This window comes from Mus caroli, unplaced genomic scaffold, assembly GCF_978045245.1.
Source record: "Mus caroli unplaced genomic scaffold, Mus_caroli_1 scaffold_16, whole genome shotgun sequence".
Classification (NCBI taxonomy): domain Eukaryota; kingdom Metazoa; phylum Chordata; class Mammalia; order Rodentia; family Muridae; genus Mus; species Mus caroli.
In genome coordinates, this window is record NW_028227271.1 from 29,588,592 (window position 1) to 29,659,848 (window position 71,257).

The 71,257-nt window shown below is 50.6% G+C and overlaps 1 long non-coding RNA gene across 2 annotated transcripts; it reads left to right on the top strand.

The window, feature by feature from the left end:
- The first annotated feature begins 4,789 nt into the window (after positions 1-4,789).
- Positions 4,790-57,166, top strand: LOC115029417 (uncharacterized). 2 transcript variants are annotated; one of them, XR_015045543.1, is made up of 3 exons: positions 4,790-5,336; positions 55,538-55,665; positions 57,084-57,166. It is a non-coding gene; the product is annotated as an uncharacterized LOC115029417 (long non-coding RNA). The 2 variants fall into 2 exon arrangements; XR_003834976.2 differs by lacking the exon at positions 4,790-5,336 and adding an exon at positions 5,701-7,887.
- The last annotated feature ends 14,091 nt before the right edge of the window (positions 57,167-71,257 follow it).

Below are 71,257 nucleotides of genomic sequence, written 5' to 3' on the forward strand. Positions count from 1 at the left end.
TGCCTGCAGTGAGCCACTTCCTCTCCCAATATCTGGTCAGGGGTTGCTTTTATTCAAGTTGTGGTTTCTCTACCCAAAAATGGATGCCACTCACAAGACAGTGAGACCCGCAGAGGTACCCGCAGACAGATAGGGATCAGAGCCAGGGCCAGAGGATTTAGGGCTTGAGTTGTTCCAGTGCTTGCAGCCAAGCCATATGCCACGTGGTACTGTGGGGTCACTGGTGTGAGCCAGATGTTATAAAGAGAGGCATCTAGAAAAGAGAGGTGTCTGTGCAAAATCTGTTTGAATTCCAAAAGCCAGAGAGTGAAACTGAATTTGCATGTGAATTTGCATGTAGTTTTGGCCTCCCTTTTGCTAAGTGTGGACTCTGATACCTATAAGAAAGTTCTGCCTCTTTGTAATGGCCTCGCTGCACAGAGACCCTGGAAGTCTCTGTCCTCCTCCTCATCTATGGTAAGAATTTACTTTCCATGTGCCTAAGCTCATCCCATTGGTACACCACTATCCCTTGTTGCCTCTTCTGCTGAGTTCAGCATAAGTCTTACTACCTGGGACAGCTATCCCTAGCTCCTCTGCCCTTGTGGTTCTAACAGATACCATCGTATAATTGACTGGGATATTAGAAGTTAGATACGGTACCTGCAGCTCATGATGGATAGTCATGCCCAGGTTAGCCACAGTTAGAGGCAGCCAAGACCCAGGCTTTCTGAAACCCTCTGAGGCCATGGTTTGACTACAGTGAATTTAGAACCCCTCGGCTACTGTGTATCAAAAATGTCTCACCCAGCGCCTAGAAGGGAAGCTGTCCATACTCCATTGATGTATCTTATTTTGACCTGGAACTCAGGTGATAGGAGTCAACTCTGCCCTAAACTAGGGATCACCATGCAGTGCCCTGTGTACAGGCACTAAACTAAGCTGTGGGGAAACATGGGCTCCACAGAGTTCTTGGTCACACCAGCGGTGCCTTCTTGCCCTCCTGCCAAGGCTGTGGTAGAGCCATTCTGTCCATCAAGACAACCCAGACATCAGTGTCCCTCTGCAGCTAGACAAGCAAGGAGTGATGTAGTGTGCATGCTAGCTCCATCCATGCAGCACCCCTCCCCCCAGTTTCTATCCTGGGGGAGATCACTATCCTTGGGTCAAGGCCAGCTTCATGCCTGGGGGTTCAGTTAGCCTCTACTTGGGTTTGGGTCCTGGCTCCAACATTGCATAGCTTTATATGTTGGCACAATCTCTCCTGTGTTATCCTGTCTATCTGTAGAGTGGAGCAGTCGTGAGCAGCACAATGTAAGGAGATGAGTGAGTCCCTGGGTATAGTGTTCTAGGACTGGGCTGACAGCAGCAAGGGCCAAGGCTGGTGTGGAAGATCAATGCCTGGTCTCTGACAGGGTTGAACCTTAGAGCCCATGGAGTTAGAACCTGGTCCATGACCAGCTGAGCTAGGAATACTCGGCTCATGACAGTACTGAGCTGGGATCCCACTCCCAGATGTTGAGAAGGACCCAGAAGCTGACCAGCCAGCACCTGATTGTCCCATCAGCTGGTGTCCCCATGGGCTACCATGGGTAAATGGGAGCTGACCAGAGCCAAGACCCCACCCCGAGTTCCTCACTACCTTCCTGTCCATGGCTTGTTTCCAGAGAGCAGCCGCCCGCCCTGTACCATATTTAAGCCCAGTAATTGAATTGCAATTGATAGTACATGCCGGTTTAAGATCATGCTAATTGCTTCATTTCCCAGAACACTCCTAAAAAGAAAATGAATTTCCCTGTAATATTTGCGGTGGGGTGAAATGACCCTGGTGGAAATCAATCCTCGCTCCATGATGAGCTATGAGTACTAGGGCAGGGGCCACCTGCACTCCTCCGTGCCTGCCTCAGCAGATGTAAGGAGCGTCCCTTGCCAGGGCTTGTACCCAGCCGTTATCCGAATAAGGGAGCAGACATGACTCCCAGGAGACTGGCTTGTCCAGGGTCTCACAGTGTCAGGGTGGCACTAGGGCAAGGACAGCATCCGGGCAGTAGGCACAGGTATGAGGCCTACTCCTCCGGTCCCTGAAAGGCTGGAGAGGTCACGGAACCCCTTAAGGAGTAGGAGTGACAGTGTGTACCTGGCCACTAGCACAGCCCCTGGTGTAGTCCTCAGCAGTGTGGGCATGTCCTTCACGGATATCTTGGCTACTTAAGTGGACAAAGAGTTAAGATAAAGTTTAGCAGTGTGGAGGATGGGAGAGACCAGATGGCAAGCTGGCATGAGGAACCCAGAATCTTCCTGGCACAGCTTTCTGTTCCTTGCACGGTTCTCTAGCTTCATAGGACTACTTTGTGCCTGGATAGAAGTAGGGCTGCTACTCCCAACCCAACACCCACTACTTACTCTTCAGCCACTCACACCACCTCCCCCGACTCCCACAGGCTTACCTGCTCACACTTCCTACCTACCTGCGAGTCTCTATCTGCTCCCTGTTCATCACTCCACCCGTCATACACCTTCCTGTCCACCATCTCTTAGATTGGCTCAGCAGCACCAGAGTGACCATTATTTATACACAGAGAGAAGGCAGAGCCTTCTATCAGGGAGCCCTTAGCAACAGGGCCCATCACTAGAGGGATGACTCTATAGGAGACAGGGACATTCTGGGCCATCGATAGCTTTTAGGCTCCCTGAAGGTGGTGCTGAGAATCCTCTCTTTTGCTCTAACTACAACTGGGCTGGGTAGGTCCTAGGATCTCTGCATGCATAGAGGTTCCCAGTGAATACCTATGGACCGGGATCTGAGTGTGTAGGCACCAGCCCACCTACCCCTTCTGGGCCTCAAGCACCCCTAATAGGAAGAGGACCTTTTCCTGAGTTTTAGGTGCTAGATGGCTCCGGGCTTGCTCTATTTTATGGACCTAGGCTCCCATAGCACCCCCACTTCCATCAGGATTCCTTCCTGTTTTTACAGGGTGACATGCTGGATGTGTAGCAGATCATCGAGGACTTGGCCTTGGTGATGCTAGAAGATGCCATCGGTGGGTACTTGCTTTACCTGAGCTACCTGCCAGCCAGAGAGCTAGCTGTTTGCCAGCTTTTAACATCTCCCTTTCCTTACAGGAGTCGAGGAAGACTCCTAGCAAGACCTGTTTCCACTGTTGCCCACTGTGGGCTTCCAGTGGGATTCCAGTCATTGCTACTTTGAGTTCATCATAATGGCTGGGAGATGTACAATACAGGATAGCTTGTCTACCCCCAGATGCCTCCCAGTCCCGGTGGGCTGGTGGAAGGAAGGGAGAAATAGCTAAAGGCCAGGTAGGTGGAGAAAGAGCTGCTGGCCCAAAGCCCCAGCACGGTAGGCATCAGGCACCTGAGCAGCAGAGGACCCCACTCCGTTTCTGGTATCTTTTCAGAGTCCAGCAACAAGATCACATACCTACAGAGCTTCAGCTCAGAGCCAGCAGAGGCAGTCCCACTACCAGGCACTTACTCCTGTACCAAACTGTGCAAGCCCAACTTCAGTCCCCGCCCCACCAGGAGTTGGAGATACTGGTACACAGGGCATCACACTGGTGTTCCCTCATGCCTTGGGCTCACTCCTATCAGGGAATATATAGCTGAGTAGTGGTCCCTGATGCCCTGGGCTCCTCGTGTGAATAGCTGCCATATTACTGACAGCTTTCTGAATTTGTTGATTTACTGACAGAGAGTTGGAGGCAAGAAGAAGTAAATGGGTCCCAAGTCCCATGATAGGATGGGACATTACATTGGAGGCCCAGATACCCTGTGCCAACCATAAACCTTGAGATTAGAACCAGCCTGGGTATTGGGTAGTACCAGGCTTTAAGGGCTGAAGACTGAGGCTGTGAGCTGGCAGAGTGCCTAGGTCTCCTGGGATGCATGTTCCCCGAAGTGGCCACGTAGAGCACCTGCTATCTTCCTGTGTCTGGGGAGGGGAGGACCTGTGACCCAAATGATCAAGTATGTCTCTCAGAGCCATGATGCAACATCGGGGCAGAGGTGTCTGGGGCCCTTTGAAAGCAACCTGTGCCTGGGATGGGTAAAACCCTGACTGATGAACTGTGAGACTGTCACCCAGTCATGTCCCTGTACAGATCACTCCTCTTGCTCACCTGAGCATCGCCATGGGGCAGGGCAAAGCATGCCCACCAGTGTCCTCCAGGACTGCATGGGAAGCTGGTAGCTGTAGAGCTGGGTCTCTGGTAGCCCCAGAGACATACTGAGTTTGAATATGGAGTGTGCCACAGCCAACTAAATCTACCCATCTGCCTATGGCCTGTGGCCTATGTGCAGAGCCCTTGGAACACTGGCTTCTTTCTTTTCTCCTGGAAACAGGCAACAGAGTAGGGGCTCCCAGGCTCAGATCCCCTGGCACGGAGATGGTGCTGCGCTGGGAACAGTGCCCCACTCCTGGTTGCTTCCTGCTTCAGTCTCTGAAGCACAGGTCGTCTCAGAGGCATGCCTTGGTGTGCCAACAAGTGGGGGGGGGGTTGGGTGTGGGTGGGTGTCTACAGAGAGATGGGCAAACAAGATAGCAGATAGATCACTGGACAAGGTGGGTAGACAGCAGGCATCTGAGTGGACAGTGGGGGAATCTAAGATGCTGGAGGAGCTGTGGTCTGGTCCTGGCGCTAGAGCAAACATTTCACCCGTAGGATCTTAGTTTACTCATCCTTCTAACAGCTGCATTGCCAAGTTCTTTTCATAAGACTGCCACTGGGATTTCCCTAGTGGCGGCTCACATAGTCTGATGCTTCTGTCTCTTTCTGCCAACCTTCCAGCCATCCAGGAGGATGAGGCCCCTAAACAGCCTTCGGCTACCTGTACAGACTGTGGATGACAGCCCACCTGAACTCGAGCCCCTGGACTTCTGAGGAGTCTTCCATGCATCCGTGTCCCCATTCTCCCCACCTTCATCTCCAATCTCAGCATCCCCTGCGGTCACATGCATTGAGACCTTCAGGCTCCTCCCTGTTCTCTCTGCCCTTTGGAAGGACCCCAGAAACAGCAGCTGAGCCCTCCACCTTTAAGCAACAGCTGGTGGACTTTCACAGGCTGCAGGACACCCTCCTGGCCAGCTGGTCCCAGCAATGGAACACACTGATGGCCCAGCAAAAGCAGCTGCTGTAGCAGCTGACCAAGCAAAACCAGTGGCTGACTGATGGTGTCAAGCCCTCAACCAAACCCTTGAGCACTTGGTGGCAGAATGCTTTGCTTAGGAAGCTTCGTCCTCTGTCGCATACAACGTCCCAGCTGGTAGAACAGCACAGAGACCCACCCGATGTCCCTGGAGTACCCACCTGTGTCTGGAGGTCTTCTCACAGATCCTAAAGGTGAAAGAGGATATGTAGGTTGGAAGAGGGGCTTCAGTCCCTCCTCAGCACCTGGCTGGAAAAAGATGACATGACCAGACCTCTAGAGAGCCAGGACAACTGAGATCCTAGAGGCTGGAAGGTTGAGGGTTGACAGGAGACACTTCCCCATAGTGCCCTTCTCTCCTGACCTTCTGCTCCAGTCTCCACCCCTGCATTCTACTGGAAAGAGGTTTACACAAGCCTGTAGCACCAGGATATACTCAGGGATAATCTCATGGAGGAGGCAGAAAGATGGTGAACCTGACCCCCACCCCCCACCCCGCCCCATCCCCACTGTTCCAAACAGCCAGTGCCAGTGGCCTGAGCCACTGTAGGGTATTTCCCTGCAGACCTCAGTGGATGTGGAGTGGCCCTCCTTGAGGCCTTTACTCTAATATTCAGGTGAACCAGGAGGCCTGGGTTCTTGTACATCAGCCTTCCATTCTGTGTCATCTCTGTGCACTGCATTCAGCCTTGTGTGCTGTGTGCTACCGTTTTGTACCTGACTTTTCCTGTAAAATATATTCTCATAATAGCACAAAAGAACAGCAGAAGCCACACAGCAGTGCTCTCAGTAAATGAGACGTGGAGACTGGCCCTTGCCCGGTGGGTGGTGAATGTCTCTGCCTCTTGTCTTCTAGCACTGGCAGCTAGGTCTTCTGGTCTCAGACCTTCCTCTGTTTTCCCCAGGCTCCATGCTTCCGGTTCCAGTTGGTGGGGCACAGGCCATAGCATCATAAGTTCGGTAGCCTTTGGGAGCCAGGTCTGGCCACCAGACCATGGTTTGCCTGGATCCCCTATGGAGGAGGTCAGAAGCCATGCTGGCCTGGGTGGGATAGCATCGTGGTTGGTGTCTTGATGTGGATGGAAGCTTTCTGTTTATTTGCATGTCACATGGGTGAGCAGTGCCCATGATTTTTGTCAAGAAAAACCTAGTCTTTACGGCCATACATTCTGCTGGCCTTGACCCAGCGCCTGGCTTTCCTATCTCGCCACTGCCCTGGTACATGGTTGTTCCACCTGTAATAAGAGTCCCCTCTCAGGAAGGAGAGCCTGCTGTCCTGTCCTGTGAATCCCAGAGGTCTATCTCAGTGCCACCAACTCTGAGAAATTTCTAGGGGAGGGAGGTCCACATTTTAGGTTCTGGACCCTGAAAATGCCAGTGTACCTAACATTTGCCCCTCCTGGAAATATCAGTTTCCAGTGTTAGGGATTTTTTTGGGCCCTACTCTAGTTCCAGCAGAGCCCTAATCCTGTCAATACTGAGTTTGGATGCTGCTCCCACCATGATTATACACTAAGCTGTAGTTCCAGCTAGATAGTATGCCCCACACCTGCTCACATACTGATCAAACAGGCCCAGTTCCACTCATACACAACTCTGGTTTTGGTTACATACTGACCCTGCTCACACTGAACCCTAGTCCTGGTCATACAAAACCCTGTCCTTAAACACATGGAGCCTACCCTGAGCTGGATCTTTTTTGTCTTTGGGAGCATCCCCTGTTTTGTGTCGCGTGTATTAGGTGTTGAGGATGCAGGTGACCAGAACAGATCAGCACCCCTACACTACCTCCCCCACCCTGAGTTTACAGCATGCTGCAGAAAACACATTCTAAGCAAGCAAGTGCCTATGTGGTAAATACTGTTTAGCCAGTAAAACAGCCAACTGCTCTCGACAGAAAATTCAGTTTGTGTCAGGGGTGGCGTGATGACCTTCACGTGAAAGAAATGTGAAGGCCGAGAGTCACAGCTGACAGCGAGCCAGCAAGCCACCGAGGTTCAGGTGGCTTCCGCTATGCCATCCACCGTAGTTCTTATTGGTCCAAGATGTCTGTGGGACTGTCGCCACCACACTGGTGTTCTGAGTAGCCGGGAAGTGGGGATGGCATGAAGACGAGGCATGCCCACTCCAGAAGGATGTCTGTTTGCTTCTCAATCCAATTGGCTGCAAATTGGATGTCACACTTAGCTGCCGTGGAAGCTGGGAAATAGTTCATATTTTTAGCCCCCAGTAGGGATTTTGTTACTAAAGGGAAAGAGACATGCTGGGCTAGGTGCCCAGCAATCTGCCAAACTTGGGGAACTGACAGAGCTGGGCCCCGTGTGGTCTAGAGGGTTGGGTGTGCCTCCCTGAAGAAAAGATGGTTCAACAAGGCCAGAACAGGAATTTTGGAGAAAGTGAGTGACTTCCTCGGATGATGGGGAAGGAGGAGTCGGAATCAACTTGGAACAAGGGGAGATCTGGGGGAAATGGCTCTTCATGGGTGTTCTAGTGCTGGGGAACAGGCTCCTAGCAGAAACAGAATACCTGTCTGCCTGCCCTCTGAGCCAGGGCTCCTTTCAGTCGCTGCTGAGAGCCTGGTCAGCACCAGAGGAACCGTCTTTGACCTGACCTCTAGCACAGGTGCATTTGTGGTGATAAGACCAAGTGTGTACAGGGACACTATCTTCAGACTCAGACCTGGACCAGATATTGCTCCACCTGAGAGTGGGGAGGCCTGGCCCAGACCTTGCTGGGAAGGAAAAGGTAGGTGTGTCTGTGTGTGTGTGTCTCTCTCTCTCTCTCTGTGTGTGTGTGTCTGCCTAACCAGAGTAACCAAGTCTGAGTGTTTGAAGGCATCCTCAGAGAATATGGGATAGATTATTTTAGCTGCCTGATGGAGTTCTAGCTGAGGTATGCCAAAGATACCTTAGAGGGGCCAGGTAAGTATGTCATATAGGTTAAGAGGGTCTGCCTGGCTTGCTGCTTACTGTCAACTTCTTGGGAGTCAGTGCTGAGGAGGGAGAGAGTACAGGCAGAGTTCTAAATACCTTACAGATAACACAGAAGTGGTCATCAAAAGAAGGCAGGAGGACAGGAGAAGTAGCCTGAAGGAGTAGCTAGAGGCTAACTAGAGGGTTTCTAGAGAGTTCCTGGCAGCCTTGGCTACCTTAGGAAAGGAAGGCCCTAGTGGAACAAAGACAGAGAGGGCTCAGACTCTGGACAGCTTAGAGGGGGTCAGTGAGCTCGTCAGCTGATGGCAGTTCCTGACAGTCTGTGTAAGGCCTAACAAAGTCTGCAGTGTGTGCCAGAAGAGGCTGGCTGGAAGGGATTCCTTCAGAGCCAGGAGATCCCATCACCTCACCAAGCACCCCTCTTGACAGAGCAGAGGGGTGAGGTGGCATCTAAAATTGAGATAGTTTGATTTCTGGGTCCCAAGGCCAGGCTTGTCCCCATGCTGGCTGGCCAAGTATATGAGGTATTTTCTATACTCTCCATCGTTCTGACTCTGATGAGCAGACTCCCCTATCCCTTGTCCCAGGTCATCAAGAAGGGGGAACTTGGGTGGTCTGGCTTGCTGCATGACATCAGAGGGTCTGAAGGAACACTCAGCACACTGCTTAATACCGAGGAAGGAGCTTTCAAGCAATTGCAGCTTGACTGGTGAGGATGAGAGCCCAGACCCTACCTCCATCCTTTGCTCTTTCCCTGTCAGAAGTGCTGATGGGTAGCATATAAAAGTAGACACAGGTAAGTCTGCAGGGGACTCTATGAGCCCCAAGCGACCCCCATGATGGGCCAGGCCACCGGGTGGATGTAACAGAGGAAGATCTGACAGCAAAAACAAATAAATGACCATTCAACCCCAGAATTTAGCCCCTGTGGTTAATCAGACCGTAACAATTCTCTGAAATAGTTTCAAAAAAATAAATAAATAAAAATCACAACAGCCAAGCAGTAGCTGGTGATAGCTGTAGCTAGGTATGTCCAGAAAGCCAGTATGGCTTTGATCTGAATGGGTGGGATGTGAAGATGTGGGGCAGGTTGCTATTGATTTACCAGGATGCCTATTACAAAGATAACAGGGATTGTTCTGGCTTTGGTCAAATCCGGTTATCCTGTGTGGTTCTGGGTCTCTGTGAAGGTAGCATATCACAGCAGACTATGTGACAGCAACACCATTTGCTTCATCAGCCCGGAAGCCATGAGGAAGAAGAAGGATCACCCTCCTTTGGGAGCACATTTCCAGGTGTATAAGGATCTCCCATTTGTCCTTACGTCCTCAGCATTGCAATGAAGCACCGCCCTAGGGAACAAGTTTTGAACATGAATCTTTGAAGGATACTCTATACTCAAACCAGAACGAGTGAATTAAACTATATATGAATAAGCAAAAAGCCAGTGGACAGATGCCTAAAGAACTTACAGAATCTATATGCCTGGTGGTACAGGCCTGTAAGCTCAGCTACTCTGGGGGAGGTTGGAGGCTCACAAGTTCAAAGCCAGCCTGGGCTATGGAGTGAGACCATATCTCAAAAAGTAAATCAGGCTATGGATATGGCTCTATATTAGACCACTTGTCTAGCACACAATGGTGTTCTAGGTTATAATCTCAGAAAGGGATGGGGCATAGCAGGGACAAAAGCTGACAGAGATGGAGGGTGTGGGAGTGAGTTAGGAACCTGGTGTCTGCTTCATGGATGGAGGAGAAACAGTGAGTAGAGATGGGGTGTCGAATGTGATTCAGAACCGCAGACACCAAGCCCCTACATCAGAGAGCCCCAGTGATACCGAGCATCTAAAGGATGAAAAGGACAAGGAAGGGCGTGAGCCAGGAAGAAGCTGCCTTGCAGGAGAACTGGCAGGAGTCCTGACAACTTGAAAGCTGCACCCCCAAAGCTTGTCTCCAAGGGCAAAGACGAAACAGAAATTCAAAGAGAAAACCGAACACTTACCACCAAGAGGCATTTTGAAAGGACTTTCTCCAAAATACGGGCTTTGGCATGAACAGAGGTTCCCCAAAGGGAAGAGTTGGGGTGTGGGTCAGAGTACCCAGGGGGTCTGTGTGAGGCAGCTCATGTACCAAACGGGGAAAAGCTTGCGACAACAAGAGTGCCTATGTGTGGGGTTATAGTTTAAGAATAACCACAGAACCATGGTGGAATATTAATTGGGAAGAATTTTAAATACCCCAAGCTCTATAGATTTGAAGAGAAATTAAATATTGATTAATATTAGCCTTCATTAATAAACTTTCATGATTAAAAAAAAATCTCCAAGGTCCCTTCAGAATTCAGAACCACAAGAGCCAGTTAAAAGGATGAAAAGAGAGGCCATAGGTTTTGTTTGTTTTTTTTTTTTAATTTTATGTTTTATGTACAAATCACACATCTGGCAGAGAACTTGAACTCACATATGTAAAGAGTTCTCTAGATTCAATGGCAAGCTAAACAAACAAGTCAATAAAACCAGCAGATTATACACAAAGGCCTCAATCAAGTACTTCAACAAAGAGGACAGACAGAGCACACACAGAGCCGATCAACACTGCCAGCCAGCATGAGACACAAACAAAAGCTACAGTGACCCATACTGCTCTGGCGAAATCAATTGTGTATTGCAAGGGGCTGAGCAGAGGTTGGGGGAGGGGGTTCTGCTGGGGGACAAGATAGCAAAGCACTTTGCAAACAACAGTTGCACTTCAGGGCATCTGTCAGAGAGAAGTAAATTCTGGTGGTCACATAAAAGCTTGCACACAGCATCCTCATTTGTAATCGCCTCAAGTCAGAAACAAAGAGGATGTCCTTCAGTGGGTACATACACAGACCGTGTGCTTTCCATAGGATGGAATCACCCGGGATAAAGGAGAAGATGCAGGTCTCACTCAAAAGAGCAATTAAATTGTAGAGGTGGGGACTGGGCCAGCTGCTCGCCGCATTTGGGTGGTGGGGTGGGGTGGGGGGTTGTGAAGGGTCTGCTGAGGGTGCCTCTGGTGCTTATGGGCACATCTGTATCTTGATCATTATTACAGAAATCTATGTAGGGGACAAAATGTCATAGAAGCACACACAAGGAGTCTGGGAGAAGCAGGATGAAATAAAAGCTCCAAGGCAAAGCCAGATGCTGAAATAATGTCAGAACCCCGAACTCCCAAGACAGTAGAAATGGAATCAGTACGATGAAGGAAGCAAGAATCTTCACTGAGCTGAAAGAAGATAAAGAATGAAAAGAGAAATAGGATTTTCTCTTTAAAAGGAAGAACAAATAGAAAATAAGCCTTTGTAGTAGGTAAGCTGTCAGAGCTGTCCAGGCAACAAAATAAACGCCAGGTAGAGTTTTTCAAAATCCCAATCGACAGCCAAGAACTGTGAAACCTGAGAGGGAAGTACGACTTTGCTGTTTGTAATCGGTAGGTACGACACATCGAAAGAACGGGAAACGTTGCGGGTGAAAAAGTAGGAACAGATGTGCAGGCCCAGTGCCAGGCAAAAGAAAGTCTGGGTGCAGAATTGGCTCTGAGCAAGCAGACCCGAAGAGCCTTCAAAGTGAGCATCGTGCCAGCACTCCGAAGGTTACAGTATTTGGAGCGTTTTTTGGGGTTTGCAATTTTCAAATTAGGGAGGCTCAGCCTGTTCGCATAGCAAGATGCTCAGGGTATCACATAGGAAGTCTATAATCTTAAGACTTTTTTTTGTGTGTGCTACAAAAAAAAAAAAAAAAGCTGAGAACAGTTGTGCTAAGAGTAAGAAGACAGTTTTAAAAGTGAAAGGACAGAGAGCCTACAGAACCCAAAGGGACCAGGAGCTCCTAAACCTGGAGGGGCCGCCTCCAGTTTTCTCTTTATTCAAGTTGATGTAGGCTGTGTCCAGCAGAACTTTTTCTTTGCGAAGCCCAGTAGAGGCAGATGACTAGAAGGGTTGATCCAGGAGACTGGAGAGCATTCCTTCTGAGATAGTAAGAGAGTCCTAAGAATAACCATCCTGACAAATTGAGAGACTGAGGGGGAAATGGACGAGTTTCTTTACAAACGCAGCTTACCAGCAATGCCTCCAGGCTAAGCAGCCCCCACAGTTGTGAACCCACGAAGGAAGGTGAACCAGTAGAAATCACATGGCCTACCACGAATGCCTCCGATCTGGGGAATCTCAAAAGTTCGTGCCTGACTTTCAAGTGCAAGCTGCCAACTTTGAGAATTTTTTTTTTTTTTAGAAGTCAGGAAAAGAGGAACATTCTTTAATCGCTAGCAGGAAGTCAAAGTCAAGGACACTCACATGAGAAAGGAAACTTGTAAGCCAGTTTGTTGCATGAACCCAAGAGGGGCATCCTGGAACTGAAACACAGTGGTATCAAGTACCTAAGACCTTCCACCTGCCAGCAGGGTGAGAGCTGTTACTCAGAGCTTAATAAGCTTTGACCGGAGAGACAGCATAGATCTGAACATGATGCCTGGCCTCAGGAAGCTGAGACCCCTGCTGTGGTCCTTAGCAGGCCCATCAGGTAACTGGCCTTGTGTCCTGGAAGATGGGCTGAGTGATAAGGATTTCTGGGAGCCATCTGGCCCAGGTACAGGGTGAGTGACGGGATGACTACCAGGGATGGATGCCTTGTCTGTCTGATACCAGTTTTGAGGAGCTTTGTTCAGCAGGAGTGGTAGCAAGTAGGACCCTTCAAATCCGCCCTTCAAGGCCATGTGCTTCCAAGGGAAGGTCTGAAGAATGAGAGAATGCTAAGCTAGGTAGAGGAAGGCTGAATAATGAACTTGGGGCTTTGTGAGCGGGCTCTGCTGGTACGGGAGTTCTGGGTACCGAGCATGGACTGTTTAAGGAGACTGCTGGGTACTGAATGGGGTACTGCTTGAGGTGGCTCTGCTTGTACTGTTGGAGGAAGCTCTGCTGGCTAAGCCTGAATCATGACCCCCCCAGACCTTTGAACTGCCAGTAGGGTGAGAACTGTCACTGTCATCTTTGTGCAGCTGTGGAGAGCACTATGTGCTGCTCAGTGGCCTTGTAGATTTTAGCCAGTTCTGGCCCCACTTTCTGTCTACTCTGAGCACATCGTCGTTCTACGGCTGTTTCTTTGTCCATTTTCGTCTCAGAATCAGATAAAACAAGCCCAACGTGCCTCATACTTTTGTTGGGTGTCACTCAGTGTGGGGCCTCCCGAGTTCATGGCAGCAGAGGCCCAAGGAGGGAATTCTCCATTGACTCTGGGAACCAGGAAGGTTTCCTGGAGGAAGAAACAGCCCGATCTCTACTTAAGGGGCAGGGGCGTGGGAAGACGGAGCCTGTGTGCATGTGGAAACCAGGTGCGGTAAAGGTCCCATGGTGCCTGAGCTTTGGTAGTGAGGGTGCCTGGGCTGCGGGTTGGGAAAGCCGTTGGGGCTTGAAACCCCATGGATCAGGCCTCTTCCCAGGAACATTTTGGTCAGAGAGCGTGGGGTGAGACTTCCTTCTTCCTGACTACTTTCATGGCGCTCTTGGGCACTCCCTCTTGTAAGTGTGGGGTCCAGGAACGGCAGGTGGCACCCCAGGGAGATTGCAGGCAGGCAGCTCCTTGGAAGGGTTGGGAGCTGAGTGCTCCTATGTGCAGTGTGGTGGGAGTGTTAAGTGTTGGGGGCTTATGAGGCTCTCTTTTAATTTGGAGGCTGAGCAGGTTAAATAAACAGCAACTGGATTTTGCTGAGGCTGGGCGGTGTGTGGCGTCCCTGGGTATAGAAAGAACATTGGAGAATCTCATTTTGGTGATCAGATTATTATAGATTCTCTCCCAGACTGCTGAGAAATGTAAATGTGAATTGTGTCTCCAGGCACTGCGAAAGACAGCTTGTGCGGGGTGGGCATGGGGTTCAGGGAGGTGACCTGTCTGAATTCAGCCATCTTAGACTGGGGGGCACTTTTCTGTCTTGAAGAGGTCCCCAGAGAGGTTCACCTGATGTGCCTTCCCTGGGAGAATGCCGAGGAGGAAAATAACCCTAGGCAAACACTTGAGCTAATCATCCTATATTTAATAATATTAGAGTCCCAGTGCAGGGAACGAGAGTACTGCCCCATATCAGCGGGCTCTGCTTTCCTGGGCCCCTCCCTTCAGACTGTATGCGACAAGACTCATGTCTGTGCTATCTGAACACCCCGGAGTTCCTTTTCAGTATTGCCATGGCCGAATGATGAGCCCAGCCTGAGAGGGTCTGCACCACAGGCAAAGGGGGGCCTGGCAGAGTTGCTCCTGAAGCTGGGGTGTCAGCAGATTCAGTGCCTACCATGTTGAATCTTCTCCCATCGTCCAGGACAGCCAGTCCTTGCCTATGCTCGTTGCTTGGCTTGTGGGCTCCTGACTGGTCGGTGACTGAGGGAGTGGTACTGATGTGGAAGCCTTCTGCTCAGTCAGGTTGGCTGGGAAGCCTGCTTTGTTCCCACCTCCCGTGTTCTGTGCTACATGGACAGGATCAGATGTGCCCTTGATGCCTAATAGAAGTGGCTAAACAGATGTTTGCCTCCTGAGCAGAAGGATGGAGGGGAAGTCAATATGGCCTCATCCATTCACAAAGGCCTCCAGGGTGGGAAGGTGAAGGCAGGCTCATATCTCCTCCCTAAAGCCTGAGTTCAGCCACTCCTGACAGAGCCAGCGTTGGTGAGTGTCACTGCCACCCTGTTCTGTCCCCACAGTAGCCCACTCACAGGGTGGACCCTGGGGCCTCAAAGGGAGAGGCTGGTTCTGAGACAATGGGTGCTCAGGCGCCCCTCACCTCCTGGAGAACAGGTCCAAGCTGAGTGTAGGATGACAGTGGGCTTATGTGTGACTGATGTGGGGACCTGTGTGTGCACCCATGTGTGTCTCATGTGCACCTATGTGTGTTTCCATGGCCCCAGTCACATGTGCTTGTAAGCATGCTGCAGTCAAATATGTTTAGGTAGACACTGTGTATATGAGAACATGGGTGTTGTATGTGGACACGTGTGTTTGCAGACTTGCATGTGTATGGGCTCTTTTTACCCACAGGGCAGGATTTAGGCACATGTAAGCAGGGCCAGCCAAGACAGACGGTTTCTCCAGAAGATGGCTGGTTCCTCAGGAAATGATTGTGTCACTAAAATGTAGAAAGGGTATGTTAGGCAAGAAAGCGGATTGCCTTAGGGTAGACCTCCAGTCCTAAGCTATCCCTGTAACTCTGCAGATCAGCCTCCTCTGGGGTTCCAATCTGCAGAGAACCTCTGAAACCTCTACCTAGAAGACTAGCCTTTCTAGCCTTCTCCTGGGTGATGGGCCTACACCTGGCAACTGTATAAGAGCTGCCTGGATCCTGAATAGAGACTTGGGATGGGTGGTAGGGAGGGGTGGGTTGAGAGACTGCAGGGGAGGAAGGCAACCCAGAGGAGAGAGGGCTCCCAAAAGCTCCCTGGGATGGCACAGATGCACTCCAGGGTCAGCTGTCCTGGTAGGTCCTGACTGGTGGAGAGCTTTGCCTACCCTATGTTGGTCATCTTCACGTGACCTTGGGCAAAGACTGTCCCACTGGGAAACTGTGGTCCAGACAGAGTCGTATTGCAGTTCAAGGTGAATCCTGCTGTAGGGGCTGAGCCAGGAGTGGGAATTCCTTTCTTCAAAGGGATGGTGCAGGGAATTGAGCCCCAGTCAGGGTCTCTGCATGAGGGAGATTGGGGGATGGGTGTGTGTAGGAAGGCTCTTTTCAAGGGCTGAAACAATGCACTTTTGAAGTGGTGGGGAGTCTGGCTTTTTTCAGCAGCTGTATGCAAATTGAATGCAAATGATTTTTCTTGCCAGTACCTGTATCTCAGAGCAACTTCGAGGGTCACAGAGGCAGGCCTAGCACCTTGCTCTCCCTCAGTGAGCAGTACCAGAGGCTGACCCTGAATGAGGATTTCAGTACTTGGAATGTCTCAGAGATGGGAGCATGGTACTCTTACTCAGAGATCTTGGGGAGTCCAGGCGGCTGTTGATGTTTACCTAGTAAGTGAGGACTGCCCTCAATCACAGGACTGTGATCTGACATCAGCTCAGCTGGTGGGTGACCCTGAGCATGCTGCTTAACCCCCACCCCCACCCCGTGCCCCTTCATCTTCTGACCCTGGGCTAGGAAATAGAGCATCAAGGAGGCCTCGGGCTATGAGTGAAGCACTGCAGACTCCTGCTAATGCTGGTAGGGGAAATGGTAGAACGGACCTGCAGGCTGTGCTTCTAATGGGGCCATGGTAATGCATGAATTGGTGACCATGGTGATGGAGGTGGTTGTCAGAATGGAAGTGGTGGTGGTTGGCGATGGTGGTGGCAATGATGGTGGTGATGATGGTGGTGATGGTGATGATGGTGATAGCTGGTGATAATGACTGGTGGTGATGGTGGTAAAGGTTGATGGTGATGGTGCTATTGATGTTTGGGGGGTGGTATTTTTTATTGGTGGTGATAGTTGTGATGGTAGTGAAGATGGTTGTGGATGATAGGGATCTTGCAATGGTAGAAAGTCCCCTATACTAAACGTAGTACAATGCCCTGGGTGAACACTTGTAGCCATTGGAGGCCCCTCTGCAGGATCCTCCTGGCTCCTCACACAGACAGTTCTCAGCTTTTCTTGGGGCTGCCCCAACCCAACTCCAAGCTCCTCAGAGTGGGCACAGGCCAGTCTCTAAGACTTCTCAGCATAGGGCTGATCCTGGAGGGTGTGCCCCTTCACTGGGGGTGGGGGTGGGGTAGGGCTGGCTTGGCCTCAAAGCTTCTCATGGGGCAGGGCTGGATAACGGAAGTAATGAGGCAACTTCTGTACTGTGAGTGTGGGACTCTGCTTCCATGCCCCTCCTTGTGTCTGAATGGCTCGGGTCTGTGAATGTGACCCTGAAGCTTGGTAGAGTCTGGGACTCCTGGCTGCTTGGGCAGCTGGCCAGAGGCAGACCAAGCGTTTGAGTTCAGGTCTTGCTGATGCCCACACTTGCTCCATAGACATTTACATTTTTTATAAAGTTGGGAAGTTCTAGAAGGCTAGAAAGATGGGAGGAGCCAGAAAAGGGGTAGCCCAGGGAAACTGTAGAGCTGAAACAGTATGTCTCTACCCCCAGCGGGCTGTGCACAAAGGGGTTGGAGCCTTCTGGAAGTGTTTCCATGTGTAGGGTCAGCTGGGTTATGGACTAGGTGGCTGCTCCAGGCTATACAGTGAGGCAGTGGCAGGAGGCAGGGGTGAGGCTCCTGCCTGGAATCCCAGCCCAAAAGGCTCTGGAGACGTCAACTGCTGCTTCCAGTGCCTGGAAAACTCAGCAGAGATCAGCCACATAAGCCCTGCCTGCCACCGCACAGATATGGATCGGTCTTATTAAAAAGCCTCAGCATCAGCCAGCTTTCTGCCTTGCTGTCTCTCTGGCTGGAGCCTGGAGCCTCAGCACTGTCTGCCAAGAGAGTCCAAATGCAAGACCAGGAATCTGCACATAAGTGACTCCATCTTTTGGAATAAGCCCTGCACAGCTCCTTAGTCAACCTTCCATTCTTGGCTTGGGTCTGAGGGGGTCTGAGGCAATCAGCGGGGGGACAGCCTGAGCCCCATGTCCACTTCTCCCCCTTGTCATCTCTCCTATGCCCTGAAATCTGCAACCACAGTGATACAGCCACCATGCACAGCCATGTCCCAGGTCCCGGCGGCAGGCAGACACTGCTCCCCAGTCCCTAGGAAAGTCCTGGCTGTGAGTCAGGGAGGCCATCATTGCTGTAGCTTGGTTAGGAAGGGGCAAGGATTCTGGGAAGTCACTCATGCCCATGGCCTTGTAGGTGGCCAAAATGATGCTACTACCTGGATAAGGCATGAAATGCAGACCACCACGTCCCAGATTGTGACAGAGCCAAGAGCAATGGTGGCAACCTCCAGCCAGGAGAGCCATGGCTATATTCTCTCACATCGTTCTTATCCCCAGAAGATGGGCGAGCTAGGAGCCTCGGTTCTCTAGTGCCTGGGCTTGAGGCATGGTCTTTAGTGTCCCCACTTCGGTAATTGCTGCTACTGTTTCTATTGCTACTAGCAACCCTGTAGCCACTTTACAGGAGTTGTCCCACTCTGGTGCTGGCAAGCTGGTGTCTGGCTTCAGAACTCTATGCTCAACACTGAGCCTGGTTTGTGCTGGGTCCAACTGCCCTCCCAGTTCCTCCTCATATGCTACCCTGCCCTAGTTTGCTTTCTGTCGCTGTGAAAAAACACTGACCACAACCAGCTTGGGTGGGAGTAAAGGATTTATTTCATCTTAAAATTCACAATCCATCCTGATGGAAATCAGAGCAGGAGCTCAAGGCAGGAACCTGAACCCAGGACCTGAAGCAGAAACCATGGTGAAGGCTGCTTACTGACTTGATCCTCATGGCTTGATCTTTCTTACACCATCCAGGACCACAAGACCAGGGGTGACACTTCCCATATCAGTCGTTCATCAAGAAAATCACAGCTCAATATGCCGAGTCCGTTTTCTCAAATGAGAGGTTCTCTCTCTTTCCAGGTAACTGTAGTTTGTGTCAAGTTGGAAAAAGAAATCCAGCATATACCTAAGTATAAGCTGTGTCTGTCTAAACCCTTTTTAATGCCAGAAGATGGATGCTTTCCCAGACTGAGGCATGGAGCCAGGGTGGAGCAAGGGTGGGCAGATACCACTCTGAGTATCACCTTCCCTGGGTAGGACCTTATGGAGAGCAGGTGTGTTCATACTGGGACTCATCCAACCTCCTGGCTTCCCACGTATCTTTTGAGATGGGCGAAAGGCATAGAGAAAGCATGAAATAAACTGGCTGAGGGACCAGTTCAGAAGAACTATGGGCCAGGGAGGGGATTTGTGCTTAAGTTCCCACTGCGATCACCTCACCATGCACAGAAGAATAATGGTTGTAGGTGGTTCCCACTGTGTTACCTGGGAACATACTCGGCACTGCTTAGAGACCTGCTGTGCTGGCTAGTTTTATGTCAACTTGACACAAACTATAGAGGAGGAAATCTAGACTGAGAAAATGCCTTGCAAGATCTGACTGCAGACAAGACTATAGAGCATTTTTTAAAAATTAGTGATTGATTGATGTGGGAGAGCCCAGCACATTGTGGGTGAGGTCATTCATGGGCTGGTGGTCCTAAGCATGTGTCTTAGTCAGGGTTTCTATTCCTGCACAAACATTATGACCAAGAAGTAAGTTGGGGAGGAAAGGGTTTATTTAGCTTACACTTCCATACCAAGGAAGTCGGGACTGGAACTCAAGAAGGTCAGAAAGCAGGAGCTGATAAAGAGGCCATGGAGGGATGTTCTTTACTGGTTTGCTTCCCCTGGCTTGCTCAGCCTGCTCTCTTATAGAACCAAGACTACCAGCCCAGAGATGGCACCACCCACAAGGGGACCTCCTGCCTTGATCACTAATTGAGAAAATGCCTTGCAGCTGGATCTCGTGGAGTCATTTCCCCAACTGAAGCTCCTTTCTCTGTGATAACTCTAGCCTGTGTCAAGTTGACACAAAATTAGCCACTACAACATGCATGTATGTATATATGCATGTATGTATATATATATCAGGCTGAGAAAGCCATGAGGAGCAAACTGGGTAAACATCACTTCATGGCCTCCGTATCAGCTCCTGCCTCCAAGTTCCTGCCTTGTTTGAGTTCCTGTCCTGACTTCCTTCCATGATGGACTATGATATGGAAGTGTAAGCCAGATACCCCATTCCTCTCCAAGTTGCTTTGGTTATGGTGTTTCATCACAGCAATAAAAATCCAAACACACCAGCCATGTCATTTACTTAGACATTTGATCACCTGTGAACTGTCCTTTCCTCGCCTGGAAGACATTCTCTTCACTGAATTAGGAAGATGATGGCATCTGCAGACAGCTATCAGAGTGCCCAGCACATCTTCCACCCACCCGTACTCTCACCTTCAGCATCAGCCCAAACCTCAGCCCAAGCAGGGATACAATCTTAACTCTAAGGTGGCCTTACACGTTCATCATCTTGGTCCGACCACACAGAGAGGTAGTGCTGAAGAAGCCAGGCCACGTGTCTGTTTACCTCATGGTAGTGAGAACAAGAACGACTATACCAGACACCTTGACAAGAAGCATGCTTTCTCTCACACACATGAGCTGCAGCTAAAGAAGCACATGTGTGGCCCCAGCCCTGCAAAGACCCTGGAGAATTCCGGGTCCTTGGAGGAACCATAGCCAGTTCCAAGTGCAGTGTCCAGGATCTGGCCAGCTCTGCTAGAAGGTAGAATTTCTTGGCTGTGCACAGCAGTGGGCAGGTAAGTGCCACTCCCCATTGGAAGCAGGATTAAACCCTGTTCCCTCAGGGTCACTGTTCCCAGCATACACATGTAAGTTGGTATAAGCAAGACCACACTCCTAACCTTTATTATTGGCTTGTCCTCGGCATCAGCACGAGCCAACTCGTGCTGATGGTCACCACTGTTTGCACCCCTAGCTGAGGGGCGTCACAGTCTCAGAGAGAGGTCGTGGTCATGGGGTTCAGCAGATGGTCCTGCATGAGGAAGGTGACAGGGTGTGGAAGGACCTCTCTTCAGCCCCAGTGTCACTTGTTTGGTGCTCTGAGCAGCAACATTCTACTGCATAAAGAGTCCCATGGGCCCAGCTAGGGCACTGGGCTGTGGAATGCGTCTCTGTCTTGGCTTCAGCACTGCGGACAGCTCCTGTCTCAGGCTGTTGGCCTAGGAGCCTGAGGATCTGTCTGGGCTTTTCTGGTTTAGACCTTAGGCTTAAATATTTCATCATTCTCTTCCCCCAAGAAAGGAAGACACTTTGTGTGTTTCGGGTGTGTGTGTGCTGGAGCGGGGAGTGTAATGTTCTGGCCTGATTGCTGTTATCCTCTAGGCATTGCTAGGTGCCCCGCCTGCCCAGCTTTGAGTGGAGAAATTAAGCTGCCCTAGCTGTTCCTTCTCATGCCATGTATGTCCATCCTGCAGGTCTCTGTGGCATCCTTCCTAGGCATGTAAGTTTCTAGGACCATGTCTTGGTATCCTCTGAGCCTTGGCACGTGTTGCCTGTTCTGGTACCTGACGTCCACTGTCAGTATTGTGGATATCTGGCTAGGGGTCCTCAGGCTTACATGAAGCTTCACCTTGGAGCTCTGTCAGCCTGTGTCATTTGGAGCTTCTGAGGGTCCTTTCCAGACCAGAGTCATATAGCACTCTGGGCTTGAAACCTCAGCACTCCCAAGGAACCCAGGCTCATGGCTGCTCCTGAGAAAACATTTCTAGGACAACACACCTGGCTGGCAAGATATCCTGTATTCTCCCCCAATCACCCCCATCCAACTCTGGTCACCCCATCTGCATTTTCTTCCGTACATTCTTGTTGCTGTGGGAAGAAAGATGCAGAGCCGGGCGCGGCCAAGCATGTCTGGCTGTCTGTGGGTTTTGTTAGTTAAGCTCTCCCTGGATAATGACTTCAGCACACACCACAAGCTGCCAGGCTCTGCACCACAGATCTTATGTGTTTGTGGCCATCCACTTTGTGCCTTGGGGGGAGGGGGGGAAAGATGCAGACATACTGGGGTTTGTCTGGGATCAGCATCCATCGCCCTTTCCATTCAGTGGTGTTTACTTCTTTCTCTGTGCCAGCCCAGGCCATCTTGCTGCAGATGCTAGCGACCCCAAGCTTGGATGACTGTGTCAGGTCCATAGTTTTAGTTTGGGTCTTTTGCATTGCTTTACTCTGAGACCCAGATTGCCAGGGCCATGTTCTCTGACACCACCGAGATCTTGACAGGAGAGAGTGGCAGAGGAACCTAGTGTAACCTAGAAGTGACAAATGCCAACCCTATTCCCTGGTTTTGGCCAAAGCGACTTATTCCTAGCCATTTCTGATGCATCGTGGGGGTTACTAGGCACCATCTTGAAAAGAGAGAGGGAAGCCCCTTGAGAAGGACAGTGGGGCTAGTGACTAATCCAACTCACCACACCACAGAACGGTTCCTCTCGTCCCTAGGGCCACCCTCCTCTGGCTCCTCCTACCTCCTCCCCCCTTCTGCCCTAGACCAGTCTTCCTTGGGAGTCTGGGAAATGTCCACACCATCTTCAACTCTCCAAACACAGTTCTGTTGAGGAGCTCTGTCCCACTTCCTTGTCACAGCCTCTGGGTCGGGTTAGGCTCTTGCCCTGTCTGACCTCTGGACCTAGCTCAAGCCTCTCCTTTCGCTCAGGTGAACCTGCTCTGCCTCTGCTGCTCTGTGGCAGGAGAGTAGCCACTGAGGGTGTGAGCACTGCAGCGCCTGCTTAGGGAGCTCACAGCTAGTCTCTCTCAAGAGCCACCCAGCTGGTGGTAGCCTGTGTTGATGAGTGCAGGGTGTCAACCTGCCATAGACCCAGGGAGCAGTTGCTGGTGCCATGGTGATCAGTGGACGAGAAAAGCAGACCTGTGCCCAGGAGGGTCGTGCAGAGCACATTGCAGGGCAACTGTGAAGTGCAGCAGCTGACTGATTCCTCAGAGGGAAGGACGGGGAGACCGGCAGCTGAGATTATCACATGTCGGGGGTGGGGGTGGGGGGGGCTGGGCCCATCAGCAGAGCTTTGGAGAGGAGGCAGGCACACCCTTCAGGCCCTCTGGGGTAGGACTTTGGGACCCAAGGGATAGGAAGGCTTCTGTCGTTTTGTGGGAATCCTTATCTTTTCACATGTGCTGTGTGTCTACTGGAATGATGGTACTTGAAGTAAGACTCCTCCACATCATGGCTGTTTTTTTTTTCTTTTTGTTTATTTGATTGATTTTTTTCTTTTTCTTTTTTTTTTCCTGTTTTTTTGTTTTGTTTTGTTTGTTTGTATGTTTGTTTGGTTTTGGATGCAGGCTGAACTCTTCTGGAAAGAGAAACCTTAATTAAGAAAGTGCCTTCTTATTGGCCCACAGGCAAGTCTCTGGGGGCACTTTTGTCATTAATGATTGGTGTGTGTGGGAGAGCCCAGATCACTCTGGGTGGTGCCACCTCTGGTGATCGAGGGTGCTGTAAGAAAGCAGGCTGAGCAAGCCATGGGAGCAAGTCAGTAAGCAGCATCCTCCATGGCCTCTGCATCAGCTTCCGCCTCCAGGTTCCTGCCTTGAGTTCTTGCCCTGACTTCCCTTTATAATGAACTATATAGTTTAAGATAACAAAAACTGTCTTCAAGTTGCTTTTGGTTATGGTATTACCATAGCAACAGGAAGCAAACTAGGACCCTTGGATTTTGGAATCACAACGGGCACATTCAGTCTGAAGGTCACTGTGATGGCTAGGGGTAGCATGCCTAAACCCTGCCGAGCTAGGAACTGGCAGCTCGTGATTGCTTGCTTCTGTATTCTATTTGACAACTTTGCAAAGCTGTGCAAGACATAGATTTAAGATACGACACGTGAGGATGCTCTAGAACCTTCTATTAACCATATCCTGACCCAAGACCTAGAGTGTCTGACACCACAGCTGTGAGCTACCCGCCCCACCCTGCTTTCTGTTCCGTCAATTTCATGTCTGCTACCTCCATGCTTTTGTATGGTTTCAAATAGTTTTGAATCATTTTGCACAGACAATGTTGGTAAAATGTGTTTACTGCAAAACAATATATTGTTTAGTGTTGCTTCATGCCACAATATTTGCATCTTCTGAGACTGCTTTCTTCGGATCCAGCTTTGTTTCCGGGCTGCAGCCATGTGCTGCGCACAGCTAGCTTCGGAATCTCTCCAGGCTTGGCATTGCATAGTGTGAGTGTTTCCTAATTGGGACATGAGTTTTTGCTGCTGCTTCGAACAGTACTGCCACGGGCTCCTTGGCTGGCTGCTGGTGGGGTCAGGGGTCAGGGGTCAGGGCCTTGGTAAATACACCCTCTCCTGTGACATGGGTCTTGAGTGGGTGTGGCTGGATGTTTCCAAGGTGGTCAGAGTCCCCGCCCACCTCAGCCCCTCCCAGTGTATGAGCTCATCCTTCTGACCGGCTCCCACTCCTCCAATATTCCATATTGTCAGACGCCTTAATTTTTGCCAATCTGCTGGGTGTAAAATAGTATCTAATTGTAGTCTTAATTTGCATTTCTCTGATTACTAACGAGGCTAGAATTTTCATGTGTTTATATTTGTGTTTCCTTTGCTGTGGAAAGTCTGTTCGTGCCTTTTGCCCATCTTTACAATCCGGTTGTTGGGTTTTTAAGCCTTAATGGCTGAGAGATGTCTGTACACACATAGCAGGCCCTATCTCAGTACACATCTCCTTGGGTTGACACAGGCCAGGAGAACTACCTTCCTTTTGCCTTGCCTTGGGGCCAGAGGATGATCTGGGATCCTGCCTCATTTGAGAGCTCCGTACATCCAGGACCCGAGAGCCTTCCACTTTTGTTTCTTTGAAAGACTCAATCTTCTGCCCCTGACATCTCCCACTATCCCTCAGGCTCCTCCTGTGAGGAGGCATCCCCCAACTGCTCCTTTGCTGCAACACCCCAAGGTCCCTTTCTCTTCTGTGTCAAAGAGCCGAGTTCCATGTTTGTAGTTACATTTTGACAATGATGGGTGGAACAGTTGAATTGAGATCATTAGCTCAGGACCCCCTTGTCTGATTGTGGCTTTTATGAGGAGGTTTTTACAATGTACTCTCTACCAGTTGTTCTCTTGTAGCAAAATCCCGACAGAGGCAACTTCAGGGAGGAAGGGCTTATCTGGCTCAGTATTCCAGGGTTCAGACCATCACTGTGAGAAGTAATGGTGTCAAGAGCAGGAGATGGCTGGTCACATTGTGTCCACAGTCGGGAAGCCAGAGAGAGAGAGAGAGAGAGAGAGAGAGAGAGAGAGAGAGAGAGAGAGAGAGAGAGAGAGAGATTGATTCATGCTGGTGCTGAGTTTGCGTTCTCCTTTTTGTTCAGTCCGGAACCCCAGCCTTTGAAGTGCGCTCCCCATCTTGAGGATTACTTTTGTTTCTGTCTTCCCTTCTTAGGCAGACCTTTCTGGAAACACCAGATATTGTCCAGAGCTCTGTTTCCATGGTGACTCTCATCTAGCTAAGTTGGCCACAAGGATGCACAACCAACGAGCATCAACTTTCAGCTGAACTTGGGTATCTGTCTCTCCTGGCCACTCAGAGCATCCCTCCCCTCGGGAGACCCACCGCATCTCCTCAGTCCCTGGTGTCCACTTGTCTGCTCTGCCTCTGCCAGGACAGGGGCTCCGAAGTCCATGCACAGGGGAGTCAGTGTACTTTCTGCTCCTCCCTTTGGGTTCTTGGCTTACCTTGCTGAACATGGTGCCTACCTAACATGCTTCTCCACAGCCATGGATAGGGTCTCCTTCCCTCTGGAAGCTGACAGTATTACACTGTGTGTACATCATAGGGGTTCTTCGTGACATGGTCGATGGCCATGCGGTTTGATTTTGGTTGGGATCAGCAGGAATTACTCTAGGACAGACATGGGGTGTGTGCAGAACTGTTCCATTTGCACTGTGCCCAGAATCAGCTTTATGGAACGTATGGCAGCTTCATTTAAAGTATTTCGAGGGAATCTGCTTTTTCCATTATGCCTGCGCTGATTTAATTCCCACTCAACGCACGTGGGTCCCCTTTCCTCGCATGCTTGCCAGCGTTTTGGTTTTGTCTTTTCTGTAGCAGGCATTCTAACTTGGGTGACATGATACCCCACTGTCATTTTGATACACACCTTGTCCCGTGCTCTCAGGATGGAGCCTAAGGGCTGATACAAGCTCTGTGGTAGCTCAATTACTGAGCCACACCACTAGCGTGGGCTTACATTCTGCTGACTGACACTGAACACTTTTCCAGGTGCCACTGGCTGTTCATGCTTTTCTTCTTTTGAGATTTGTCTGTCGGGATCATTTTACCCGTGTATTAGCCCCGTACTGAGTGAATAGATTATAAGGTGCTGTATAAGGTGCTTTCTCCTACCCGCACCGTCCTTTCCTTTGCTATTCCGTATGCTATGTGGAGGCTTGTCTCCTTTGTCTGCTGTGGTGGTTTGAGCAAGAATGGGCCTCATAGGTTAATATATTTCAATGCCTAGTTATCAGAGAGTGGTACTACTTCGAAGGATTGGGGGCTGTGGCCTTGTTGGAGGAAGTGTGTCACTGGGGGTGGGCTTTGAAGTTTCAGAAGCTCAAGCCAGGCCCAGTGGTTCTCTCTCTTCTTGATGCCTCTGGATCCTGATATAGAACTCCCACCTTCTTCAGCACTGTGTCTGCCTGTGTGCCCCCATGCTCCTCACCATGAAGAGTTGCCACGGTCATGATGTCTCTTAACTGGCAAAGACATTTGCTTTTGCTATCTGTGCCTGTGAGACATTTCCTCTACTTGTACCACTGTCCTGGACCATTATCCAACCCTCCTGTGGTTTTGTTTTTGAGACTGAGACCCATGTAGCCCAGGCTGTCCTAGAACTTGAGAGTAGTCGAGGCTAGCCTTAAAGTGCAGAACTTCCTGCCACCATTTCCCAAGTGCTCAGAGCAGAGATGTAAGACACTACACTCGGCTCTCTGGCTCTCTGGTGTTCTCTCTCTCTCTCTCTCTCTCTCTCTCTCTCTCTCTCATATTTTCTTTCTGTAGCTTCATAATTTTAAGTTGTGCTATTAAGTCTATAGGCCATTTTGAATTGATTTTTATTTTTGTGAAAATTTCATACATGTATATAATGTCTTCTGTTCATTCACCCTTGTTGCCTTCTCTTCTCACTCTTGATGAAGCCCCCTTCTTCCCAGCTAGCCCCCCTTTTATTCCATCATGTCTTTACACACACACACAGAGTGGGAGGAGGCACAGAAGCAGAGAGACAAAAGGACAGAGAGAGACTGAGAGACACAAATACACACAGAGTTTAAGACAGAAAGAGACAGAGACATAGAGACAGAGGTAGAGCCATGGAGACAGAGAAAGGGGGACAGAGAGAGATAGATAAATGTAGAGACCAAGAGACAGATAGATGTAAAGACAGAAAGAGACAATAAAGTGAGCAGACACACATGGAGAGAGATACACACACATGAGAGAGAACAACAGAATGAGACAGAGAATTTGGCATTTCATTTTGTTCTTCAGTTGTGGATAGTGATGTTCCCCAACAGAGACTACACAGCTCCACTAAATAGCCATGGCATCATTGTCAAAGGCCAGTTTGTGGTATGTGTGTAGGTTTAGGTCTGAGGTTCTGTTCTTTGCCATAGCTCTGCATGTTGGCTACTACGTTGCCATTATGAATTGATTATTATAGCTTTGTCTGTGGTACGTCTGTGTACCATGTGTTAGCAGTGCCAGCAGAAACCAGAAGAGGGTGTTGGATCTCCAGATACTGGGAGTTACAGATGCTTGTGAGCCACCCTATGGGTGCTGGGAATTGAACTCAGGTCCTTTGCAAGAGCAGTTAGTGCTTTTGACCTCTGAGCTATCTCTCCAGAACTACTTTACTTTTTTAAGGAAGTATCTTCCTGGACATGGAGTGCATCAATTTGGCTAGGTAAACCAGCTGGATAGAGGACCCCAGGGCTTCTCCTGTCTCCACTCCCGCCAGTACTGGTTACAGATGCACAAAACCGTGCTTGGCATTTTTGTTTCTCTGGTTTTGTTCTAATGTAATATTGGGGATCTGAACTCAAGTCTTGCTGAGTGTACAGCACTCATTTAACTGACAGAGCCAACTCTCTAGCCCCTGTTTTTCTTGTTCCGCTGGTTTTGAAAAGGTGTCTGTCTTAGGCAAGCCCATTGTGTCTAGTTTCCAATCATAGCATGTAAGTGGTCTATTCTTTCTGGGACTCACTAGGGATCCTGTTTATCCTGTTTGTATCCACTTATGTCTTTCTGCTCTGCTTTCCCCACACTTTGTCTTTTCTGTATTTCTAAGGATTCATCTTGGGCTTTTGCTTCATTTCATGTTTGATTTTATTGTTGGTCCTCTCAACTCTGAGTCTCTTTCCATCTTTGGGTATGTTCTTTAGAGTTAGCCTCTGATTTCTAAAGTTAGCTACTTAGCACATGGACTTTATTTCTTTTTGGTGGGGAAAGGTTTTGAGACAGAGTCTCATGGATGCCAAGCCATCATCACACTCAGTATGTAGCTGAGGATGACCTTGAACTCCTGACCCTCCTGCTTACCCCTCCCAAGCGTCGGGATGGCAGGTGTGCACCACCACCCCTGACTCAAGCCTTGCAGTTGTCTAGAAAATAACTGTGTTCAGAACCTCCCCTCCAAAAGCCCCGTTTTTCATTGTGTCTTTCAGGTTGTGAAAATACACGGTATTTTCATTATTTCTCAGTGTTAAAATGTAATTATCTATCATGATTTTCTCTGATCTATTTTAATTAAGAAGTAAATTGTGAAATTTCTAATTGCAGGGTGGGGTTTTAATTTATTCTTTTCTTCCTCGCGTTCTAAAAGATTCATTTTGTTCAGAGAATTTCTTTGCTGTGATAAGGATTTTTTGAAACTGTAAGACTTGCCTTATGGCCTAGAACTTTCCATTTCTGTAAATGTTCCCTGTGTACTTGAGAGAAACATATATTCCTTTATCGCTTCATGGAAAGCATTGGTATGCATTAAATCCTGCCTCTTAGCGTTTTGTTCTCCTCCCTGCAACTCTGCCCTTGTGTGGCCTGACACAAATGGAGAGTGGGTTTGAAACTCTCTTCCTGCAGCTCTGTGACTGTGTGCTTTATGTATTTTATAGCACTTTTATAGGCTGTCTACAAGTTGAGCACTGTTGAGGATAGTCCTCCCTTGTCCCACAATGTGCCATTGTTCCAAAGCCCCTCTTGCCTGCTGCTAATGGGATCACCCCAGGTTTCTTCTGATTAATGCTCTCTGTTCTTTCATTTTAAGATGTTAAGGTGTCTTTCTGACTTCAAAATGTCTCCTGTAAACTGCTGAATTATAAAAGTCAGATGTTTGGCAAGTTCAATCTACTATTGATTTATTGGGGTTGGTTTTCCTTCAGTTTGTTAATCTGTTCTGAAATCTACTATATATATTTTATCATTGCAGGTTTGTACTTTGTAAAGCTCTCAGATACTAACTGGCTGGTCCCTCTAGCCAGACGCCCATCCAAAGACTTCCTCTCCTGTAGGACTTTACTGCTGGTGGTAACTGCAGAACACTCTGCAGAGGCTCCCAACAGGAGTTTGACTCTAGTCAGTCCTTCACAGACTCAGCTCAAGTCTTCTGACTATTCTAGTACATTCTTTGTCAGGTCAGGATGGAATCCAGTTTCACTGAGATATTTAACTTTTGGATTCTTTGAGTCCACCAAGTCTTTAAGACTATAAGAACTCTAGAGAGTTCACCCTAACTCTCTCTCTCTCTCTCTCTCTCTCTCTCTCTCTCTCTCTCTCTCTCTCTCTCTCTCTCTCTCTCTCTCTCTCTCATTATCACACACACACACACACACACACACACGAATGGATGGCATTATTGTTGTTGATTTGTGGTCCTGGGTATCAAACCCATGGCCTCAGGCATCCTAAGCAGGTGTCCTGCTACTAAATCTGACACCCCCACCCTTTCTCCAAGCTGCTCAGTCAAGGCTTCGGCCATGTGATCTCTTGGCTCATCTTCCATGGGGCTGAAAGGCGACCCAGCTCTTGTCTGACATCCCACCTTGGTCTGTCTCAACTTTATGTGACTCTTCTAGAAAAGTCTGAAGTACTACCACCTTTGTTATGCTGTTCAGGAGAAGATGCAAGGTAGCCTGCCACGCTGAGGCAGTAGGGCTGCTGTGGAGGTTCAAGGGGGTCTTAAAATACAGGCTCTGCCCCTGCCTTAGGTTCACTTCCCCTGAGCCCATAGCATCCTGACAAGCCTTTCTTTATCTCTTTTCCATGCCTTCCTCTTTCCCTTTTGTGTAGCTTTCCTGGGGAGCCTCTTCCTGCCGCACTGGTGAGCAGAGGGTTGTTGTTGTTGTTGTTGTTGTTGTTGCATCTGTGAGGGGTGACTTGCAAAGGTCTGGTCCTGGTCCTGGTTCTTTTGTGGCCAGTAAGCAGAGGTTCCGGGAGGCTTCAGAGGAGACACCAGCTGAATTCAGGCATGGGGAGTGGATATGTACCAGGTGAAAAGGGCAGAGAAGGCATGGGGCTGACCTGACAAAGAATGTACTAGAACAATCAGAAGACTTGAGCTGAGTCTATGAAGGACTGACTAGAGTCAGATTCCTGTTGGGAGACTCTGCAGTGTTCTGCTGTTTACCACCAGCAGTGAAGTCCTACAGGAGAGGAATGGGCGTCTGGCTAGAGGGGCCAGCCAGCTAGAATCTGAGAAATTTACAAAGTACAAACCTCTAATGATAAAAAATATAGTAGTGCACAGGTGCGGAAGCTCAACAGGAAGAGGTCTGGAGACACACTCAGTAGCTCAGAACATCAGTCATGGGCACAAGGAAGGCTGCTTTCTCAGGTCCTAGTGCTTCAAGGTGGAGAGGGCACCCAGGAAAAATGGCAAGAGGTGTTCAGTTCAGTGTCTAGGGCAGGCCAGCAGGTCTCTGAGGGGAAGAGTCCCACCCTGGACCAGGTGCCCTGCAGTTTCTCTTGCCCCTGCCTGTCCCCACTGTGCCCAGTCAGGCCTGTCTGCTTCCCCAGCCTCTGCTCTCAGCTTCCTCTCCAAGCATGCCCTGGGCCTGCGCTGTGCCTTATGCTACCTCTTGGGTGTGTTGTTTTGGATGAGGCCTTTAGAAGGCTCCTATGTAGATTTCTGCCTTTATTATAGAGCTTTTTGTGCAAAACAGAAACTAAGTGGTAGGGAAGCTTCAACCCCTCTCCCCTCTACAGAGAGCGCTTCTAAGGGAAACAGCCATGACCCATTGCCAGAGAGTAACTCTCCCACTGTACTCAGCCTCTACCTCAGAGCTCCAGCTCTGCCTTCTACAACTAATGTCAGCTGGGCAGCAGCACACTCAAATATAGCCTCTTTTTGCCAGGCAGGAAGGTTAGTTATGTGGGATTCCCATAACTAATTCACCCTGTGCCAAGCCTTGGCCAGTCCCAGGTGTTCCTCACTCTGCCCACCAGAAGTCATGGTCTTGGAGAGAAGGGATTTAAGCAAGCTCTCTGGCTCTGAACCAAGAGGGGTCAGATGGTGCGGGGAGGGCAGAGAACCCTCAGGGAGAGATGGAAAGTTCTGTGGAGGAGTGTATGTCTCCATCTGAGGGCCCCAAGGGCTTCCACTGGGTGAAGAATGGGGCTAGGAGAGATGACCCAGCACATGCAAAGGCCCTGGTGCAGGGCTGGAGGCCACTGCTGTGGAAAGGAGACGTCTGACTAGCAAAGGCAGGTGTCAGAGCAGACTTCAAGGATAGGAGTGGGGTGAGAACAAGACCCATCCTGATCCTGAGGATCTGAGAGGTTTTGCATGGCAGGATCAGTGACAGCACCAAGTCCCTGAGATCCATGGGGGGCCAGCTGCTTTCCAGACTTAATTCATCTGCATTCCCCCCCTCATCAGGAACCATAGTGATGCTCCAGATGAGGAAGCCGAGGCACAGAGTCAATAGAGTTCCTTGTCCCATCTCACCTCTGCCAAGGTCTCCGTGGAGAAGTGAGTTGCCACTTGTGGCTGTCAAGTCTGGCAGTTCTGCTGGCATCTCTCCTGTCCCTATCCCTAGCACCTGAACTCAATTCCAAGACCAGCCACCCAATGATCATCGATGGGGCTGAACCCTGTTCCTTGGGATACTGTTCCCAAAGCCCTTGTCCCCATTCTACAGTGTCCCCGAAGGACACGCCTATCTCGGTAATTACAGTGTTGGGAATCCACTTAGAAACGGGGCATTTGGGGCATTTTTGACATGAATACTTAAGAAACAATTCGCTCTACATCCATTCATCCAAATGGCTCTGATTTTGAATAATTCTTTTGAAATGGAGTCTACATTTATATAAATAGATGTTCCTGAAGTGTCATGTGATACAAATGCATTTGCACATCATGTGATGTGAATACATTTGCACAGGGAATCAGCTCCTGGGGGCATGGGAAGCTGGGTAGGGACAGTGGGCAAAGGGGCCGCTTGACTCTTGGGAGGGCATTGGGCCAGCATCCAGAGTCCAGCATCCATGCTACCGCCTGGCTCCGGCATGGCATGCTTTGGAGAGTCTTTTCCTTCTCTGGGGTGTGTCCCATCCTGGACCATAGAGACTAGCTGTTGAGACTCTGGCTAGCGCTGGCATTCCTGAAGATGGGAGGCCCTGGTTCTGTTTAACTCTTGATTCAGGTCCACCCTCAAAATACCTACTCTGTCTGGATGTGGATGTTATAACCTTCCCCCATCTCTGTGTTCAGGTGTCCTTAAGTCCTCTGCCTCTTGAGTGTCTTCTTGGCTGTTTGGTTGCGGCTGTTCTTTCATTATCCAGGGCCCAGCTGCCTGCTTTGTATTAGAGCTGGCACTGGGCTGGTTAGAGGTGGTGATGGAGAGAGGTTTCTGAGGGCTAACTGATTCTGCTGTCTGGCTACTTGCTGGCTCTTGCTGGCTCGGCTGTTTCCTGTACACCCTAGACCTATACATTGCTCGACAGGGACTAAGAAGATGGGCCTCAGTAACAGCCCTGCATCTGTTCTTCCTCACCTGACAGGAGTCTGCTGAGGCCTGGGGGCCTGTCCCAACAGTATGCAGGGCTGGGCCAATCTCTGAGTGGGGCAGTGACAGGCAGGGAGTCCCTTTCTACCAATGCTCTGAGGCTGGGATCTTCCTCTCTATAAGACCCTAGCAAACCCTCATCCTCTTTTTCCATGGTCTCAGTGAGGGAGGAAGTGAACTGGAGGGGAGCAGCAGAAATCTGTGCAGGAGACATTCTTGCTGAGAACTCCAGTGGTTCTACAACCCAGAGCAGGAGCTGGAGGGAAACAGGACTTTGACAACAGAGCAGGAACCTTCCGGTAAGGAGTAAGGCTGTACGATGCAGGACTGGCCCTAACAGTCTTTCCCAAAGCCCTGACCATGCCATGCAAGGGCCTAACCGTGCTCCCCAAAGCCCTGACCATGTCCTTGAGGGTTTCTCATGCCCCCTTCAAGGTCTTAACCATGCTCCCACAAGGTCCCGACAATCGCCCCAATACTGACCAGGACTTAGGAGCAGACAGGGCAGGGACCACCTCTACCTAGAGGTGGTCAGAAGCAATCCTGTGACTGTAGGGTGCTCTCAGAACTCTGTCCAGCCAGGGAATTAAATAGTGGTTGCACCATGATTCCTGACCCCACGGTTGATGCTAATTGTTCCCAATCAAGAGAGTAATTGAGGCTAATTGGATCCCTGCCGCCAGCACCCTCCAGCCCCTCCCACAGGCTGTCATCTAGGAGTAATTAACAACAGACTTTAGAGTTACATAGATGGAGAGAGTGGACACTCAAGTTGTTAGTCTCCAGCATCCTGGACTGGATGGTCACTTCCAGGGATGTGGACAAGTGAAAGGGTCCCTGATGCCCTCTGCTATACTTTGCCTGCTTCTGTCCCCCCTAAAGACCTAGATGGTCCCTCTTATGCTTTCAAATGTTGCCCCACTCAGAAGCATGACTGGCCTTTGACTCAGTTTGGGGTACAATGGAAATCCTTTCTCCATCCTTGGGCTTCTCTGGTCCAGAGACCAGAGATGACACCATATTCAGCTTCCCTTCTCTGCCTTGTCCCCTCCTGGCACTGAATCTCTGCCATTCCTGCTGGTGGACCAGCAGTTTGCAGTATGCCGGGCCATCTGATGCCACTGTGAGGCATGCTCTGGGCCTTGATATTGTCATATCAGGAATAGGGATGATGTGGCCTATGTCATGCCAGCGGGTATCAGCTGGGTGCAGCATATACCCAGTGTGGCCAAAGCTGGGGCCTGTGTGTCTCAACAGAACCCTTGTGTTTTCCCTGGGGACTTGCGCTGGGTGGGCAGCAGTGTGACCCAGTCTCTAGATGTGAGGTGAACAGGGCAACTTCTCCAGCAAGTAGGTCTCATGCTGTGGGCTTCCCTGGCTCTCCGAGTGGCCAGCTTCTCCCCAGCACCTTATATGCCTGTTTTCAGGGCATCTCTCATGCCCTTAGAGACTTAACCCCATGAAAGCCACACCTGGTCCTCAGTCCCCGTCTCTCCAAAGTGCTGCTAGACTTGGTGGAATTTCGGAGGTCCTTATGTCTCAACTCCTGAAGCAAGCTTCCTTCAGCTCTGCTAAAGTTAGGAGTGGGGTTTGTGCCTTTCCATCAGGGAGATGAAAATACCAGGCTGTGTGTCAGGGGTGTGGTCTCCGGTCTGCAGGGTGTAGGTGGGTGGAGTGGAGAATAGCATGTGGTGCCCACCCAATCTAGTCTAACAGTGGGGGACAGTAGTGGGGGCATAGGTCAGCTGCTGGATTTAGATCCTCCTGCTGGGCAACCCCCATCCTGCTGTGGTAGCTGTAGGGCCCAGAGTAGCTGGTGCAGTGAGGTGGGGTCTGCAGAGCTCACATCAAAGACCTGCCTCTGTTCTGCCATATGTTCTAGCCTGTGCAGCTGGCCCCCATGGGTCCTGCTGTCACCATGGAGCCCGCCTCTTCCCTTGAAGTTGGTGGAAAAGGCTCCAGTGATTGCTTGTGGATGGAATAGAGAGGAGACTATGGGGCGGGCCATCCAGGCATGGCAGGGAATGCTACAATAGGGTAGGTGTGGGTCTTCTACTCCACAGCACATCCAACAACATCCAGGGGCCTCTCAGCTGACTCTATGGTTTAGGATCTCTCTCTATGGGTCACCCTCACCTACCCTGTAAAGCCCAGTGAGGTGGGAAGTCAATGCAGGTACAAGAGAGCAGAGAACAGGCCTGCCATGGGGTGACAGATTGAAGCCCTTGCTGGCTAACTTTCCAGAAAAGTGGAGCATGCCCGACTAGGCAAGATATGGCATACACATACACACTGACCAGGTGACAAAGAACTTAAGTCCAGGGCAAGGCAGCGACTTCCTGGGTTTTGGAGCTGGACATAGAGCCGTCAAGTTGAAGCAAGAGGTTTGCCTTCCAGTCTCTGAGCACTTGTTCGTCAGAGCTCAGAAGTGCACATGCTCAAGTTCACAGAGAGGACCAGTGAGTGATGACAGGCAGGGATTTCCTGTTTCCCCGATATGCTAAGGGATAACCCTTAGCAGCTAGGAGATCTATGCAGTACATCCCTGGGTACCATCTCAGTCTAGGGGAGCCAGTATTGGGGAGGTCCATTCACCACTCTGGGCATATTTGGCTTAAATGTGACATTTTCCTCAGGTAGCTCCCAGTCCCATTGTGGTCATTCCCCTAGGTCAGCCTATCTGATTCCACCCTGGATAGTCCCAGTAAGCTTAATGGCCTTGGACCCAGACTATTAGGCTAATAATAACCCAAGGCTTAGTGCCACAAAGGAGAATATAGGTGAGAGCCATGTTTGACATTTGTTAGACCTCTGCCTACAGACTCTGCCTGCCGTGGCTTGATTTAAGGATCAACTGTTCCTGTGGATTCCAAGGTACCATCTTCTGTTTTAACAAAGACCCAAGGTGCTAATAAGGTTTATGACCAGGACCCCAGCTTGAGGGAGGAAGCTGGGTGTCCTGCATGTCCAGCTGACTCCAGTTTAGGCAGCATCATGGGCCTCCTGCTTCTTATCCTTTGGACTTGGCTCTGGCTCCAGTCCAGAATGGTGTAGGAAGGAAGGGAGAGAGGAAGAGAGGGAGGGAGGATGGGAGGGAGGGAGGGAGGGAGGGAGGGAGGGAGGGAGGAAGGAAGGAAGGAAGGAAGGAAGGAAGGAAGGAAGGAAGGAAGGAAGGAAGGAAGGAAGGAAGGAAGGAAGGAAGGAAGGATAATTCTGAGCATGGTCCTTAAGGGATGCTCTAACTCTGGTCTCCAGTTAGGCCATAACCCAAACTGCATATTAATGGAGGGATGTGAGCCTGCTGTGAGCCGAGCCCACAGCCTCAGGACCTCTGTTCACATAGCAATTTGTTGGTTATTGATGACCTACAGTTCCCATGAGGCACAGGACCCAGAGATAGGATCCTGACACCGAAGCACTGGCCTGGCTCAGCCCACTCAGGCTCATGAGTGTGTGGTAGGAATGAGGGGTGTGGGCCCAGCCACTGCATCCACAGGCCTCTATCTCCCCATGGGGGTTGCAAGGCTGGGCGACAATAAATAGAAAATTACAGTATCCGGGCAGTGATCAATGAAGTATTTTTCACAAGCACAAAAAATGTAAAGGGCTAAATTGAGGTGCATAGCAAATCATGTTTTTAATGTTTTCTGAAAGCCGTGAAATATCGACCCCAGAGCCATCGATTTCTGTGTGCAAAGCCTGCATTAGGAGTCTTGGTCTCCATATGCTCCGCATGCTGCTGTGTGCACACATACCTGCGTGTATATGTTTATGTGACTGTATGGGCTGCATGAAGCTGGAAGACCCATGCTCACCCATCTGCCTGACTCCCCAGCGTACGGGTCTTGATGCCTACTTTCAATCAGGGGCTTGGGCTTGTCACTGCTTAGCCATGTGTCAGATGCTGAAGCCAGAATTCTGTGTGTGGTGTGCTTCAAAGGTGTCCTTACCAGTCACGAGAAGGGGGTTGATGTGCTCACTTTGGTGAGGAAGCCACTCTGAATGGAGCTGAAAGGCTTGCTCGGGAGATGGGAGGTGCACAGAGGCAGGATAGCACTCAGGCTGGTCTCTGTGTGGAAAACAGGACCCTCCGCTGCCGCCTTGTGGGACCCTCTATTATGAACTGTCCGGGACACTGTGGCTTGATTGTAAGTGTCTGACTTGGAGACCATGGCTTGCAGGAGCCAGACCAATCCAGAGTTTCAAGGTGCAGTCAAGCATCCTGGGTTGGGTCACACTGTGGAGTGAGTATTCGCATGTCCCCATTGGGCAGGCAATCCCTACCTTTGAGGCCTGATTTCTTTGGGTAGGTCCTTGGCCCAGGGTGGTGGTAGTACCTGGGTCCCTTGCCAGCTTCTCAAAGCTCCTAGACCCATGATGGCAGAAATAGGTGAGAGACTGGGCAGTGCTGAGCCTGAAAGGCCTGTAGCTTTGTGATTCCTTTAGCTGAGCCTCAAGTTCTTCATCTGTAAAATGGGAACATGGGCCCCTTTATACTGGCCCTTGGGAAGGGCCCCTCACACCCAGCTGGTATCTGCCTACAGGAGGATGCACTCAGCAAAGGCAGCTAGCTCTGCAATTCTTTCCACTGAGTCTGTAACTGCCCTGCCCGGTCACTGACACAGCCCACCTGCCTGTTGCTTGCACAAGCACTGTTGTGCAGAAGTGAGCTGTGTTTGTCTGCTCCTTGTCCTCACGTGGCTTCTATCATGAAGATCATGCCCTAGGGGAGGCTTCTGGGATGCTGAGAAGTGAGTGTGGGCTGTTGATGGAGGAACTTGCCCAAGCAAAGGCAGAGATATCACGGAGGAAGCACTGGGTGGACAATGAGGGGCACTGTGACTGTATTCAGAAAGAAGAGGCTATGGGGAGCTAGGAGGAGCCAGCAGTAGGCAGAGGAACCTGCTAACTGAGAATACTCTTGCTGAGTGAGTTGGTGCTCAGATAAGGATGAGGGTGATGGACAGTTAAACCAGGCTTGGAGGGGCTCTGAACAGAGGAACCGGCAGCATCCTACCCAGCCCGGCCTGCTCAGAGCTGTAGGGTACTGGTGAAGCCCTGGTCATAGAACCTGGGGGCCTCAATTTGCTTTGCTCCTCATACCTCTGGGAACTAACTGTCCAAGCCTGTCCAGCAACCTCCATCCCCAACCTTAGAAACAGATTCCAGCCCCGATGCCAACCTCCAAGTCTCGGGCCTCAGACTTGAGCCACCCCTATCCTAATCTCTGCCCTCTTCCCTGTTTTCTTTTCTTTTCCGAATCCCCAGATGGGTAGCAGCCACAGCCACCCTTAGGTCCCATTCTTAGTCAGAACACACTCCAATTGGGACAGCACTTGGCTACATAGCAGCCGTATGCCGGCTGTCTCAGTGGTATTGTGCCTTTTGGATGACCTAGAGGATGGCTTGGAGTCTGCCTGCCTGATGGCCCTGAAGCCAGTTGGGGAGGGTGGGAAGGAAGATAGCACTTCTTTCCTCTTCTTGCTATGGTCTCAGTCCCCAAGGCCATCCAACCTGCCTGTGCCTGCTCCATGACCTTTGCTCTCCTCTAGGAAATGATGGGGCAGGCAGGAAATAAGTGTGGGGAGCTGGGATAGGGAACTAGCACCAGGCTGAGGGTAGCTATGCTCTGTGCTGAGTGGTGGCGCTAGGCTCACCGCACAGCCACTGAGGTGACCGGGACACTTTATTGATCCCTGTAGTGCATTGGTGTTAGAACATGTAAAATGAGACTGGGTCCTTCACCCGAAGCAAGGAGAGGAGGACAAGGGCACAGTTGAGGGGTCCTGTCCTGTTTTCCCTGCCCCTCCTTCCTCTACCATCCACCTCTTCACTCCCCCCATTTTGTTTTTCTGAGTAGATTAAGAATGACATGGAGGGGAGAGATGGGCCCCTGTCTTCAAGGTTTCCCCTATAGATGCAGGAGGCAGGAGAATCATTAGTGCTTTCTGACAGAGGAAAGAAAGTTTTCTTAAACTGCAGCAACAGAGACTTCAGAGGGATACAAGGAAGAATCCCTGAGGTGAAGGCTGCAAAATGAATGTTCTGAAAATTGGGATGTACTCGGCAAGCTTACACCCCCCCCACCTCCCCAACTCTCTCCTCTGTTCAAAGCAAGCAATTTTGCTTCCGGGTGCTTCTCAGTAATTGCAATAATAAATTGAATAATTAAGCTAAATCCACAGAAGAGAATTAAATATTAATTTCTAATAAGCTCTTTGGAGGGTGTTGATAGCAGACTGGGAATGTGTTCACTCTCCTCTCATGCAGGCTCACCATCTTCCCTCACCAGTGAGGAGAAGCAGGACTGAGCGACACCAGAAGGTTGACAGTCAGGTACACCAGCCCAGAGCCTGGAAGCCTGCTAGTTTCACCCAAACTGACATAGGGCCCTATGGACAAAAGTGGATACTTGCCTGCCAGAACCTCTCTCTGGTGACTGAGGCTTCAGTAGGCTGGGTGCCCAGTACTATTTGGTAGCATGATGGGTGAGTCAAGACTATGATACATCTGGAGCTACCATATTAACCTGAGGAACACTGGCCCCCAGAGACTCTGATAAGCCATGCCCACATTCTGTGAGGCATCTGTGATCCAAGGAGATCATGAACCCTGATGGAGCAGCCCTGAGAACTCATAGATGGTCTAGAATCATCTCTACAAATGGAGAGCTCACAAGCAAACACTGTTACCTGAACACTTGGGATCCTTGACTCTGGCTGCTGACAGGGTCTCTCATCCCTGATACTGAGCCCTGATTCTGCTCACACCCTGAGCCTGATCCTGGTTGCTCAGTCCTGAGCTGGCTGTTTGGCTGTGGATTCGCCCTGACCCTTCACATGAGAGGTCAGAAAGCTCAGATAAGCCCTTGCGTTCTCCAAGTGATGAGGAGGTACAGGGCAGGCTCTCCTTCCAAGTTTAGTCTGTTGTCTTATATTTTGGGGTCCCACCTAATACAGGCTTTCCTGAAAGCTAATTTTTGGAGGTCCCCCCCACCTCAAATCTCCATATTTTCTGGAATTTGAAGATCTGAAGGAACCAGGGAAGCAAAGAAGGCACAGCTGGCATTGCCCCAGAGACCTGCTCTAGCCGGGCAGGAGGAGCCTGAGAGACCCATCCTTATGCAAATGAGGATGAAGAGCAAGCAGGGTGTCCTGTTTTCTTGCTGGAAAACCCATGTAAGACCCCAGAACCTTGCTGAGCCCAGTTACTCAGGAGAAAAAAGGACATTCGGGTTGTATGTGCCTCTTCCAACACCATTCATTCATTCATTCATTCATTCATGAATCCTACAGCCACATAAGACTCTGACTGGCACAGACACTATCTTAGATGCAGAGTCAGCCCATATGGGAGACTCCATGGTTCCAAGGTTACCACCATGTATCACTGGGCTGTTATAGCTGGTGTGTGTGGCTGGGACATTGGTGCCTTGCTCACTCCCAATGCTGCTGTGCAACCATACCTGCCATTATTTTGATACCCATAGGTCCCATTGGTAGCCTTACCTCTGGCAGCCAAGTCTCAGCACCATGGATAGTGTCAGTGCGATTCCCAGAGGGCAACTCTAGGCTGGGACCCTGTTTGTTCAGACCTCATCTCCCCAACACAGGGACAGCATCTTTGACCACCCTGAGATCTACGTGTCCATCTGGTGCATGGTGCAAAAGCTGAGAAGGGGCATTCTGATGTGCAAGGGAAGAGTGCCAGGGCCCTGGTCAGCTAAGCATAGGGTGCCATGTCTCCACTACCTGCTTGTTCTTCTTCCCATTTGTGCTGGCTCGAGCCACTCTCAGTATGGAGGGCAAGAATGAATGAAGTGAGCACAGTCCTGGGAGAGACAGGAAGGACAGATAGCACTGTATGTGCTGCAGACTGGACTCAGTCGGCCAGGAATGGGGGTTTCGGAATCAGGAGGACAAGGAGTTGGAAAAAGTGACAAACAGACACTGACACAGAGAGAGTGCTGTATCTGAATGTAATTTCTCAAAGCGAACATCAGACTTATATTACAAAAGAAAACAAAGAAGTTAGGTGAATCATCAGTCAAGGTACATTGAAGTTATCTGTCACAAAAAAGAGAAATGCATATATAAAGCCTAATAGGAACCAGGCAGTGGTTACAACTGAGATAAAAGGCGGCCCTTTCTAAAGTCAGCCTTTAGGGAGCCAGGTGAGGATTTCACACCCTAGTCACAATTTATGTTATTCCTCTGAGCCGTGTGAAAACTTGCACCAGGGGTTCTGCTCTTGCTCATCAATAATATAATACTGTAGGTCCTCCATAAACTGCAACCCTCCTTCTTCTTAGACCATTGTAAATTCCTGCATATGGGAGTTATTCTAAGTGATTTTGTGGGGGGACTTTCTTCTATTAAGTAATGTAGTCTGCCATACATAACTATAATAAGAATTCTAAACTTTGCTAAGCTTGTCCTGAAATTTCTAACTCTATGTAGTAGATAATAATGCCTGATTTCTTTCACTATCTCTCAATACTGGAGGCAATTCATCTGAATAGGTAACATTCTTACTGAATTCCAAGCCCAGGGTTGGCTCAAGGACTGCCCAGGACATTGTTGAAGGCCAGGAAGCAAAGTTCAATTTAGCTTAGGTATTGGACAAATCATTTCTTGGAGGCAGCTATAATAAAACAATACTGAAAGAAGCACACAGATCCATTCACCGACTAACACAAGGAGAAGTTTGGAGTATTCATGCTACAGGATGCCAAGGCTCCAGGAGACTAAGTTTTTGTGAAACTTTTTGCCTCAGGATTGTGTCCAAGCTTTTGGGCCTGTCACACAGTTTTTACTGGAGTGGGTGTGGCATGTATGTACACACACACACATACACACACACACACACACACACACACACACACCTCTGAGAAATTGTCTCCTGGGCCTGAGGTCCTGGGGCCCTGCAGCTCCTTAGAAGCTGTAGCTCAGACACCCAGGGCTCACCTTTCTGTGTACCCCAGCCATACCCTGACCCTACCTTGGTGTGCCCTGAAAGCGTGGGCCCATCTGTTCCAGTCCAGAGGTCCTGTCAGCTGCCCTTTAAGTGCCATATGGCTGAGGCTCAGCTTGCAGAGGAACAAGCAGGGCACAGAGCTCCTGGGACTGGGGAATGTGGTAATGTGGTGATGGGGCTGGAGGTTGCTCTTGCTCCAAGGTGGTGAGGAGGTCTAACCAGGGGACAGCCCCAGGGCTGGAGAAACTGGAAGCAGCCATGACTAGGAGTGGGAAAATGGCACTGCTGAGTCTGAAGGACTTGGGGGAACATTCTTTCTCCTCTTAAGCCATTTGCCATGGAGGACAGAGGCCGAGTGCTCTGCACAGGATCCAGAGGGTCATTTAGCCCCATGTCCCCAGCCAGGATCTGGCAAAGCCCCCAGGGAAGGGCTGCTGAATCATATGGAATTTTTTGGGATTACAAATATAGCTTGGAGGTGTGTCCTGAGCACTGGTCATGTACCATGGAGGATACTGAGGCTCAGGAGGAACTAGTCTGCCTTGGATAAGAGGGTTGGGGACAGATGAGGAACTAGCTCTCAGACCAGGCTTCCATGGTGTGGTGGTTTAAAGAAGAATGGTCTCCCACGGGCTCATAGATTTAAATGCTTAGGAAGTGGCACTATTTTGAAAGGATTAGAAGGTGTGGCCTTGTTGGAGGAAGTGTGTCAAAGTGGGGGTGGCTTTGAGGTTTCAAAAGCTCAAGCCAGGCCCATTGACTCTCTCTTCCTGCTCTTCGGATTCATATGTAGAGCTCTCAGCTCCTTCTCCAGCACCATGTCTGCCTCTGAGCCACTATGCTGATGATGGACTAAACCTCTGAGACTGTAAGCAAGCCCCAATTGAATGGCTTCCTTTATAAGTGTTACTGTGGTCATGAAGTATCTTCATAGCAATAGATGATTGACTAAGACACCTGGGCTGCTCCTTGGTATTGCTTGGTGGTCCCTTGAGTCAGGACCCTGGAGGAGCTGGTGACAGGTACATAACTGAGTACCAGGTAGGCTCAGCTGGATGTAGGAGCCGAAGAGAAGGAACGGTGGTAGAATGACTGAGAGGAACCTGGAATGGTTGTAGGGTCATAGGTTCATGGCTAAGAGTGAAGGGATTGATGAGAATGGGGGAAGGGGCAGTGTAGACCCTGACCTTGGGAGGGATGGGTCAGGAATGGCCCAGACTAGACCCATATCAGAGGCTCAGGTCACTGCAGGACTGTCACCAAGACACCTTACGACCTTATCCTGTGTGATTCCTGTCTGGTATCACCACAGCACATGTTCATGGGGCCTCTCTGGCCATCAGGATCTTCAGATCTCCTACCCCATGGATCACCCCCATTAAAAAGTGGGGTATGGTCTCAGAGTGCAGCTGACATCCTGACCACCTCCTCCTAACAGGTTGCTTATCCATCCACACCCCAGTTCCACTGTCCCATCTGGTCATTCAGAGCTATTCAGTGCTGGGCCTGGCCAGAGCCCAGGAATATGCAAGATGACCACACAATCTCCACTTTAACAATGTAACTGTCCTGCCTGGTAAAACTGACACCCACCATGGGCCCTAGTGAGTGAGTCAGGACCTAGCTCAGCACCCAAGTGCTCAGCACCCCATCAGCTCTGGCTGTGACAACCAAGTGCTACAGACTTAGGAGCTTAGAAACCCAGATACTTGCTGGGCATTGCTCTGAAGGCTGAAGTGAGTGGCTTTGGTGGAGGGCTGCTTCCTCCTTGTTTCCACACAGCAAGAAGAGGTGGGGCCCTCTCTGGAGATAGCCTACCTCCTGACCCATCAGCCTCCCAGGTCCTGCCCTGGGCACCCTCTCCTTGGGGCTTAGGGTTCATCTTAGAATTTGGGGAATACACATCTGTTCAAAGCCAAGCAAGGCTGGCTGGTGCTAAACAGGGCCCTGAGTGCCTCATTAAGGAGCAAGGAGTATTAAGAACATTTGAGAGTCTGTGGGGAGCTGAGAAACAAACATTTCAGGCAGAGGAAATCCAGCAGAGGCTCAGAAGAGAGGATTGAAGTCACTGAGCCCCACAAAGGGCCCCTGAGTCTGGGCTGAGGTCAGATGATGGGCGAGGCCCATGCAGAAAGACAGATTTTTGGAGGACAGCTGGAGACTGGTCCATGGTGGGGGGACAGCATCCCATGGGGGTGCTTAGATGGGAGAACTGGCAAGCTTGATGTACTGAAGAAGCCCAGACCTGGGTTGGACCTAAGGAAGGGCTTAGGTTACCCACACCTCAGAGTGGAGCTGGTAGGCGCTCAGCATGGAGGATGTTGGGCCTCCCACTGTCAGAGCCCTTCCACCTTCTCCATCACAGGAAGGTTCCTAGACAGAGACAGTGTAAAGGAGGAGGGTGGGTGGGGCCCCCTTGATCCTTTGTTATCCTCACAGGGTGGGTGGGGCCCCCTTGATCCTTTGTTATCCTCACAGTGAGCATCTGGGTACCTAACTTCCCTAGGCCCTGGAATGACTACCTGCTAACTTGAGGTACCTGTTCCTTCCCCCTTCTGGAGACAGCTGTCTCCAAGCTGGCAGCATAGGGGGTTGCTCCTTTGAGGGCTGGCCCTGGCCACTCCAACCCCACAGTGTCAGTGTTGGTAGTCTGGGCTGGCTCAGCCGTCAGTGCCCAGCTCTCTTCCATCATCCCCTCCCATCATCCGGCCTCAGCCCCAACCCAGGGGCCCGCTGTGGGGCGCTGCCACATCAACTCTCCCTTCTGAGCCTCTACTGGATTCCCTCTGCCTGGAATGTTTGCTTCTCTGATCCCCACAGATCCTTGCCCTCCTATCTTGGGTGGTGAACCAGCTACCGGTTGAGTCACCAACTCCTTTGGACTCTGTCCTTCTCCAAAGACCCAGGGAGGCTTCCTGGCCTTAGGCAATTGTTGCTCTTTGGAGTATCTCCAGCCATCTCTGCCCACAGCTGGTCAATGGTATTTTATCTCCACTGAGATTTTTATTGAGGATCGAGGAAGGGCATTAATGGTTGGGACAGACATGGTGCATTCACTGCCAAGGGAGAAAGTAAACATGACAAGGGGCAGAGAGGGAGCAGTCACATTCTAGCAATGATTGCAGGGTTGGAGGAAGTGGACAGGGCCGTGGAGATGGCCATTGTAGTCCAAGACAGGCATGGAGTGAGGACCTCAGGAGGCAACAGTCAGCTGGACAGGACAGGGGCTGCAATAATGGCATGGGGCATGGGGGCTGACTCTACATTCTGCATAGGTGTTCACTGACACAGAAGACCTGGAAAAAGGCAGAGAGGGATGTGACAGACCACTTGTCACAGGGCCTGTTTCTTTGTCTGAGAAATGGACTCTGGCTATCATGATGCCCTTTCTGGTGGAGCTGTAAGGCCTGGCTGCTCCTCTACCTTTGGGGGCAACCTCTAGCCCCAGGGAAACAGAGGGTTTGAGCTATTTTCTAGGAACTGGGTTTTGGGACCTGGGTGGAACTATCAATGTAGGTTGAGTGAGTTTGCATTGTAACAGTGCTATAGTGGTGTGTGTGTGTGTGTATGTATGCCTGCGTGCATGCATGTATGTGTGTGTATGTGTGCCTGTGTGTATGTGTGCCTGTGTGTGTATGTGCATGTGTGTGTGTGTGTAAAATGGTGTGACTCCTGTAATGAGTGTTCTGGAGTAGGAAACTGGTCTGCCTACAGTGTGGCACTTGACCAGGATAGCTTTTCTCTGCTCTCATACCATGACAAGCTCCCCTTGGTGTAGGAAAGTCTTAAGTGTGTGTCTTACTGCTCCATGGGCCCGCTGGCTTTGATGGGTGGGTCTGTCATGAGGATGGAGGAGAAGCCCAGTCTCACCAGGGGATTCTGCAATGGTTGGGCCCAGTTCTTAGACCTTACTACCCTGAGGTCCCTTGGGGATCTGCAGGAGTGGGTTGACGAACTGGGAAAGGACTAGAGACTGTTGGGCTATTTTGTTTCTATAGCTGCTTGAGGCTCTGTGGTACAGCCCAGAGCCCACTGTTTCTTCCCCTAGGTTGCCACTGTGACACCTCCTAGCCAAGTCTAGGTGCTGCTCACATTCAGGAAGAGCAGATTTCTCATCCTTTATCTCTTACCTCCCTCCCCTCTGCTGAAAGGGTTGTAAACCCCAGTTCAGATTGCTTTGCCTAATTCTGGGCTTTGGAATTTTGAAGCTGTGTAATGCTGAGTGTCTAGGCTGCTTCTATCCCAAAGGTCCTAAGAAACTTGACACTATAAGACAGGGGCCAGGTGGGCGAACAGAAGACACCCCAAGCCCGAGCTGTTGGCCACCTTCCCAGCTTCATAGCAGCAGTGAACACAGGCCCCAGGGTGTCCCATAGAGGTGTCAGGAGCAAATTGGATTTTACACCTCCTGGTTGCAGGTGTGAGGAGCTGGCTAGGGCAGTGAGGGCGGCTGGAGGTCATGCCTGACTCTGATGCCGGGAGGAGTAGCTGTGGACAGACTTGTGATGCTCCGTGGAGGGAGGGGCAGGGCCAGCTCAGACTGGAACTGCAGGGCAAAGTGACCATTGTCAGCTCTCTTTTCTGCGGCTGTCTCTATCCAACGTCCCCAAGTTGGGGTTGCTGGGCTGGAACCTATCCACAAGGAGGTATATAAAGGACATGGTACTCTGAAGGCAGGCATGCCTGCAGCGGGTAGCTGTGGACCTGGCTGATGAGTATGGCTCTGCTTCTGAGAGTTTTGGTACCTCGAAAAGTCTAGGGTCTCTCTTTATAATGGGATGATTGGGGTCCCCCAGCCTGCATATCCCTGCTTAGGCTGGCTAACCTGAGCTCCTGATCTGTCAGCACTTCTGAAGGAACCTGGAGGAGCAGGTTTGCCAGGTGAGAAGTTCAGGAGTGGGGGCAGCATGAGGACAGTGCAGGACAGTGCTGACAGGCACAGCTGCTCCTGCCAGGCTAAACCCAGCACCCCTCCTCCTCAGGCCTGGAGTGTCAGGAGTGTCAGCATGACCTTCAGGCCCCACTCTCTGGTGCAGCAGGAGGTCCAGAGCTGTGTGGCTGTCTAGGCATAAAGGCAATCACGTTATCGGAGGTATGCATCTGGGGTGGGGACAGTCCCGGGCCAGGCTGACATGAGCAGTAACCACAGAGGTTCCCCCAATGAATCATCAACCCCACTCTTTTGGAGGGTGAGAACAAGCAAGAGCTGGGCTTCCCCATTGTGCACACCCTGGGTCTAGAACTGACAGGCCACGCAAGTCTGGTGGAAACCAAGAGTGAGCTATTCATTTCTTTTGGAATTGTGGGGTCAGGGGAGTGGTGTGTATGTGTGTGTGTGTGTGTGTGTGTGTGTTGTAGGGAGAGAGGGGGGTGCTGTGGTGAAAAGCAGTTCTAAGTGAAGGACGGAGATCGGTAGAGCATGGCATGATTCACAGCAGGTTCATAAGAGATGCTCTTCTGGTAGGTTTTCCTCGTTAGGGTATCTGCAGCCTCCTCCTTTCTTTCTCTTGTCTCTGAGACTCTCCTGCCCTCCTCTCCAACTGACTATGGGTGGTATACCCTCCAGGCTTCCGGCCTGCCCACTTTTCCTCACCAAGCTTTGTTTCCTTGCCTGTGAGGTGAGCTCTACCAGTGAGACATGGGCCTACAGAGCACACAGCTCAGATTCTGTCACCGGGCTGGACCTCATATCCTTTATGGGACAGCAGCCACAAGAATTCTGCCAGACAGAACTCACTGTCTAGAAGTTTCATGACTGGCAGCTTGAGACCCCACTCCCACCCCTCCCCGTGATCTGGAGCAAAAGCCTCATTTGCAGGGTCCTTCAGCAGAGCCACCTGAGGTAAGGACTAAACCAGAATAGTCCCTTCAGTTCAGTGGCAGCTGTAGAACCTGTACCTCGCCATGGACTAACGTGACCCCAAGGGAACAAAGCCAGGTTCTCCTATTCAAACTTGCCAAGCACAGACTATCTGTTCACCTTAACTGTCCATCCAGGTTCTGGAAGGATCGCTACAGCATGCGCCTGCCCTGTCCTGTCCTCTCCCCAGGCAGTGGATGGGTTGAGGGCCAGGCAGATGATCTTGGATCTCGAAGTGAATCCTCTCTGCTTAGGGAGGTAGAAGATGGTCAAGTAGGAGCCTGGGCCTCGTGGAAGCAGATGGATATTTCAAGCCTGGCTTCCTTCCCTGGAGAGGTCTCCGCGTGGTCAGGATTCTCCCTAGAGATACTGGCTGAGCGGCCCCATCCTGCTGAGACAGACTGAACGGCGGGGTACCGTGCCTGGGCAGAGCCATGGCTTCCAGGGCACAGGGCAGGTCTGGCCATGCTGAATCTCCTCTCGCCCCCAAGCTATTCCTTTGCCCATTCTTTGGTTCTCATCTTAAGAGCCACCTACCCTGACTCAGTACCTCCTGGAAGCTTGAGTCTCTGAAGCCCTCTGGAAGGGGCCAGTTTCCTCCTACAGTGGGGCCCGTGGATTTTCTTCTCTTCCCTGTCCTATGTGATGATATGATTCTGGAATCTACAGTCAGGGTCTGGAGGTGACTCGGGCCAGTTCCTCCCCTCCTCTCACCTCAAGGCCATGAGGAAGCCTAGAGAAGCCCTTTCATGGATTCTGTCTTGCCCATCCGATCTCTTCCCTCTCTCTGCACATTGCCCCAACCAAGCCATCACTCCTCCTACCTACCCAACAGAGCACACCAACCATCTGCTCCAAGAGCCCAGGGGAACCTCCTCTGTCTTTAACCTGTTCATCTGACTGCACCAGCCTCTCCTACTTTGAGCTGCTCAGTTCCTGGCTTCCACCCTCTGGCATACCCCACTATCTGACCTGTGGTCATTCCAAGGACAGATTCTCCAGCCCTCGCCTGGGGAATTTTTCAAACACCCAGTTTCAGCCAGAATCTGCTGGTATACATAGCAGAAGCCAGCTCCAGACAACTCCAGTGAAGAGAAATGTTGGAGCTGTGGAAGAGCTCACAGAAGCCACATTGAGTCCCAGAGACTCACAAGCTGGGAGGAAGTCTGCTGGGCCTAGCTCCCCAAGGACATCAAGGACCATAGGTACTGGGCAAGCCCCACCCTTAGGTGCCTCCTACTGTGCACCCCTTGGCTGCTAATGCTCACATATGTGTGTCCTATGCGTTCACATCACTGGTGATTCACATGCCCTCACTTAACATGGGACAACTTAGGCTAGTGACCAAATACACACACTGGACTCACACAGCACCACCTGCTCCCTGAAGGAGTGAGTGAGGTCCTGTATCCTCCTCTCCATCCTGCTCCAGGTCACCAGTCCATGATGCTGAGTATCAGTAGCCCCCACTACTACAACCTGAGTTAGGTTGAGAATAGAGAAAGGAACCTGGAGAAATGGCAGGAATGTTAGTAAATAGCCAAGGAAGAAGATGCAGGGACTTGTCTCTGTTACAGTAAGTGTGCTGTGTAGCAAACTATCTCAATAACATCCATTCTGATTGTTTCTCTGTGCACTTCATCAGTGCATTGTGGGACAGCTGACTTCTGCTCCTCCTAGCATTGGTTAGGGTGACCCAAAGGCTCGTGGCTGGGCTCATCCGAGGGTCACTTGGTTATACACCTCCTGGCTGAGACAGACTGCCACCTGGGAACTGTGGATATTCACCCTGCAGGTGGCTTCCCTATGTAGGCCAGGCTTCCTCACACCCTGCTGGCTGGCAAACTGGGGGAAGCATTCCAGGAAGGGAGCCCTGCTAACTCTTCCTGTTTCATGTGGCCCTGGCTCAGAAGTCACCTGGTGTTAGCCCCCTTACAGTTTCTTGGTTGGAGCAGTTGTAAGACCTCCAGGTTCCAGGGAGGGGACATAGGTTCCAACTCTGTGTAGGAAAAAGGTAAAAAAGATAAGTGGGAAAGTCCAATCCCCATAGTTCTGTTCCTGCATCCCCAGTGTGGTAGGAGCTCTTTCATGAATGGCAAGCCCCACCTTCATTCTGAGGTCCTTAGAGTGCCAGCCACAGGACACTAGAGTTGGTCCCAGGAGGTCCATTTACTTGGGTCCTGCAGTTAGGCCTTTTGCTTGGGTAGTCAGGATTGCTCACTTGACCACTGCCTGCAGGGCCATCTACCTCTCTCTTGGGCAGCCTTCTCAGCCCCAGCTCAGCAGAGCTGTGACTGTGAACTTGACTGGCACTTGAGTGACTTCCACTCTACTGTCTCTGCCAGCTGCCGAGATGGAGATGATGTGAGTTGGAGGGGAGAGAGGTCTGGTGTGGAGACCGAGCTCCCCTTGGCCTTCAGGAGAGCACCTGCTCTTCAGAGCTATCCTCAGCTGAGAGAACACCCCTGTGCTGAGAGACCCAAGACCTTTAGGCATGCACATGACTTTACCTTCTTGGGTTTAAGTGGCTTCTTAGTAACCTGCCGTGTCTTTGTCTTTCCATGCATCCATCTACCTCCAACCCACTTCTGTCTGTCTGTCTGCCCATCTGTCTATCTATCTATCTATCTATCTATCTATCTATCTATCTATCTATCTATCTACCTACCTATCTACCTACCTACCTATCAATTAACAGTTCTTTTTCCCATTCATTCTTCTACCCTCAACCCACATCTATCTGTCTCTGTCTGTCTGTCCATCTATTTACCTATCATTTACCAGTTCTTTCGATTCATCCATTAGCTGATCTATCACTCTCTTGCCCTCCATCCCATTATCTATTCCTTCCCTTCTCCCTCCATCTTTCTATCCTGTCTGGTTCCCTTATTTACTTCTCTATCCATCCATCCCTCCCTCTATCTCTCCATCTATATCCAGAGAAGTCTCCATATATCCCTCCATCCCCCTTCTATATCTCCCTCCTTGCTTCTCTCCAATATTTCTTCATCTATTTTTCATCTCTCCCTTTATCTCTCCTTCCATCACTTCCTCCATCTACCTCTCCATTCCTCCACCATCTCTCCAAATACACTTTCCACTGTTTCACCATCTCCCTTCTTCTTCCCCCTTTCATGCACTCCTCCATCTATCTCTCTATTTTTCATCCACTTCTCCACTCTTCCCCTCTAGCTCTTCCCTCCACCCTCTGATCCTCCTCACAGATGTAGACTTGGCTCAGGAAGTAAAAGAAGACTCCTGCAATCGAAGCTCGAATGCTGGGCTATACACGTGGGAACAAAGAAGCCATGCCTGATGTGGGAGATGCAGTGTAGAAGGAGAGAGGGACAAGCCAACTGGGTTAGGTGGTCATGCTTCTAACTGAGGTCTGTGAAGACCTCTAGATAGAGCGCCCAGCTGGTGGGCAGGAGGCAGGAGCTTCCTGCAGCTGAGGAGCAGCAGGGGCCTGTGCCAACCTTGAATATGATGCCTCCAGTTCTCCAGCCAGCTCTGCCTCCTTCCCCCTCAAATTGCCAATTTAAATACCTAAATTGTTTACTCGCTGAAATCAATCGACAAGGGACCAGCTTGTATTTGTGATTCAATTGACGATGATACACTGTATTACAGTTACAGCTCCAATGGATTTCTTTTTAATTTATTTTTCTCTTACCGTTGTCCTCCATCAGTAATTCTGAGACTAATTGTCCTCATGCTGGCCCTCATCAGCTTTGAGAAGGATAACGGATTGCCATACTTGGGGATGCGGTACTCGTCAACCCCACAGCTTCCACCTCTTTTGTCCTTCTCCCAGAGTGGCCATTTCCGTGCACCAAAGTCCCCAGGAAGGCCCCGCGATCAGTGTGGGATCTGGTAGGTTCAGGATGAACAGGGTAAGTGGGGAGACAGGAGACCCTGTCTGTGGCTGCGGGGAGACTCCCACTCAGAAGCCCAGCTGTAGCCTCTGGCAGCTCTGAGAGGCATTCAGTGATACCACTGCACAAACTCTTCCCTCTGGGCCTCAGTTTCCCGGTCTGTGAGTTGAGCTCCCTCAGCTGTGACATTCTGATCTGCTCAGAGTATGGGAGGGGAAGGGCTATGGCCATAACTGGACTCCCTGCTCTTTCCCATGTATGTGCACATATACATTTCACGGATTGAAAGAGCAGGTCAGAGGACAACTTATAGTTGGTTTTCTCCTTCTACTATGTGGGCCTTAGGGGTTAAACTCAGGCCATCTGATTTTTTGACAGATGTCTTTACCTGTTGAAACATCTATCCAGCCTTTAACACACATCCCTACAGATTAAACCATTGTTATAATGATAAAAAAGATGACAACCTGAACAGCCTTTATTGATGGCCAGAGGCCTCCAACTAGGAGCAAAGAACTCCATTTGACAGATAAGGACACTGAGGCACAGGGGCAGCCTCACTTGCCCAGGGTTAGCTGCTGATTGAGTGACCCCAGCATCCTGATCTTAGAGTCCCAAAGGTCCTCTTTCCTTCTATCCTGTCCTGATGGGAGGCTGTACTGTTTCCCAGGCCCCAGGCCCCAGGCCTATTTATGTGGCAGCCTCAAGAATAGATAAATCCCTGTGTGAAATACATGTGGCCCCGATAACTCCATCTCAGCCTGAAAAAACTCTTGCACCAGGATCATTTTCCCCCCTATTTTGGGACATGGATCCTCAGGAGGCTGAGGTGCCAGCTCTATTACTGGGTGTCACATCTGTGATCAGAATCAATAGCAGGGTGAGAAGGGATGGGGCTGGGTGAGGGAGCTCCAGGGGGCCTCAGCACTAAGCAGGCTTACAGAACAGAGGAATGGGGGTGGGGAAGTGCCCAGCTTGCAGCCCTGCCTCACACAGCTACCCTAAGCCAGACGGTAAGGACACTGAACCACAGGAGCATGGAGGGGCCACGAGCATCCTCATTCACAGCCACAATGATATTGGGATGGGCTCTTACCCATTCTGTCCCTCAAAAACAGCTATCAGAGGCAGCACCTTGCCTGCTGAACTTTAGGACACCTGTGCAGCTTCCTGTCCTGCCGTGTGCCTCTACTCTCCTTCCCCTGCTTAGCTTGTATCTCTGTAGACCAGTTTATACCAGACAGAGCCAAACCTGCCTACCATTCCATTCCCTTTAAGATACAGCTTGGTGTCTAGCTGGGGATGGGACTTTGGGCTCTTGTCTTGTCTAAGAGGCTAAGGATGTCCATCTTGGTTTTGAGCAGGTGACAGGGTAATTCCTGCAGGCACCTGAGAACCATGCATCTCTGTGTGTCTCTACGAGTGTTAACTGTAATCAGCTGACTGGGTCACCCACAGGCTCGAAGCACTGGCCTGGGGGACATGTGCTGTGGTGGGATTCCATGCTGACCAGTCCTGAGACACTAGGCAGAACCACAAAGGCAGGGACCATGTGATTAGCCCCCTTGGACCTACTGAGACCCCTCCCTTCTGTACCTCTCGGCTGCTTCTATATCCTCAGCTGAAGAGGGTGAGTGGCTCCCCAGGGTCCTACAGCACAGTGAGATGCCAGGGAGCTGGAACCCAATTACACATAGGTGTTATGTATGTGGCGTCGTCCGGATGCATTGATCCCTCAGGGTGACAGATCTGTTATGAATTGGGTAATAGACCAGCTTGTAAATGAAATATATTGGATTTTCAGGCTCCTGGCTTGTATTGGCTTGAGGGGAATGGGGCAGATTTATGAACCCAGGTGAGTGGCTGAGGCTCTAGTCCTTCACCATGCAGGTCACAGTGTAGGCTTATTCCCAGAGCCTAAGGGCTGAGAATGGGAAGGTGACCTATAAGGGTGGGAGGGACACCAAGTGGGCTTGGGAAGGTCTTGGAAGAGGCCAGAATGGAATGTGGGAAAACATCAGGCCTGGCCATGCACGGCATGTGGATTGGCCTAGGCCGCGGCAAGGGCTTCTGTAAGGGCTGGATTCTGCCATTGGTGACTCTCCAGTGATCTTCCCTAACTATGATTTAGTACTTTCGTCATCTTATTACAGTGAGGATAAGCCTACTTTGGAAGTTAAGCAGCTTTCTTTGTCTGTTACTTGTCTATTTGCTGTGATGAAGGAGGGAAGGGTTTGTTTTGGTTCAGGGTTTATACATCTCCATGAGGAAGGCTAGAAGCAGTGTTTGAGGCAGCTGGTTACTGGTTACAATGTATCTACAGTATCTACAATGTATCTACTGTCCTAGGTTTTGTATAGGATAAAGAAGAGAGGACAGTTGTACAGAATGAGAGCTCAGCATAAGACTCATGAGTGTCTGTGGTCAGGGCTCAGTGAGTGTCAATAATAGGGCTCAGTGAGGGTCTGTGGTCAGGGCTCAGTGAGGGTCTGTGATCAGGGCTCAGTGAGTGTCTGTGATCAGGGCTCAGTGAGGGTCTGTGGTCAGGGCTCAGTGAGGGTCTGTGGTCAGGGCTCAGTAGGGTCTGTGGTCAGGGCTCAGTGAGTGTCTGTGATCAGGGCTCAGTGGGTGTCTGTGATCAGGGCTCAGTGAGTGTCTGTGGTCAGGGCTCAGTGAGGGTCTGTGGTCAGGGCTCAGTGAGGGTCTGTGGTCAGGGCTCAGTGAGTGTCTGTGATCAGGGCTCAGTGAGTGTCTGTGGTCAGGGCTCAGTGAATGTCTGTGGTCAGGGATCAGTAGGGTCTGTGGTCAGGGCTCAGTGAGTGTCTGTGATCAGGGCTCAGTGAGTGTCTGTGATCAGGGCTCAGTGAGTGTCTGTGGTCAGGGCTCAGTGAGTGTCTGTGGTCAGGGCTCAGTGAGGGTCTATGGTCAGAGTTCAGTGAGTGTCTGTGGTCAGGGCTCAGTGAGTGTGATCAGGGCTCAGTGAGTGTCTGTGGTCAGGGCTCAGTGAGTGTGATCAGGGTTCAGTGACTATCTGTGGTCAGGGCTCAGTGAGTGTCTGTGATCAAGGCTCAGAGTGGAACAGGCAGATGGGGTGAGCTGTCCTGGCCACACAAACTCACTGTTGGCCTTTGTTCCTTTCCCACCCTTAAGCTATTCCACAGTGAAGACCCAGGGGTGAGGTGTAGACGCTCTTGGGCCTGCCCGGTCCTGTGAGGGGACACCTGTCCTCTCTGAGGGCTGAGAGACCGGAAGCATCCCTGGTGAGCTGGCATCAGGGGTAGTTTTTCTCCCCCCACCCCCAGCTATCTACCAGCTTCTTGGGGTCTGCACAGGTCTTGGCTATGTGATTTCAGCCTCTCTCTCAATGTCTCACTACATCTGTTTTGTGTGCAAAATATTTTTAATATTCAGCATGAAACGTGCCACCACCACCAGTAACTGTGCTAGCATGCTTCCAGGGAGCTACATGCTGGTCCTGGAGGGAGTCACCCTTGGGTGTAGCCCAGACCAGGGGCAGGGTGATGGCCCTGGGCCATGTCAAGACCCCTTCTGCTGGGAGGAAACATATTCACAGCACTCACCAAAGCGCAAGGGCAGGAGCAGCCCGTGGAGCCATCCTACTTCATTTGCCTGTCATGCCTGTCACTTTTGTCCCTTCCTCAGCAAAGATGTACAGTTGTATCCCCTCTCTGGACACTGGCAAGTGCTTTGTGAAGACTCTCAGGGCATTGCTAGAGACAAGGCACCTTGTAACGGAAGCACTGTACTGCCTACACCCGGCTGGTGACTGGGAATGCTAATTAAATCTTTATATGATCTAGAATCAACTTGGTGACAAGCCTCTGGGTGTGTTTATGGGGGAGGTTCTAGACAGGTTAACTGAGGTGGGACATCTCACCCTACTGTGCTGGGCACCATCCAGTGTCTGGGATCCCAGACTGAGAAAATGGGACAAAGTGAGCATTATGTATCCTTCTTCGCTCTGCTTCTTGATACAATGTGTCCAGCCCGCTCACACAACTCTACCACATCCAGTCTTCTCTGCCCTGTTGGACTGCACAGTTTGAGAACCGTGAGCCCAGATGAATCCCTCCTTCCCAAGTTATTTTTGTCAAATTATAGCAATGAGAAAAGTAACCAGTATGCTTCTGAATGTTTTTCAGCCACTCAGCAAATACCTACTCAGATGTGAGGAGCACAGAGGAGGGTCTCACCCCAGGATGCTCCACTGGCAGAGAAGACGTGTTGCTGAGCTTGGGGGAACTGCCTCCCAGGAATCTGGAAGCACAAGGTGAGAGTCAGCCCTCCAGCCACCCTTCTCTCTCCCACTCTGGACTAGAGCTTGAGTAGAAGCAGAAAAGGACAGACTGCCAGGGCAAGAGCTGAGGGCATCAGGGAAGGGAATGGTTTTGGCAAGGGATATGGAGAGCCTATAGGGATGGGACTCCTAGAGACCTGTGATGACCTGGGAATCTGGATGAGGGCCCCACGAGCTGCTTCAGGAAGGCCTTAGGGAGTGGTTAGGACTACTGGAGGAGGGGGCACCTTAAGGCCCTTTGGGTCTCTGACTGTGACAGGTCTCAGCCCTGTCCTATTATACCCAGCTCTCACTAAATGATCATGAAATTCCTCTTTCCTGTGATTCCCCCATAGGAGGCTTGAGTCCCTACCATGCAGCTCTTAGGTCATTTCTGGGCACATGTACCACGCCCAGTGACTCCTCTGCAGGGGCTGAATAGGCTGTCTGCTCCAGAAGTCTGCTGGGCCTGAAGTCTACTCTAAGAGGCTTTGTACATGGTTCAGTCCCTGCTGGGACTGATGCGATTCCATTTGGCTACTTAGCTAAGTACAGAAACAAGACAGGTGTTTGGGAAGCTCAATCCTTTCAGTTTCCCAGGCTTTATGGATAGTACTGACCTCTGCTTAGAGGGTGGAGCCAACACTTTTGGGAGGGGCCAGAGGCCACCCAGGGAAAGAGATGGTGCCAGCCATCCCATCTGAGGGTCCATGCCTGCCCTCTCAGTCTATCGTCCTGCTGAGTGTCTGCAGCATCTGTTAGTTGGAGCTCATGTCTGGCTCCCTATCTGTGTGCTTCCCTTTGCCTGGGCTTTTCAACGGGCCCATGTCTTTCAAGTCCTTGGCCCCTCAAACCCAGTCTCCCTAGCCTTCCCATGTGTGCTATATAGGGAGACTTGTCCCTGACTCCTGCTCTACGTCTTTTGTCCTTAGTTTCCAGTCTTGGCATCTAAGAGATCTATAGCCATGGCCATCCAGGAACCCTGGGGCACCCCTGGTGGGATCAAGTGTGAGATGGAGTACAGGGAGTGTGACACTGGTTGTAGGGTGGTTCCTGGGCACTGACGAACGCTCTTCCACCCCAACAGCAAGACACAGCTTGCTCTCAAATATCAATGATGGTAGATGGACGGTGCATGATTCTCCTGGGAGGACAACAGCCACATACTAGGAAGGGTACAGTGGGGAAGCAAGAGACTCTAGAGTCCCAAGTGAGTGTCTGTGGTGGTTGAATAAGAACCACCATCCCCATAGGCTCCGATGTTTGAATGCTTAGGGCGTGGCACGGTTTGAAAGGATTAGGAGGTGTGGCCTTGTTAGAGGAAGTAGTCACTGGGAGTGAGCTTTGTGGTTTCAAGAGCCCAAGCCAGGCCCTGTGTTCTCTCTTCCTGCTGCCTGTGGATCCGAATGCAGACCTCTCCGCTCCTTCTTCAGCACCATGTCTGCTTCCTACCGTGCTGATAATGGACTAAACCTCTGAAACTGTAAGCCAACCCCAATTAAACGCTTTCCTTTATAAGAGTTGCTGTGGTCATGGTGTTTCTTCATAGCAATAGAACATTGTCTAAGACAGCGTCTTCAGGTGAATGCATAAAACTGTACATATTGGACCCTTGTAATTTACCAACCAGGACCTTCTTAGGGGCTGACCCCAAAGGCCTCACTGCCAAACCAAGAGGTTAGCTTTATCCTGTGGAACTGTACAATGGGAGTTAGGTCTGCAGTGATAAGCACTTTAGCATGAGCTCTCTGACTGCACGGGCCCATAGGATCCCCTGTGGTGAGAAGTGGGACAGACCTGGGCAAGAGCAGGGCCAGGGTACTGGATTTGAAACTCATGGACATCTGCCTATGCACAGACACTAACATTTCTCCCTCCATATCAGGCCTGAGAACTGAGAACAGGGTAAGTAGTTAACGGTTCCTGCTTATCACCACCCTCTGACCCCTAACCTCTGACTCTTGACATTTCATATGGCCTATCTCCTCTGCCAGAATGTTTAAAAACTCAGAGACAAGTTCCCGTCCCCATCGGGCCTTCTTTCTCTAAATAGACCGAAACATGATGATTTCATGAACAAATCCAACCATGCATTATACATTTTGAATTCTTAAACTAACAAAGTGACTTTGGATCTATAAACGGTGCCAGAAATAAGTATCCCATTTATTTTTGCCTTTGGAGCTGTTCTTCTGTCCCTGTCTGCCCCCCAAGGCCCTGGCTCATTTTGGCAGGGCCTCGCCCAGCATGCAGCAGAGATGAGGTACCCTCAGAACTGCAGGTACCCTGATTCTGCTGCCATCCATCTCCACAGACCTTCCCAAGGTCCCTTCCAATGGGTACATGAGGGTGAGTCCTGATCTTGGCACATCCCTGCCTGCCTCCCATGATGCCCATTTACGTGTGTGCCTCGCTGATTTCTGGAAGGGACACAAGATAGTATGGAGGCATGAGAGGTGTCACCCCCCAGAAATTCTGCCAGGATCTACCCAGGCTCACACCCAGGGTTCACCAGGTCTGCGGCAAAAATGGCTTAGTTTGAAGCTCAGGGTCTATGTGGATGACAGTAGAGGCTAATAATCAGTGTTTTGTCCCCCACCCCCTCTCCCTTCCACTCTACTGCTGTGGCTCAGGCTGTCACAGATGCCCCTCACAGCAATGAAGCACATGGGATTCCAAGGGACCTCTGATGTTTTGTTCCCAACATGACGGGGTGGGGGGGCATTATGCGACAGAATGGGAAAGGCGTGGTCTGTGTTCCACAGTGAACAATGAAAGGGTCCATTGCTCATCTCCACATCCGACCTCTCCTCAGGAAGTGGTTTTGCTAGGGCCTCACATTTGAGATTAGAGCTTAGGAGGGAGCGATCCTTACTCCTCCAGCAAGAAGCATTGTCTTGCATTTGGCTGGAGTTGGGAGTAAAGACATGAACCCAAGGAACAGAATCTGATCTGTGGCTTTCAGGGATGTGTGTCTGTTTCAGGACATTTCTGGAATGGAGCAGAGCCTGAGAGGAAGTTGGATTGGGGATGGTCTTAGGGGCTCCTGGATGTATCAGTCTACCCCTGTGCACAGAGTTTCCTGACAGCATCTACAAGTGTAGTGAATGATTGAAGAAAGGACTGGGCACCATGGAACTAGTACTATGGGACACCTTGACTGGAGAACAGGTGGATGCATGGTGCAGATGGATGCATGGAGCAGGTGGATGTATGATGTAGATGCACGGTGTAGGTGGATGCATGATGTAGAATCTTGGTGCAGGTGGATGCATGGTACAGGTGGATGCATGGAGCAGGTGGATGCATGGAGCAGGTGGATGCATGGAGCAGGTGGATGCATGGAGCAGGTGGATGCATGGAGCAGGTGGTTGCATGGTGCAGGTGGATGCATGGTACAGGTGGATGCATGGAGCAGGTGGATGCATGGTACAGGTGGATGCATGGAGCAGGTGGATGCATGGAACAGGTGGTTGCATGGTGCAGGTGGATGCATGGAGCAGGTTGATGCATGGTGCAGGTGGATGCATGGTACAGGTGGTTGCATGGAGCAGGTGGATGCATGGTGCAGGTGGTTGCATGGTGCAGGTGGATGCATGGTACAGGTGGATGCATGGAGCAGGTGGATGCATGGTGCAGGTGGTTGCATGGAGCAGGTGGATGCATGGAGCAGGTGGTTGCATGGTGCAGGTGGATGCATGGTGCAGGTGGATGCATGGTGCAGGTGGGTGCATGACACAGGTGGATGCATGACACAGGTGGATGCATGATGCAGGTGACACAGATAGATTCATGACACAGGTGGATGCATGATGCAGGTGGAGGTGCTCATAGGAAATGCTTCCTGTCTGCTCTGGGTTGAGGTGTCCAGCCCAGCTCTTTCCATCCTCTTACTGGCAGCTCCTGAGAGTCTCTGGAGTAGCTTCTCAATGTCAGCTGCTTTCTGGGCACCCAGCCTGGCCATCCCATCCTCAGCACAGTTTTTCCTGCACACACGATGTTGTTTGTTTGTATAGCGTACTCCTCCCATCTACCTCCATAGCTCTGGCTACAGGGACCTGACCAAGGCCCTGGGACAGAAGCAGATGGAAGCTGGCCGGCAGAATATGGATGAAAGGACCCAAGGGAACAAAAGCCTCATGGGCCTTAGAGCAGCCCATGTGGCAGACTAGGGAGACAGCAATGTCCCAGAGCCCAGCTTTCTACCCTATTTGAATCTCTCTTGTGGCCAAGAAGGCATGGGAACTGTCCTAATAAGAGCCTCCACTGTGCAAACAGTCTATTGTGTTAGTCCTATTCCTTGAGACAATGCCTTCTCTTGAAACACTGTGTTCTGGGAGCTTCAGGTCTCCTTCTAGAAGTTTCCCTAAAGACCTAGGCCCTAGAGGCCCCATAAGGGCCAGGCCATCTGGACCTTTTCCACAATCCTGGGCAGCTGGGAGCCAATGTTGTCCCTAGGAGAACTATAGTCTTTCTACTCCTTGTACTGATCCTACAGTTTGTTATTCCTAGATTATCTGGCATGTGCTTCGGAGGGAGAGCTTCACTCTTGACAGCTGAGGGAGCTGTGGGTCCATTGTGGGTGAGAGCCATTGTTAGAGGCAGAGGACTGGCTTTCATGGGACTTGAGCCCCTGGACCCAGAAGCCCAATGTCTCCATCTGTAAAGCAGACAAAAGTTGACAATGGATCCCCATTCTAGCCTTAAGTAGACTAGTCTCTATCTAGATATGGACACTCAGACCTGGAGCCTGAAGGATAATGGATACCATGGAAGTTCTTGTTTGTTTTTTCGTTTGTTCACATGAATGTTTTTTTTACTGAGAATCATCTCTCTGACACATCATTTTAGACTTCAGGGACTCTCCCCTCCTGAGGAGGAGGAGGAAGAGAGAGGAAATAGGAGATAGAGACAGTGAAGCATAGACAATAGCACTGAGAACACAGTAAGGATCAGTAGAACACAGTAGGTTTGAAGGTGATTAGTAGGGGACCCTGCTGGTGGGGTGCCTCTGTGAGAAGGCAGAGCCCTGAAACCAGGCCTGTGAAGACCTAATAGGCCATGGATCCACAGGCTTGGTGTAACAGCTGTTGTGGGATAATGACTGTGTTGTGGTGATGAGGAATATGGCAGTAACATGACGGTGGTAGGAATCACGGTTATAGGGACAACAATGGCTATGAGTAGTGTGTGGGTGAGAATGAAGGATGATGGTAATAGGGACAGTAAAGTGGTGATAATGAAACTGATAATAGCTGTAGGTGTGGCTATGATGATATCAACGGTAGTAGTGGTGGTAGTGATGGTTATGACGGTGATGATGATGGTAATGGTGGTTATGATGGCAATACTGATGGTAACGGCAATGATGATACTGATGATGATGGCTGTGATAGTTATAGTGCTTACAATGGTGGTGATGGTGCTAGTGGTTGTGATGGCAGCAATGATGATGGTCATAGAGGTGATGATGGAGTGTGGTGGTATGTAGCCATGGTGATGATGGTTGTTGGTGGTGATGGTGGTTGTAACGAAGGTGATGATGGAGTGTGGTGGTATGTAGCCATGGTGATGATGGTTGTTGGTGGTGATGGTGGTTGTAACGATGATGATGATGGTGGTGGTGATGATGATACTGGACATGATGGTGATGGTGATGATGTTAATAGATGCTGGTGTGGTGGCAGAGGTGATGGTGTCAATGGTGAGTCACTGGTGGTGATGGGGTAATGGTGATAGTAGTAGTTCTGGTGTTGACAGTGGTAGTGATGACAGTGATGATGATATCAGTAGTGATGGTGATGGTTGTGCTGACGGCGCTGGTGGTGATAGTGAGAAGATGGTGGTAGCTGATAGTGTTAAATGTGGTGCTGGTGCTGCTGCTGGTGGTGGTGGTGGCAGCATACAGCCAATTAGGAAGTGATGGTAATGATGGTGATAACGATGACTATGATCCTGACCTATGGACCATAAAAGCTGTTCTTCAGTCTTAAACACAGTGGCTCTGTGCCAAACACTGTGCCACTTGCTGACTTCTAAGGCCTCCTGCTAGGTAGAAGCCAGTACCTCTCTATCTTGCCAAGTAGGAGACAATGGGGAACTGAAACGGGCCACCGTTTGTTATTTACTGATTTGCATTGGAATCACTTTTTGGACACAAGGACCTTTACCTCCAAACACCTGCCCCTACCCAAAGCTTCTGGTAAAAACAAGATCCCCTTGCCTGTCTGGGCTTTGCTCCATGATGCCCACCATCAGCATCTAGCCTGGTCTTTCCTCACATGCCTACAGAGGTGTGGGCACGTTGGTCAGGTTTTTACATCACCTGACATCAGAATTAACCCCGACATTAATTTGCTAATGTATTGTGTGAAGTGGGTTGTGCAGCCTGAGCACTTAGGGTGAGCTTAGACATTTCCAAGGGGGATTACTGGAACGTGCTAAGTGGAAGGCTTAAAGGTTACTTGTTTCCATGCGATCCATGAACTGTTCTATGAAAAACCATAGCAGAAATAATTGAAGTGTCAGGAAGTACCAGAAGAGAAAGAATAAGGAATCAAATCAACAATTCTTTTGTTGCTTACTCTCATCCTGGTTTTATTTGGTACTCTGAAAAGATGCCAGTATTCAGGTGTTGCTCTGGAAAGGCAGGGGAGGGAAGAGGAGAAACAAGTTCATTCCATTTTTGTGGATTCTCACACCTCCTGGTGAACCATCTATTGTCAGGGCTATTCCAGCATCTCACAGGGCCTCCTGCACCAGTGCAGTTGGGAGGACCGAGACTCTGGGAGTCTCCGAGCACTAATCTTTGAGTCTTCAGAACTCAGCTGTGATTCAGAGAACAAAGTCACTCCCTGTAGCCACACAGCAAAGGTAAACTGGAGTCAGCCTTGGAACATCTGGTGTTGGCTCTCCAGGGAAGAGACGAAAGATGGTAGGTGGGGGCCAGACGTGGTACGCAGAAGAGATGTGTCAGCCTCCTCTCTGTAGGAGGGCAGCCAGATGTATATCTCTGTCTAGGAGCTTGGTGGAAGGAGATATGGAAATCACAGGCTGAACAGAACACGGAAGGGTCGCCAAATGATGTCAGTGTGAACGTCAGCCCAAAGGAGCCCAGAGTCTGTGGTTGGTCTGGTCTGGTCCTGGTGTTGGGTTTGGGCAGAGGTTAGGTAATCTGTAGTGGGTGGCAAGAACTGCCGATTCTGACAACCCATCAGTTCCCAGATTCCCTTCCACTGAGGGGTCTCACCAGTAGCCTCTGGGGTGTGGGTGGCCATACAAAGCCCCATCCTCGGTAGCTTTCTGGAGACGTGCTTCTGACTTCAGAAGCTAAAACTACTGAGGGAGGACATTACTAGTTTGCCCTTGGGACTCTGTGCCCCCAGCCCTGCCAGTTGCTGGCCATTCTAGTTTTCAGAGAGCCAAGTAGAGGAACATCACGTGGCATGCTTTCCTCCTTGTTTTCCTGACCAGGATCTAAAACCCCAGGTGCTGAGATGCTGCACCCTATTGGGAAGTTTCTGAGGGACTAGATTTAACTTGGGGTGGGAGAATCACAGGAATATGGGGAAGAGGACTGGGTTCAAACTGCCTGAGTCTCTGTGGTCTGGGTCTCCCCCTCTGTCTTGCTTCCACTGGCAAGTGTATGTGAGGTGAGGTTTTAAACAACACTGCACCCTAGCCCAGCCCTGGGACCAGGACTCTGGGCTCCGGGCCTGCTTTGGGGGGGGGGGGTTTGTAGAGTGCGCACAGCAAGGAGTTTACCTTCCCACTGGCATGTCAGGCTACCCTGTCCTCACTTACCTTCTTCCCGTTACAGATGTTCCAATGCTTCCTCTGACCATCATTTCATTTGGAGAGCTATGTACCCTGGCTACTTGTGGAAAGTCCTTGACTTTTTCTTTCCATAAATAATAAGAAAGTGAGAAGTTGAACCTAGCAAATGAGCTCCTTAGCTTCTTGCTGGCCTGGCTCAGCCTCCACAACCTCTAGCCAAGGCCTGGAGGATCCTCTGAAAGACCAGGGTAAATGAGATCAGAGCCCTCTTTAGGATGACCTGGGACCATCAGAAAGGCCCAGTTATCTGAAGCAGGGGGAGGGGACTGAGGACTCTTCCCTGATGCTTCCACATGAGCAAAGCCTCTTAAGCATTGAGCCACCAAGCTCCAAGGTAAGGTAGTGACTCTCTGAACGCAGGACAGTAAGAGTGAGGATTGGTAGCAGGGTAGGGAAGGAACGGGCTGTGTGGCTGGTGGAGGCAGGGTAGCTGGGCTTCTCAGCTGATTTAGCATGGTAGGCTAGAACCTGCCTTCTAAGGGCTTGCCCTGTTCCCTCCTTTCAACTCCAGATCTGTGCAGAGCCAGAGTGTCTGTGCTTCCATCGGCTGTCAGGCTGAGCTGAATCTCAGGTTCCCTGCCTCTGAAGTGAGGCAGCTAGTCCAGGCAGCTGAATAAGAACGAACTCCAAGTACAGTGGGTTAACTCAGCAAATGGGGAATTCTGACCACATTTTTGCTGGAACCCAGGCACCTGTGTGGGTTTTACAGCTGAGGATTCATCCAAAGGCATGGCCAGGTCTGGGATTTGCCACCCAAATCACTTATGGGTCTTGGCAGGCTCAGTCTTTGTCTCCTTGACCTCTCCACAAAGCTGCTTTGGACACCCAGCTGGTTTTCTGGGATGCAGGAAAGAATGAAAAAGACAAGCAGGTCCCACCAGGCTGGAAACACAGGCTTGGAGACCTCACAGTGATTCTGTCTACTCCCAGTCAATATCAAGGAAAGGGAACAGCCTAGGGTTATATGTACCGTTTCAGAGATGCCCACCACTCCAGCAGCACCTGCCTGGTAGTACAGTCTTAAGAATAAGGGAGACTTGTTTCCAAGCCTTGTGCTGCTGTGCTCAGCAGGTGTGAGCCATCCCCCCACTGCATGCAACTTCTTGCTACATCACAGCTCAGTCCATTAGCACCACTGCCTGTGCCATCCCAGGCTCTCTCTGGGTGTCAGGGACACATTGATGAATGAGATGGGGCTCCCGCTGACCCAGAGGATCCCACAATTAAAACAACCTGGGTGCAGACCAGGTTGGATGGGTCAGGGGAGAGCAGAGGGAGTTGCAGAAGCAGCAATAGGAAGAGCGCTAGAACCCGTGTCTGCATCCCTAGGAGGCCGGCCTCCTGGCCAAGCCCCTCCAGCTTGGCCAGACTCAATCCACCGATTAACCTCGTGTTCAGAACCACTGAGCCATGAATCGCGTGGGCAGGCGGGTGTGTGTTGCCTTTAAACGAGCCTTATGTAACAAGGCTGTTGGGAACAGCGGACTCCAGCACAAGCCCTTCTTTTAAAATAGATCGCTTGTCTTTATATAGCCGAATGAGTCTTTGAGTCTTTCTTCTGGTGCTGCCGTCTTACAGAGGCGCTGATGTAGGTCAGATATTGCTTGGTGAGAATTAATTAATCTATAATTGTATCGAAGGAAAGCGAGAAAAACAAGCAAGCGCTCCAACTACCCATGGAGCCTAGGAATAAGCATTCCAGTCAGGGTCTGGGAGGACTGGAGGCTGCTCAGTCCTTGTGATTCCTGCTGTCCACCTTACTGCCCCCACTCTGCCCACAGCCTTAACTGTACAAAGGATCAGCTCCCATCCTGCTTCTGGAGTCCCCAGAGTCCCTCTGGTCCCCAGTCCCACAACCCAACCCTAGTATGTGGTAACCACCTGGATGTTCTAGGTCGCCTGTGTCATGAGGCCTGACTCCCCTGGTCCCACTAAGCTGTCCCTTCCTGCTTGCTTTGTGCCCTGGCTCTTGCTCCCAAGCCACCTGGCCTGGTGTGCTCTCTATGGAACTACCCCTTAAAGGTCCCACACATCTTCACACTATTTGCACTCTAGGTCAGTCCCCACTTGTGTCCCATCTCTCAGGTTTTCTGGCTGCAGTGTCACTTTGATCCCCAGCATAGCTAGAAGAAATTCCCAGGTTCTACCCTCCCAGCTCCTGTGGAGTTGGGCCCCATGAGAATAGTTCTGGCCCCTGTAGCATGTTCTATGGAGATGATCACAGCCTAGGGTCTCTCAGGAGGCTGAGGTCCTTTAGATCACTGCTGCCTAAGTGTTTGGGAAAGCAGGGCCCTGGCAGTTTTCTGTGCAAGGGCCCTGTGGTTGTTTCATTACTTGTTAATGATGTCATACCCAAAGTGACCAGAGTCAGAGATGTCATCAAGGACTCCTTTTCCCACCTCTCACTTATGGATTATTTATCCCCAAACCTGTCACCAGACATGGGCTTCAAGTGCCTGCTGGCTTCAGAGAGGATATAAAACCTTCTAGACTTAACTCAAAATGCAGGTGGATCTGGGCGAGACATGAGAATCTCTGGGGGAGGGGGTGGGGGGTAGAGGGGAGGGAGGAAACAGATGCTGTAAGCATCCTAGGCCTAAGTCAGTGTTTTTTGGCTTACCAACCACCAGTGCTGAAGCTACCCGGGCCCTTGACGCTACCACGTGGTCCATCCAGGTCCTCTCTGCCTTGAGAAACCGGGGCTCCACAGTTCCCACTATAGAGTACCAAGCCCTGTTGCAATTATGGGGCTCTTGGGAGTGGAAGGGCTGGAGTTTCTTTTTGTGGGTACACAATCCATTTCTCATAACTTGACGTTAGCAGTGCCCGCCTTTCCCTGACCAGCCAAGTGACCACCTACCTCAGTGTCCCTTAGGGGTCTGCATGTAATACTTGAAAGCCCAATCGATCCCCGCCATAGCTGGGAGGAGGGTTTGTCTGTCAATAGCCAATCCTGGACCTGAATGAGTAGAGTGTAGACACCCAGAAAGGCTTTCCCTCCCTCCTCATTTCCCTCCTTCCCTTGATCCCAGATGGGAAAGAACAGGGGTCAAACTGCAGATCCACCCTTAAGAGGTTTAGGACAGAGGTGATTTCCCTTCCACATCTTTTCAGTTTGAGTTTGGCTGTGGATGTGAAGCTGTGTCTACAGAACTGGGCTTCTGTGAGCAATGTAAGTCTGGGTCACCATAGGGTGTGGCTGCACACGGGCCACAGGCTGCCAGTGGGCTTCCTGGACTCTGCTTCAGCCCAAAGCATCACCATATACTCACATTTGTGGAAGGGCGGTTCCAACAACCCTCGGGGTGCCGCTCTGTAACCTTGCTCTGTAACCTTGGGTATGCCCAAATTGGAGGTGACACCTTCTTGTCTGGGGGCCTGGGAGTCCTAGGCAGGACTTCCTCACTCTGCCTAGTTTAGCTTCTCACAAAAAAATCTACACCCCCAAGACTGACCTCCTCCACAAGGGGAGAAACTGAGGCTGGGGAGTCAGTGTGGTCCCATGGTCACATAGCTGGAACCTGACATTCTGAGTCTCCATGTATAAAGGAACAAAGCTTTGCTTGGGTCCTTGGGCCTTATTGGCGTAGGTGGGTCTTGGGTGTGCTGAGGGTTCAGTTCCATAAGAAAATCTGAAGAATAACCAATTGGATTTCCTCCTTTTGTATTTTCTGCGCAGGTCTATTAGGCACATGCACTCCAAAGGCTGAAAAGCTGCCAGCTGTGTGCCCAGTTAGTCACCTCACCCCTCAAAGCCTCAGCTTCCCACTTCATAAAATGGGGCCGTTGGGAAGGCTAGATAAGGCCAGGGTGAAAGTTGTGGGGATGGTTGCTACCACGACACAGCACATCCCACATCTGTGTGTCCTCCCTCCCACAGCAGTGAGTCTGCTCAGGTTCTGCTCTTTTCCTCAACAGTCTCCCCTCCCACCCCACCCCCACCCCCACCCCAGGAGCCTGCATGTTTCTGCCTTTGCTCCCTCCTGGCTGTTTTGTTCCTGTTCTCTGTCATACAAATGTCAAGAAAGAATTTAAATGAGGGGAAACTGCCTCAAAGGTTGTGTTTCTGGCAAGGTTTCAGATTCTGGTGACTAGGGGCCCCGTGCAGGGCCTTCCTCAAAGGACAGCACAGCTAGGCAGGGAGGCACGCCAGTGTGGGTGCAGTGTGGGGACATGACAACACCCACCTCTTGCTTCCTGGTTCCCACAGTAGCCTGAGGCGTGTCTCGTTGGTCAATGCACACCCAATCAAAGAATGGGGGCCTGACCCAGCCTCCAGATCCTGTCCCATCCCTTTTCTGTCTCTGATCCTTCCAAATCCTTTTTGTGGCCTCTTCAGGTAATGCTCTCCCATCAATGTGCTGATCCCTGCTAAGGCTGAGTTGGCTGCTGCGTCCCCCAGCTCTGTCTTGATCAGCAAGCTTCACCCACTGTGTGTCATCCCCAGTCCACACTGAAAGCTCTGGTTTGCTCAGGATCAGTGGTCTAGGTGTCTTCCCAGGAACACTTGCCTGGTGATATAAGGAGTTCAAAACCAGGGACAGAGAAGAATCTGAGTTTTATCCTGATGGCTCAGGCAGGCCATGAAGCACTTGTTCTGGCTTTTGATAGCTCTTTCAGGGGTGGCAAGTGAGGTTTGTGGGTACAGAAGCACCGGACAGTAAAGAGAGGGTAACCCATTATCAATGGCAGAGGTATCCTAGAACCAATGGAATGGGGTCCTGGCAGGAAGGGACCCTAGAGTGGAATCATAGGAGTTGGATGTAGGGAGAACATTGGGAGGAGCCAGGCAGACAAGATGGATATGAGAAGTCTGCACAGGGACCGCCCTCCAAGTCTGCATTGGCAGTCATGGGGATTGAGATTAGTACTCAGGAATCAAAGTCCGAAGTTCCCCAGGATGGAGTGTTGGTCCTGAGTTTAGGATGGACTTGCCTAGATTAGGGAAGATTTGACCTGAGTGGTCTCTGGGCTTCTGCCCCAGGGCTCATCCTCTTGTAAAGCAACGAGACTGAAAACAGCCTGGCTCGAACACACAGCACACAGCACACAGCACACACCTCTCCGGCTGCCTTCAGCTCCACTGGGGAGAACGGGAGAGCAAGGGGTGGCAGTCGCAAGAGTGGAGCCTGTGGAGGTAATTAATCACTTTTCAATTAGCATTCAGGAGCTGCTGTCTGAGGACTCGGAGTAGGCTGGCTCTGCATTGCTGTGCCAGGCTCCGGATGCAATTTTATAAACGTTGTGAGCTGAAATAGCAGCTCTAAGCTGAGCAGGCATCTGAACCAGAGAGACACGGAGCACAACAGCAAGGGGTGGGGTGGGGTAATGAGGCCTGTGCCTGGAACAGAACCCTGGGCTGCCCTGCTGCATGGAGGACTAGTCCAAAGGTGTGGGAGGACTCTGGCATACAGCTGGCACTCCATAAATGCTCCCAGTACATCCCTGGTGGGGATGTGGATATTTTCGGGGCAGGTAGAGATTTATTAAGTGTTCTGAGGGGTAAGCTCTGCTCCCTCCTGACCCTTGCCTGTTGGCTAAGTACCATGTGGGTCTTCACTGGCCTCCCTTTTTCACCTTCTCCCAGGGAAGAGGCTATGCTGACCACTTTACAGATGATGGCTCACAGCAGAAACATTGCAGGGATTGTCCTGGGCAATAGACTGATTGTGGAGTGCTGCCTGCAGTTGATAGTCATTCACATCTTGCTGCATCCTTACCTTTGGGGCAAGATCTCCCTGGGGCTGGGGGATGGAGACCAAGCTGGCATCCTCCTGAAGGTACAAATTAGAGAGACAGCTCCTTGCATGCTCCCTTCCTTGCCTCAGAAATGGTTCTACAGTTGGCAGGTACCACTGTTGGGAGCCATGTCATTTGGGGGATAGAGGGAATGTCAAGGATTGTCTCTGAGCCACAAATCTCCTTTTTGGGCAGCATACAGAAGATAGGACAGTGGATAAACACCAAGGGACCTGGGTCAGGCATCTGATCCTCTAACAACTTGACCTCTGGCTCCTGCCTCCAGACAGAGCTCATTTCTGTTGTGAGCATCTTCCACTTCTGTTGTGCTGGCTCAGGAGATCAAGGCAATATGAAAGTAGACACCAAGTTATAGTTAGGAAGAAGCAGCTGGTGAGGGACTTCTGGGCGCAGGCCCCACTGTGGAAAACATAGTCCCCACTGGCCGGAGAGCTAAGCTAGACACCCAGAGGGGAGGGGACCTTGGGAGAGCTCAGGGTTAGGTCAGGTTGCCAGGGTGAAAACCACAGGTAGTCCTTGGTGGTTGAGTATGATAAGAGTCAGATCACAGGAGACACACGCTTAGGGGCTCTGTGTTTCTCTGAGAGACACTCATGCTCCCGTGGGACTTAAAGCTGTCACCAGACATGACTACTCAACTTCAGACAGGACTATAGGCCCAGATGAGTATCTTCTCTGTAGCCCACCCAAGCCACAGCCCCAATTTGTCAGTGGTGGAGGAAGGGCTTGTGCAAACAGAAGTCCGGGATCTAGGTCCAGACTGAGCTTGGTGGCAGGGTAAGAGAGAGGACGGCTGGCATGTGGTGGGGTCCCCAGAACACCGTTTCTACTCTCAGGATGGGAGGCTTCTGCAGTGAGCACTTGTTGACTCCCCATCGCTAAGATGCATGTTATTTGTGTGTTCCTATGATAGGGAGTGGCCTATGGGACTAATAATTTGTCTCACTGGGCTGTGGTTCCCAACATAACAACCAGTGACCAGTTTTCCATGGTTTTCACTAGGATGGGACACAGATGCCTCTTCGCCCAACTTCTGTCTCCAGCTCCAGTCTGACTTTCCACAGTAATTTCCTTATTACCAGGAATTAGCTTGCAAATAGCAGAGGAAACTTCAAGGTCTGTCTTCCTAAGGAGGCTCATCAGGCCCCATAGAAATTCAGATCAGAAGCCACAGTGTCCCTGCTGCTCAACAGGCACCCACACTCACGTGCCACTATTAATCCTTTATAAATAACTTGATCTTCATCAGGCACATATTATTTATGACAACGGTTGTATTATTTAGATGTCAGCAGCGTCATGTTAATTACAGCTGCTGGGGCTGTCAGTGGCACAGAGGTTCAAGGTGATAGGGGGACCACAGCCCTTCATTCTCCTGTCCTCCCTTGCCTGTTCTGAGTGGGCGGGCGATGGACAGCCAGCTGACGTTTTCGTCAGTCAGTGGATGTTACAAGAGCAATTCTCTGTGGCTAGGGCTTGGTCATAACGAGTTCTGAGATGGTGGAACCTGAAACCAGGTCTATGCAGGTTAGAGAGGCCTCTTGCTAAAAGGGGAGTAGTCAGTGCTTGTGAATGGGTGCTTAGTCTCCAAGGTGGTATGTGTGTGTATGTGCATGTGAGTGTGTGTGCACTCAGGAGTGGATAGGTACACACAGTGTCCACTACAGACCTGCTGGGTGTCATCTTACCTGTCGTTGTCACAGTCAGGTCCCTCTAGACCCTTGCTCCAGCCTTCAAAGAGTTACTGGGGACCAGGTTACCTTAAAGCTACACTGGCCAGGTGCCAGCTATAGACCATAACTCTTTAACATAACTCATTTTCTAGTTAAGAGCCAGCGGAGGGGTGGACCAGTGTTTGCATGTGGGCTCTGTGCCTCTCACCACATGCCTGGCCCAACTCTCACCACATGCCTGGCCCAACCCCTGCTTTCCCGGTAGCTGTCTTCTTTAATGGAAGCCAGAATTCTGTGGAACGGGTCAACTGTGGGAA